At 40.0% G+C, this 72,089-nt stretch overlaps 2 protein-coding genes across 6 annotated transcripts in view; both read right to left on the bottom strand.

Moving 5' to 3' along the window:
- Positions 1-9,427, bottom strand: part of usp34 (ubiquitin specific peptidase 34) — a 90,118-nt gene extending 80,691 nt beyond the window's left edge. The window contains 7 exon segments of the mRNA XM_007892500.2: positions 137-198; positions 1,595-1,787; positions 1,905-1,972; positions 6,213-6,362; positions 7,936-7,986; positions 9,243-9,310; positions 9,313-9,427. Coding sequence (XP_007890691.2) covers positions 137-198; positions 1,595-1,787; positions 1,905-1,972; positions 6,213-6,362; positions 7,936-7,986; positions 9,243-9,310; positions 9,313-9,367 — 647 coding nt within the window. The 5' untranslated portion in view covers positions 9,368-9,427.
- A 27,063-nt stretch (positions 9,428-36,490) lies between these two features.
- Positions 36,491-63,518, bottom strand: LOC103191218 (exportin-1). 5 transcript variants are annotated; one of them, XM_042333080.1, is made up of 25 exons: positions 63,392-63,518; positions 59,645-59,804; positions 57,713-57,814; positions 54,480-54,552; positions 51,674-51,735; positions 51,537-51,581; positions 51,129-51,310; positions 50,970-51,018; positions 50,260-50,379; positions 50,047-50,175; positions 48,706-48,864; positions 48,385-48,582; positions 47,705-47,843; positions 47,158-47,339; positions 46,139-46,295; positions 44,679-44,842; positions 43,072-43,206; positions 42,028-42,211; positions 41,640-41,746; positions 40,217-40,411; positions 39,138-39,306; positions 38,903-39,037; positions 38,097-38,256; positions 37,913-38,009; positions 36,491-37,569 (listed from the first exon to the last, which is right to left on the bottom strand). In XM_042333080.1, the coding sequence occupies exons 2-25, from the start codon at positions 59,768-59,770 to the stop codon at positions 37,423-37,425; spliced, it is 3,216 nt and encodes a 1,071-aa protein (XP_042189014.1). In that variant the 5' UTR covers positions 59,771-59,804; positions 63,392-63,518; the 3' UTR covers positions 36,491-37,422. The 5 variants fall into 5 exon arrangements, with proteins under 5 accessions (XP_042189014.1, XP_042189013.1, XP_042189012.1 ...); XM_042333079.1 differs by having other exon boundaries at positions 59,645-59,776; XM_042333078.1 differs by lacking the exon at positions 63,392-63,518 and adding an exon at positions 62,770-62,798.
- Between the last annotated feature and the right edge of the window lie 8,571 nt (positions 63,519-72,089).

The raw sequence follows: 72,089 nt of genomic DNA, 5'->3' as shown, positions 1-72,089 counted from the left end.
GCTACATTCTTAGTTTTCTTTGAAAGTGCCAAGAATATTGGTTGGATTACTGTATTGTGAACATTGTACAAATTCTTTTCCTCCCACTCAAATTATCTGTGTAATATAGAAACAAATGAAAAATTGTATAACTTACGTTTCAGTGTCTGACACCAACGATTCATTATTACAAACATCATTGAATGTGTGAAGTTGATTCTGTTGGAATAAAAGGGAAGCGCTGATCAATTTGGGATACATCATAAGGATGGGTTACGAAATTCAAAGGATGTTTCTAAACCATCAAATTAAAGAGATGGAGCTCCTCCAACAGCAAGTTACTTTTATAAGACATTTGAAAGATTAGCTGGTTTTGGTTGGGAGTCTGATTCAAATAACAGCAAGTTTGTGTAACCTTGATTGAGTGCTGGGCCAAACAACTGAAATAACTGGGTTATCTCTAGGAATTATTAAAACTGCATATGAAAAATGAGTAGTAAATGGCTTACAAATCTCTATGAATGCATAAACATACCTAAATATGGGTAAAGTGGTGAAGAGTCCCCCTCAGTATAATAATCTGGTACCTCAAATTGTTTTAAAGGCTACAAGGTAAAGGCAAAGTGCTTAGCAATGAATGGAGCTAATCCTCTGCAATAGTCTCGGTAATCTGGTTCCTAAAACAGGCGAGTTCACAGTAATCCAGAACTGTTGATAACTGACCAGCCAGCTTGAGCCCAGCTCATCAATAAGATTTGGAGGGGCAGGCTGGGGTCTTATTCCTTCCACTAACCTCCTGTTAACATTGCAAGCCAAACCCCTAACATATAGGGTGATCTTAGTTGAACCAAGTAGGAGGAAGCTTGCCAGACAGTGCTTTCAATAGCAAGCTATGTGGTTTTAGCTGGTTAAATTCCAGCAGTACCCCAATGCACACACTAGAATCCCCAAGGATGAGATCAGCACCTAATACTCCCCAGAATTAGGTAAACAGATTGCATCCCTTCAGGGAGAGAGTGCATATTTAATTCAAGAAATAGAAATTTCCATGTGTAGCAGACATGTATGGAACTTTTTGTCATAAGAGTCTTTGGTTCAAATGTTCTTAAGCATGGTGATGGGTTTCTGCATGTGTCAGACATCCGGTTGACAAAACAAAATACATGAAAAAAATCATTAGACTAAATGATGACCAACCAAAGGAAATCATTTGCATTTGAGATCAGCATCAAGCACTCCCAGGTCAATAGAGAATGAAATAGGTGCAGCATGAAGATCTCTACGTTCCGATAATCTGTCTTAACACGATCGTTAGAAGAGTATTTACTACTTAAATCAATGACATTTCCATATCCCTCATTTAACAATACTGATGCTGCAAGTGCAACCTCAAATTAGTGTCAAATTAGGAGGAGGTTTAGGAACTCCCAGGCAGCAAGAGAAAAGCTGCCGACACTCATTGAACTTCAGGCTCTTACTGCAATTACAGAGGAGACTTTCATCCCGATAAAGCAAACCTAGACACTAACATTAGAATGTAAAAGATGATTACAGGCAATGGGGAGTTACTGCAATTCAGCTCTTAGTTACATTTACATTTCACAAGGCAACTTACCGTTATCTGACTGAGCCCAGCCAACCTCATAGTTAGGGTTGGTGACATGAAGTACTTGAATGCAAGATCCAAACTTTCTTTGTCAAAACAAAGTGCTGTATCTAAGGGCTCCTTGACAGTACTCCACATCAAGTCTGCCATGTTGCGTGCAGCACTTTGTCGCAATTCCTGGTCTGAAAGTTTACACAAATACCTGCATTGGAACATCAAAAAAAATTAACACATTGAAAATGGTAAATTTAAGAACTCACATGACAAAATTTAATTTGTCCACTGAATTTAATAGAAACACAAAATTAGTATAACTTACCTTATCACATACGTTCTAAAGGGTATAACATGCTGCATAACAGCAGGGATGTGTAACCATATCCTGATCTAGAGCATTAAAGAAAATATATTATCAGTTATTGTGCTCCACAGAAAAGAATACACAAAAATCAATTATTTTTGAAATTACAAACATTTCTTATATACTTTTGTAGATTCCACATGGCACCCAACAAGATTTGGGAGTCTATTTGGCGATATTTGTTCAGCTAAATACAAATATTGTTCTTATAATATTACACATGCTTAAAGAAAAAAGGACCACAAACATAAGGTGCAGTACATTGTGAAAAATAAGTGGATTTCCAGGTAAAACACAGGTGCAAGATTCCATCATTTGTGAGCTAAGAAAATCGAGGATTGGTGTGACAAATTGCAATCATTTTATTTCACAAGATAATTAGAATTTATTTAAGCATTCAAAGAATAAACCTCAATGTTATAAATTTCAACAACATCTAACCTTACACTTCAGATTTTAAGCTTTTTAAATGGGCCGCAGAGATGAATTAATCTCAGTTGTTGTTGCAAGTTGTTGTTGTAGTAATCTTAGCCCACAGGTGTCATGTCTTAACTATTTTTGATAAACTAATATTGAACAGCATCAAAACCAACCAATATTATTACATTTAGATGTCAGGTTTAGCAAGTCCATGGAGTAAAACACTTCAGCACAGATGTAGGCTTCAGATTTTCACCTTATACCCCCACCCCACCTCTTACATTAGCAATTGAAAGTCAAGAAATTTGGAGACAATGTCTCATTCAGAGCTGCCAGGCCAATGCCCTTAAGAGTTTTTTTTCAATATAGGCCTGACAGAGACGACAGAGGGATGGCTTTTCTTTCAATGGTTACTCGCGAATAGCTGATCCGATTTGGAGTCGAATCTTGCCATAACCAGATTTGGGAAAAACAGCAAATGTAGCTGGACATTATTCGTTGTTTCTCAAGACAAATTACCAATGTAAAAGCAAAACGGGCTCCCCATGAAGTGGACCTCTGGGAAATAGAAGGTGGTTTTGGATTTTATGGGGAAAGGAGGAAAGAGAGAAGCAAAAATAAATGCACTATAATCAAAATGAAACTTGACTCTCAACTTTCCTCGAGCTGTTTCAAAAGATAGGAAAAATCAATTAAATTTGAGACTGAATAAATCCAGATCCACTTTATTTACATAGTTTAGAATGACATAAATTGAATCCTTAAAAAAAATGTATAATTATTGCCATCTGCTTAAAGACAAAGTGCACAATGTTGCACTTTATTCTGTTAGAAAAGAATTAGGTCACAGGATACTCTTGTTTAATGAGTGACCGAATAACTTCAGATTTGGTTAATTACTTTCAGATTGTTTATGGGCAGTGTTAAACCTGAATTGCTCCAAATCGATTTGAAGCTTTAGGAGCTCACAACAGGTTATCATTTGAAATGCATATCAGGTTTGGTTGATATACAAATGCGCTGAAAGATGTACGAAAAGTGACAGCGTAGCTGCTGTCAAATCATTTTCACGCCATTGTTCATCACATAGCATTTCCCCAAACTCATGTTTCCCCCAGGAACCCATACCACTTTTATAATGGTTTTCCAGAATTCAAAACAAAAACATCAGTCAAAGTGTGCACATTTATATGGCCCTTGGAAATTATATTGCCCATGTGCACAATGTCTTGACAATCGCTACACAAGTATCATAATGATGTTGCAGGTATGAACTGCCATTAATGGTGAGTTGTGTATGTGAGAATTTGTGGACGGCAATGCGATACCAAGGTACCATATGGAACATCACTAGGCCTACTTGCTCTGATTTTCCATTGCAGAATTCAATCTTGTTGAACCAGTACCAGAAGGAACGGGATAGCTGATTCAAGGGTCAGGTCTGAGCAGAACCGGAACCAGAACAAAAAAGTAATTCTTCATTCATTAACTAGTTGCCTCCTTACAGATACCAGGTGTCTGGTATGCTGATGCTGATATACAAGTATTTCTCTTCAGAGAATCTCAAAGTGTAGTCTAATCTATAAAACACCATGAATGAAAGAAATTGGAATAAAAAAACTGCTCACTGAAAATAACATTTTCCTTTCCACACCATTTTTTTTTACACTTCCATTCAAAATAGTAGTGTGTATGGTGGGGAAGGAAGAGAGTGAAACCCAAATACAATTTTCCTCACCTTCTAAACCACTATGATAAAGACCGATAAAGCAGCATTTTAACTGCTATCAAAATAATCTTCAATACCTAATGTTTTTCTTTCCTCCACTCAGGAGTAAAGACAGCACATTGGCATCTGAATGGTTGAAATTTATGCCCAAACTGAAACCCAAATAATATCAATTGAAAACCAGGAAGTGGAAGAGAATTGTAAAACGAAAACAAGATTACATTTGTTTAGCTCCTTTCACTTCGGGGGAACGTCCCAAGGCACTGGACAGTGTACAGCATTTCAGACCCGTGCTGGGGTCAGGGAAGCAGAAGGGAAGGGGGGTGACCGATGGCATAGTCGAAGAGGAGGGCCTTGAGGCGGGACTTGAAGGAGGCTAAGGAGGGGGCGAGGCGGAGTGATTGCAGAATGGAATTCCAGAGGTTGGGGGCAGAGTGGCTGAAGGCTCTCCTGCCAATGGTGGGGCGGGTGGGGGGAACGTGGAGCAGGCCAGAGCCGGCTGAGCGGACGAAGCGGGCGGTTTGGTAGGGGGTTAAGAGGTCGCAGAGGTAGGGTGGGGCGAGGCCATGGAGGGCTTTGTAGGTGAGGACCAGGATCTTGAATTGGATCCTCTGAAGGATAGGGAGCCAATGGAGTCGGGCGAGAATGGGGGAATGGGGCCAGGGAGTTTGGTGCGGGAGAGGACACGGGCTGCAGAGTTCTGGATTATCTGCAGCCTGTGGAGGGAGGAGTTGGAATGCTGACAAGCAGACCGTTTGCATAGTCGAGCCTGGAGGTGATGAAGGCATGAACAAGAGTTTCAGCGGCCTGAGGGGTGAGGTAGTGGAGGAGTCGGGCGATATTACGAAGGTGAGGGAAGGCAGAGCGGGTCATGGCTTGTACGTGGGGAAGAAAAGACGGTTGAGGGTTGAACAAGACACCGAGGTTCCTGACTGGCTTGGCGAGTTGTAGTGTGCAACCATGGAGGTTGATGCTGCCAGAGCCTGAGGTTCTTGTTCACATTCAACTGTAGGAAATTTGCCCTCATCCAGGACTTGATGTCCGACAGGCAGTCTGTCAGGACAGCAGTGGTCCTGGAGTTGAGGGTGGAGGCAGAAAGATAGAGTTGGGTGTCATCCGCATGGGGAAGTTGACCCCATGTCTGCGGATGATGTCACCAAGGGGGAGCATGTAGATATTAAAGAGAGGGTCAAGGACAGAGCCCTGGGGGACGCCAGATGTGACAGTGCGGGGGCTGAAGGAGAAACCATTATAGGCAACAAAGTGGAGATGGTGAGAGAGATAGGAATCGAACCAGGCAAGGGCAGGTCCGCGAAAATTAAGTAAAGAGGAGAGATGGTGTATGAGGATGAAGTGGTCGACAGTGTCGAAGGTAGCAGAAAGATCAAGGAGGTCAAGGAGGCAGAGGGAGCCCTGATCATAGATGTTCAGAATGTCATTAGTGACTTTGACCAGGGTTGTTTCTGTGCTGTGGGCAGCGCAGAAGCCGGATTGGAGGGGTTCAAAGAAGGAATGGCGAGAAAGAAAGGATCGGAACTGGGACGCAACCATTCTTTCCAGGACCTTGGAGAGGAATGGGAAGTTAGAGATGAAGCGATAGCTGGAGAGGAGGGATATTCTATATAAACTATATTCTTCTGCTGCAATATTTTCTCACTCAACTTCACATTGACAACAAACTTACTGAACAACTTAAGTTTCAAATATTCCCAGTTCATAGTGAGATTTTAAGGTTATTTGGCTAAACTAACCAAATTCCCTTCTATTTACAGAACACTTTCAAATAAACAGAGTAGCTTAAACAGTCAAACAATAATCAACCTGTCTGTATGATACAGATGTAACAGATGGAACAGATGGAACGCTTCTGGCAGGAACTCCAACCTCAATAGGACATCAGGGCAATCAGAAACCTGAAAGTGGAATGCCCGTCTCTCTCTCTCTCAACACCCAGGCACAAAAAGCAACGATCAAGGATCCACCGTCACTTGACCATCACTCACTGTGCAGCCAGTGATACAATATATAAAAGCTGCATTACACAATTTCCTTATTAATATTAAAAAAATGACAATTATCAGATCATGAAAGAAAACTTACTGAATTGTGCTACTTACATTGGATACTACCGTAATAAAAGCATGCGCTATTGGAAAGGGAAGGGTTTCGGGGGTTCCATATTCAAAACAATCTTTCATGAGTGAAAGGCCATTTTTTCCACAGAAGAGGCAGACATAACGAAGCAAGTGCAAAGGTACTTCCACATCCTAAACAAATGAGAAAAAGAAACATAATGGTTATAACTATTAACAGTCGATGTGAATCATCATCCTTAACACATTTCTCCTTTTTTTAAAAAAAATGAGTTAAGAAATGACATTTTACCAGATCTCCTCTATTTTTTCCCCCCACAGTTGAAAGGATCTTTGGCTTCCTGCTTCAATGATGTACACAAAGTTAAATTATTTGTATGTTTCACCCATGTGATAAATTGCTCATCTCAGCTAACTTACTGCGCGGGTAGGGGGGAGGTAAAGATCAGAAGGTGAGTAAACCTGTCCTACTCTTGAGCATGGTTCAGTTACTTGCTCTAGAGTGAAACAGGCTGAAGTCCAGAAATAGTTAACTGCCTGTCCTCTTGACTCAGGGTTGGTATCTGGTGCAGATGAAGTTGAAGAGGTGGGAGAAAGTAACTCAATAGAATTTTAAAAAAAGATTAATTCTGCCAAGAAGTGATCATTTCCCTACTCAAAGCACCTGGAAATAGTCAATAAAACACGAAATACAACCTAAACCAAATCTGGTTATATACGTGGGCAATAAATTAATAGTTAGTCAGAGAGTTCATTTTGGTTTCATAAAGTTAGATAATAATAATAATTCTTGCATTTAATAAATACCTCATCACGTAGTCAAGACAAAAGTGCTTCACAGAGTATACTGTAAAGTGAATTGACTGCATATTTTGTGGAAGAAATGCAGCAGCCAATTGTGCCCAGCAGTGTCCCACAAACAGTCGTGGATTGAGTGACCAATTTATTATTATTATTTTTGGAAGGAATTATTACCCCCAGAAATTTGCCTTAAGCTGATGCATAGATAACTTCTTCACATAAAATTGAAGAATTACATATTCAACAAACAGAGAAAGCAACATTCAATTGCAAAAAAATAACATCATGTGATCTTAACCTACTTAGAAAGGATCAATGTATCTTTATTAGGACAGAATTGCATTAATTTCACAATCTATAGGTAGCATTTAAAAAAGCAACTCCACAAGTTTGTGAATTCTTAAAACTCCGATAATGATTCGCAAAAACTCATGCAAAAGTTTTTTTAAAAAATACATAATTTCTTGTTACATAGCGATAATACCTTAAAGCCACCATATGAGTGTGTCTTTACCAGTCAGGTAACCTGGACGTGGGATAAGGTTTGCCACAGACAAACCCATCTGTTGTGCCATGGTTTATCTAAATAATCAATCATGCTAATGAAATAAACTTTTATTTGCCTTAATCAGGCTTTCCTTGGCAAGCAATTTTTTTTCTAATCTCCATGCACAATATATTATTCAAGTCTGATATTAAAGTTTGCAAGATTTCCTTAGCCTCAGACACATACACAACAAGCCATAATTACTCAATTCCTTTTTTTTTTGGAAGGGGGTGGTGGGGGGGAGCAGCAGATTGAATTTTCTTGAAAATGTATTTATCGAAGTCATATTTTAAAACTTAGCAATTTCCAAGTTTGGTGACTGACCATTTGATTCATCCTTACACGAATTCTATAAAACAACCCCATGAAAATATAAAAATACAAATATCCATTACTTACATTCATATCACAAAACGACCCTAATAAGTTGCTTTCATGAGCTGAAATATCCTAGTTTAAAAAAAAATTAGCACAGTTTAATAAAAAGCAACACAGAATATGCTGAAGAAACTTTTTCATGAAGCTATAGAACAAACTACTTGTCAACAGTATGAATAGAAAAGAGATCCAAGTTGTAGTTTATATTAGTAGATATAAAAATCTACAGTTACATCATACATTCACTTCACCATGACAAAGAAGGTTGAAAGTGGCATATTTTCGCATCCTGATGAGTTGTCTGTCTACTTTACAACTGTATTTACACCATGCTCCCAAATCCAAAAGATCCACTGTGTTAGATAGTATTGTAAACCCACAAATGTTCATACACTACAATCTCAGATTTATACCCAAATAGATTTTCTTCTTCCCTCAAAGTTAATAAGAGAACTATACGAGCCAAAATATCAGACAAATTGCTTTGATCGTTGCATTCAAAGGTAAATCTTCAGTTCAAACAGGACACACATCACTCCTCCAAAATCCCCTTCTTAGCAGCAATTTTTTTTAAATTCCACATATAGATTTCAAGTAGATGCTTACGACCTACTTAAAACAGCTAATATTTGGTATGCAGTAATCATTAGCAGCCAGAGTCAGTGGGTCACTACATCCTAATATACATCAGGAATACTCTCATTTTTTGAAATTTCCCGATTTAACATCAGTCTCCTATACTGGCACTTGTTTCTCTGTGCATTTTAGCTTTGGGTTGCATGGCACCGCATAGGAAGCAGGAAAGGGTTGTTCTGAAAGGAGAACATTAACTTTGGAATTGTTTTTTCCGCTCTCCACATAAAATGATGAAAATGGATACAAAGGTTTTCTCTGCAGTAAATCTTAGCTGTTATCAATAATTAAACATTTTCAAAGTTATTAAAAGAGAAATTTTTGGCTTTGTATCGATATTCTCAGGAACTACCAATAGCTTTATAAGTTTATCACTGATAAACAGAAATTGTTGTTTGAAACTGTGTCACTTTAAAATGTTAACAGGAAATTGAGCACAATATTTGCAAATTCAATTTGCAAATACTTAAAAAGTAAACTAATTTGTCTGAATGAATTTTTCAGACATCGATTTTTCTTTCATCACAAGTTAAATGTTTAAATCAATCGACTTTGGATAAGGAAAGATGCCATCTTAGAACAATGCACAAGATTGAGCTGGTTTTGCTACTCTTTTCACTGCTATGGAAACATTGCAAAATCTAAATCAGAGATTACATGGATACAGACTCTATTGCACAAGTAATGCATTATACCTCTATAGTGGCATGAGTGTTATGTTTGTAGGCAGTATATAAAGGGAATTGAATCTGAAAGATCTTTGCCACACATAGCAACAACTTTTCTTTCTCCTCTGTGCTCCACGCGGTAAATGGATCATTGCTCCGTGTCGCCACCTCCTCAGTTCTCCCACAAGTTCTCATGTGATCTGCTTTTTTCTCCACAAAACCCTTCGATTTCTGACCAACATCGTCTTCATCTTTGTTACATTCGCCTTCTTGATTAGCCTGTTCATTGCCTTGTCGATTCAGGTCCTGCCATAATGAATCACTATTAGTGCAAATTTTACAGAGCTGGTCTCGGAGAGTCTGTACTTGGGCAGTCACCATGTTAATAAGGGCATAAACCACCTGGTTGAAGATTTCCAGATGCTTGTACTCCTTGAAGCAACAAAGACATTGCCTGTAGAAAAAAACAAAAATATTGGTTTTAAATCAACCATAAATTTTTTTGAGTTAATATTTTAATATTCCTTGTTTTATATATACTGCTTGCTCAAAGCAAACATCTCTGCACACATTACAGGAGGGTGGGGGACGTGAGAGTGAGACAGTGAGAAATAGACATGTTGGGGACAAAATGTTGGCGAATAAGGAATGCTGCAGGATAAATGTACATTTGAGCTGTTTTCAAAGTCACTTCAAACCTGAACATGCTCAAGTCTTCAAAATGTTTCAAACCATGAGCTCTACCAAGCCTCAGTTGTTAAAACACTGTCCAGTTCAGAAGTCTGCTAAATGAATGATGATAGCATTGATAAAAATGATATTTTTAAAAAAGTATCTAATAAGGTGCTGCGCATAAGATTTTTTTTAAAAAGGGTATGAGGAAAGAGAAATTGGATAAGGGAGGATAGTTTCATTTGTTCCATTTATCTCTCTATCTTAGTATTGCAATAGTCCATTGCAACCCACATAGAAATTTTTAAGAAATATTGCCACTTTCAAAGAACTTACTGATATAATTTTTTCAAAAAACTATATTATTAAAAACAGGATCTTTCAGTCTATCCATCCAAATGGATAGATTATTTAAAATGAATATTAGTGGATGGCATCTCACTTTTAAAACAATTTGCAATAAACTCGCTTTTAACAAAAGTTTAACTCACTATTGACAATCAAAAAAGTCAAACTGGGCCACAAATCCTGCTTCCAATTGAGTCGTTTTGATGCAGCACATTTTGTGTTCCAAATCAGTTCCAGCTTGAATTAAGGAATGAATATTCACTTTTTTTAAGATTTTATTCTCTGGGCAAATCGCCCTTCATCCAGTTTCACAAACGACTGTTGTATTGAACTAAATTTACAAAAATAATCTAACCAAATACACCAAACCACAAGACAATAAAAATACATTTAATAATCAGGATCACTTGTCTATAATTTGAATCTTCTGCTTGAAGATACAGAGGAGCAATGCTAATGCTTGTGGGAGTAGAACTGATTTTGCTTGGGCCAGTGTTTTATATTTGCTCCAAGATGTAATCTTAATCGAAAGTGGCATTGCGTCTTATGTGATTTCTGTAATTCATCCCAGACCCTTTGGAACAGAGTTCTGAATCATGAATTCCACACAACAATTCTGCAAGTACTGTACCACTATAGGCATTGCCAAATGAGGGGTGGGAAGAAACATTCACTTCTTTCCTAACCACTTCTTGATCCATGGCTAAACACAATTCATTTGTGCTAAATGAGAATACACTTGAACCAATTCCTGAACTCAAACAACGAGTTACATATGAACTTTCAGCAAGGATCACTAGCTGGAGATCATGCGCAACATCTCTGGGCTTCAACTTGGCTAAACTGACATTATTTGTGCAAGAAATACAGCTTTAAAAAAAACAGTAAACTCAGCATAAACTAGGGATAAAAAAATGTGGAGCTCTAGCCTCACCAAATTGTCCATTTTCCTATCAGAGGCATCAAAAATATTAAAAGGGAAAAGATACCCTGAGTGGTCCCATGCCACTTGTACCAGGACAGGACAGATTTGATCCCTGCTCTTTGCCATTAGATCTCAGCCAGAACAATTATGAACGACAGCATAATTGGTCTCAGTACAGAAACGAATCAACCAGCATTACTTGTTTCAAATTGCAATTGCACTCTGACCCAACATGAATCACTTGATTTGAGGAGAGAAGAAAAAGATTAGGCTGGAGGTTTTGAAATTAAATAGAGCAGTCTGTACCCACAGATTAATAAATTAGCAAATGAAACACCACTAAGCCCCACCCCCAATTTGGTAGTATGACACAAGCTAGCCAACAAAAATGATCCCTATAGTTGTATCAATGATGGTATCATGACAGGGAATCAATATAGCATCTTTCACATAAATAAATTCTCAAAATGCACTTCACAAAATAACATTAAAAATGAAGTGACGGTTGTTTTACAGGCAAATGCAGCAGCCAATCTCATACTTAACCATAGCCACACTTACCTAAAACATTAATGGCAGAATTATGTCCATCTGAATCATAAGGCACATGGAACTAAATTAACACACAACACACAATAAAGCCCCAAATACTGTGCATTCAAGCCAATTTATAAATAAAGACATACCTTTGTGTCCAAGAGTTGATGTAATTAAAAATCTTGAGCGCATGTTCCTTTTTTAGTTGCAACCCTTCATTACTTTCTGCTTCCGATACTGTTGGGGAGAAAACAAATGACAAGATCCATTTATCTTTTCCCAAGAACAATGAAACTCTATAGTGCAAAACAGAAAAAAGTCCTCAATTTAGATCAAAAACTGTATACTGTTTGACATCCACATGGAAAACTACAGTTCAAGTCAATAAAAACTGTGGCTTAATCTAATGAAGACACTGTAAAAATTCAATGAAACCATCGCACACCAAAAGAGGGGATCCTCACATTTTTTGTGTGGTCACGACAAAGCCAATTTACTTGCTACGCGTAGAATCCTCATTCTTCAAATGAAGCTCAGCCTCAACATACAACCGTGAAGAAGTTACACAATGATGAAAGTATCTCACAAAATCTTGATCCAGGGGCTACAAATGTAGCTGCTTAACCTGCACACATAGCGGCTGGATGATTCGTCCGGCTTAAGCCGGGTCCGAGGTGAACTGAATCTCTCTAACCTCTTTCCGCTCAGTAGAGGAGCAGCGACAGCACCTCCTCGCTCCCACTGCCATTCCCATTGGAGAAAGGGACCAGTTAGCAGCTGCTCCGAAATGACTGACAGCCTGAGACGCTTGTGAATGGATGTGCACTCCACCCATTCACTAGCGGCTCCAGCTGTCAATCAGTTGCGATTTGACTGCTCCCATTCTCTCCCCTTTTTCTTCCCCTGTTCCTCCGACCCCTCATTGATTGACAGCTTGCACCCGCTTGCCATTGGCTGGAGTCCTCTGTCAATCAATCACAATTTGACTCCTCCCATCTCCATCGCAGAGCCGCGCGTGGACGAACGTAGCAGCTCGACAAACAGAAGACATGAGTGAGTACCCGAAGCAGTGACTAGTGCGAAATTATGTCCGGATTAACCGGATTTCTGTCTGAATTACTCGGCATACTTAAAACGGGTAAGAATACAAATTAATCAGGGCCAGGCATTTTGTCCAATTTACCCGGAGTCCGGGGTTAACGGGTCCGGATAAAGCAGATTCCACTGTTTCTTGAACGATTCACGTAGGAAAAACAACGAAAGTTGAGTCAGCAAGATCACTGACTCGACGTGTGAAAATATAAAATATTGTGTATGTGTTTTTTTCCATTTGGAGGTGAATGGTCAACAAATAAGAATAAACTTTGATGATCACAGAAGCAAGTTTGAAGTTGGTTTAATATTCTTTGTCATCTTATTCAGAGAACATGGAATACAGTGAAGAAACATTAACTTTCTAATGATAGTTCTATTCTTTAAGTCCCAATTGTATTTTCAACTTCTCTGGCAGGTATGATGCCTGCAGATTTTAGAAGCCAAATGGTAACTTCTCAGTAAAATCACTGCTGCTGAATTGTTGGCCTACCATAATGTCCTCTATAACAAATCTGCTTTTCAACTGATAAAATCTCACCAGCAATGGTTCCCTAAGGAATTAAGATCTGTCTTTTTTTTTTAATTTTGAGAAGACATAAAACTGAATAGCTTTTCTGACCTCGTCATCGAGAATGGATGTTCTTCCAGTGGACTAGATTCACAAGAGATTCTGATCAAGAAAGCTTTTCAGTCTCCCAGAATACAGACAACCTTGTTATAATTCACGGTTGGTTGAATTCACTTTTCACACCAGTCTTCTGTGGACTTGCAGTGCACTTCTGCAGCAGACGTGCCAGCTTACTATACACATGTGAGCATTTCTAGCAAACACTCACAAAAGAAGCTACAGCTGATGGGCAGACTGCACCAATGTACAGGAAAATGGCAAGTCTGTGCTGGAAGCCGGAAGGGAAGTTAGTGGCAACTCAGAAGCAGGCCTGGCAAACATGTTTTTCCACAGATCAGTTATACTACGGGTGTAATTCTGTGGATTCAAATTACATTAGAATGGGATCGCCCTGTACTAACCTCACCATCTTCACATTATAACATTAAAGTTACTTTCCAGTATCCTAATCTCAACCACCCTTCCTAGAACCAGTTCTACTTGTTAATTATCCTCAATAAAGTAGGTAAAGAAATATTTTATGGTGTCTCATCCTTCACAACCCTGAACTGCTGGCTTCTTGTCTTGCATACCTGAAAGTATTCTTCTAGATGTATTTTCTCTGTACTATTACGTATCTTAGATCCCCTCTGCGACTCGTCATTTCTAGGTTAGACAGGCCTCGTCATCTATTTATTCGTAGTTCATTACTTGAGCACAATGGTAATGCTTATTGTTTTCCTCTGCATTACATCTATTGCATCTACTCTTGACATCTGCCATGTGCCACGGAGTGACCAGAACTGTATCCAGTGCATAGACGTGTGGTCTCACATGAGTACTGTATAAGATGGCAATAATTTCTGAGGATGTAAACTCAAACGATTTGGCAATCTAATTTAGCATACGATTTGTTTATTGCTCATACTGCGTCAACTTCTCGCTTGGCATGTTCTAGCTCACCCATAGTCTATATGTGCCTATTTCAAAAGACTGCAGTGCTCTCACTTGTTTTCCCCCCAAACCTCCAGAAACTAGGGACACACATTTCACAACAGTGAGATTCCAAGAGTTGCATCCCTACTGGTGGCCAAGGCAGAGGCATTGAGGATAACGTTTTTTGTTTAGGACTTAGTTGCCCAACTCCGCCACTACCTCACCCCTCAGGCCGCTGAAACTCTTGTTCATGCCTTCATCACCTCTAGGCTCGACTACGCAAACGCCCTGCTTGTCGACCTTCCCAACTCCTCCTTCCATGGGCTGCAGATAATCCAGAACTCTGCAGCCCGTGTCCTCTCCCGCACCAAGCTGTGTGACCCCATCTCCCCCATTCTTTCCCGACTCCATTGGCTCCCTATCCTTCAGAGGATCCAGTTCAAGATCCTGGTCCTCACCTCCATGACCTCGCCCCACCCTATCTCTGCGACCTCCTAACCCTCTACCAACCCGCCCGCTCCCTCCATTCAGCCAGCTCCGGCCTGCTCCACGTCCCCCGACCCACCCGTCCCACCGTTGGCGGGAGAGCCTTCAGCCACTCTGCCCCCAACCTCTGGAATTCTATTCCCCAATCACTCCGCCTCACCCCTTCCTTAGCCTCCTTCAAACCCCACCTCAAAACCCTCCTCTTCGACCATGCCATCGGTCACTCCCCTTCTCCGTCCCTCCTTTCTCCCTCCCTGATCCCAGCTCAGGTCTGAAATGCTGTACACTGTCCAGCGCCTTGGGACATCCTCCCAACCTGAAAGACGCTCTACAAATGTAATATTGTTGTTGTTCTTGTTGTTGCTGAGAGGGACCCCTAACCCACTATGCAGGCCTGAAGGATCCTAGAAAGCTGCTTTGGACACAGTCATGGCCAATCCACAGGATAATTTAAACCATGTGCGGTTAGCTTGCTCTGCATGTCATCCCAGGACAATCGTTTTCAGTGTTCATCGTAGATTTCAAGCGCACATTTAACCTGGTCACAGATACCATCAAAGGGAATCGCTAACATCTTAACCTGAAGACATTTAATCTCACTTCAACTGTTCAAGCTCATTCCAAATTGTCAAATTTCTCCAAGCCCGATGCCTGAAGCAAAAATATTCAAACAAAAAGGTTCTTAAAAGTTAAAACTGGATTCTTTGTAACATTCCTTTTCAGAGCGAATAATTACATTCCCTTCTTGAGGTAAACACATTCTCATTTATGCTCATAAATCTAATTACTCAGAAGCATTACCACATCTCACTCTTATTGAAATTGATTTGAATCGGCTACCAAACAGCCCCCCAACTGTAATCTAAATTGCACATGCACCAAGATGCATGTATGCCATAGGTTGACACAAGCAAATTATTCAAAATTATTTTTAGCCTGGTTTCAAAGAAAATTCTTAAAGGATAACAATTTAAAATAGTATTGAAATCTTTAGGTGGATCTCGTAAGCCAAAGGCCCACAGCGTAGGGTGGTCCTAGCTGGACAAGCAGCAGGAAGCTGGCCAGACAGTTCTGTCTAAAGCAAGCTGTGTGGTTTTAGTTGTTTAAACTCCAGGAGTATCCAACGCACACTCTGGGATCCCCAAGCCTTTGCTCTCGCTAAGCTGTGCCTAACACACTTTGAAATTAGGTAAGCAGGATGCATTCCTACTATACTACAGTCAAAACTCACTACATGAGGCAGGAGACGGCCAACAATTTTAAAGGGAAAAAAGAATGGAAGATGGAACTGAACTTGGACGCACTGGGTTGAAAGTCCAATGCTTCAAGGCAAAACATAGGACACCTGGAGATCTGATTTGATTTTTAAACTTTAACCAAAGGAATATAAATAAATGTTAAATACTGTAATGTAAGCAATGATCAAGAACCAGTAAGAGTGATTTAAAATCAGAACAAAAAATAGTTTTGAGGCAAACTGATGGAGGAAAATCTTAAAAGGATTTTAAATGTACTATAGTTTATAAAAATAATTTAATCTCTGGTTACAAAAAATAATGGATACTTGCTATCTTTATTTAGAGCTCTTTACCCTCACATTAATCCATCAGTCTGTGCTCAGAAGTGAAGATGATTGGTTCAAATACAAATTTGTTTTGCCATAAATAGGTGCGACTCCAAGGACATCATGTATGCACAGACATTAAATCACATCACGAAAACTAACAAGCCAAGATGAAATGGATATCAAGCCAGTAAAGATAATATTAATTAAAGTTATATTTTAATGCTGCCTTAGTTTAACCCATTCTCATTTCCATTATATGGCAAATTACTTTGCATTCGTGCTTTTTAAAAAAGCATGTCATATACCAAGTCAACATTAGTATTGACCTCCGTTACCTCCTTCCCAAATTATTTGTCATACAAATTCAAGCACAATGGGGGACAAGATTCAAAATAAAAACAATCTATTAAATAGGGCTGGAGGCCAAGGGCGTGGAAGTGGCAAGATGACTGAAGGCACAGTGGCAGAGGAAGGTCTTGAGATGGGCAAGGGAGGGGACGAGACGGAGGTAACCCAGGATGGAGTTCCAGAGTGTGAGGGCAAAAAGGCTGAAGGCTTGACCGCCGATGGTCAAATTTTAAATATGCAAGACCCATGTAGGCAAATATGTATTTTAGAACATTCCAATATTGTGGGCATAAGGTGCATTAAATTGATATAACACGAAACAATAATATCTGATAGTGACTTTCGTGTCAAGAAGACGTCCCAAAGCACTTCACAGGATATACTGTAAAGTGTATTTTTGCAACTGGGTATTTTGTGGGTGAATGAAGCAGCCAGTATGTGAGTTAACAGAGTCCCACAAACAGCCATGAAATGAATCAGTAATTTTATCTGGGGTGTTGGTGACGGAGATTGTTGGCCTGGACACCAGGGGAAACTCCCTTCTCTTTTCAAAAAGTATTGCGGCATCTTCATCATATACCTGAACAGGCAAATGGGGCCTCAGTTTAACGTCTCATCCAAAGGACAGCTTTTCCGACATTGCAGTGCTCCCCAAGTGGAGCAAAGTCCAGAGTGGGGCTTGAACACTCAGCCTTCTGACTCAGGTACGAGTGCTACCAACTGAGCCAGCCTGACATTGAATCGCTGAACACTCTTCATGTCACCCTAATACTATATACACACACACTCACACACACACTATTTGGATGACATGGAGTCCTGAAGCTCCGTGGTTAGAGCACTTTGCAAGCGAGAGACCCGGGTTTGATTCCCGGCCGGGTGAAATCTTGGGCAAGTTTCCTTACTCCACCAGCCTGATAATAATCCCTCAAGAAAAAAACAATAATAGCTTCAATCCATGACTGTTTGTGGGACACTGCTGTGCGCAATTGGCTGCCGCATTTTGCCCACAAACATACAGTCAATTCACTTTACAGTCTATTCTGTGAAACGCTTTGAGACGCCTAGAAGACGTGAAAAGCGCTATATCAAATGTAAGTATTATTATTATAAACTGGGTATAAGATAAATGGATACTAAAAAATACCCTGTAATGGATACATTATAGAAATCAGATGTAAAAAGTAAGACTACCATACATACTTGAAAAGGTAAACCAGATGGGTTTGTTACATGGATTAAACATGAAAGCTAAGAATACATTCAAATATTATAACAAAGAAAGATAAAGTGGTTACTTGACAGAGTTCAATAGCAATATAAAAATACAAAAGGCACAGAAATTCAGTAATTACAATGTAGGAATTTCTAAGGAACAATAAAATCAAGCTGGCAATAAGCAGAACGTTCAAGTCTTATCTTCTGTCAACAGCATTGTAGGGCAGATAAAATTGGACCTTGAACATTGAAGAAACCAGATCGCAAGCGTTTTTTGGTCACCGCCAGAGTTGGACGAAAAGACTGGGGGAAAAAAGGGTCCCTGAATAAGTACAAGAGAAAGGATGAGAAAAATGACAATGTGGGCACACTATTTGAGAGCCACAGGAAACATTGCTATTGTCCAAATCAATTGATGGTAATCCATCAACAACAAGCAAAACAAGTATATAGCCACATGCGATGGAATGGGAAGTTGCAATATCTAGGTTGATACAATCCACCTATGCTGAGACCGAAAAGTATGGAGTGCATGGTTCACCAATCTTAAGAGTGGGAAAGGCACACAAGAATCATGTTGACTGACCAGTTTGTTTATGTGGCAGATACTGATCTCACAGCATTGGGAGACAAATAGCAACCAAAAGTAGCTTTTTTTAAAAAATAAAAGTTTTCGGTCAGAGACAACCATAACAGAGGTCCAATCAGTCATGAAACTAAAACCAAGTATAAAAAAGCCTGTTGAACACTTTGCAGAATCAAGCACAACGTCCGAAGCTTGTTATAGTCCAGGAAATACTCTTTTTTCGTTGGGGCAGCTAGGAATCTGGCACAAGTGGAACGGCATTACCTGGGCCCTACAAAGCTGTACACAGTATGCTGGGCTCCGGGCCTCTGCGCGCTGTTTGCCCGATGCTGCTACTGTGGCCGGAGCTGCTCCAGTCGCGCGGAGTGTTGGGATCGTGGAAGCAGCACGAGGGGAAATCGGCTTCGCGGAGTGAGTGAGTGAGTGACCCACAATAGGAATAGCAGCTGCATCATACTACTGCCATCTATTTGCTTGACCCCCCCCCCCCCACCCCGGCCTAAACTGAGCTCCTGCAATGGATTCTTGGTAGGTGCTGTACTATTCAAATTAACATTTTTAGTATTTTAAACATAACTACATGTTCAGGAAATATATGTCTATAGTTTTAATCCGGGTTGCTTCATATAATGCATCTCTCAATAGCACCAATCAACCCTCTGCAAAATTGTCTGCGGAACGCACCAGCACATCCGCAAATTCCAGCAAAATTTGTCAAATGTCCTATTTCCGTCATTTTCTATTGGCCTAGCCTATCACCACAGTTAAGTATCCAAACAAAACTACCAAGTGCCACTACTATATGGGTTCCAGAGTGTACATACTCTCCCCAGAGGGACCCATGAAAGCTTGTGTCCCATACTGATGGGACACAGCTATGATGGTTATAATAATAATCCTTGCATTTGATACAGTGCCTTATCACATCTTCGAGATGCCTCAAAGAGCTTCACAGGATACCCTGTAAAGTGTAGTGACTGTGTGTTTTGTCGGTGAAACACACCAGCCAATTGCTTGAAAATGTACATCTCCAAATAGACCATTTAAAACCGCTGTTTGGGATGAGTATGACAGGCTTGATAAGATTTTAAATGTGCCTAGATCAAAGTGAACTACAATATTGAAATGGTTAGATTATGAGGTGACTATTTAATAATTTGATGCTCTCAGATGTCCTTAGGCTGAGTTGTCTCCAAGGTCAGGTACCCAATAATGAAATATTGGTATTGAGTCATTGTCTGTGGAAGTCTCCATCATCTTGAGCCAGGTTGGTCCTCAGTATTCAAGGCACTGTTAATGTCAGACCGACCAGACAGCCTCGCTCATCAGTATTGCTAATGGTATGCAGTGCAGTACTAACATTCCTCAATCAAGCCTAAAATTCACAAATATTTTTAAAAAAAGGTAACTTCTCTCACCTGCATAATAGAAACATGTAGTCTTAATTTTAAAAATAGCTTTTTCCATTCTGGAGACTTTACAAGGCTGGTCTCCTCTCATTCCTCTGATGTAAATGACAGATGTGCTCAGTTGCACACCAGAGTAGCACTACCAATAAGTCAGACGAGTTAGGTTGCCAAACTCGTGACAGGAAAAGTTAGTGCCTTCCTGTATCAGACGCCTGTAATTCCATGTGCAGGTTGCTCTGAAGCACCAGGTTAGTCGGCCAGGCAAGTCAGATGTATTCAGCACATCTGGAAGCAATCATCCAATTGGCTCCAGGTATGAAATATTCAAAATGGTAAATCTTCATGAGGTAAAAAACTAAAGTCGATACCCAACCTCTGTTTTTGATATCAGGAATTATACTGAACGATATCAGATCTTTCTTTCTACTTTAAACTTGTTTATATAAAGGTTTGGAGAATGACTATTTGATTTAATATATACATTTTATTATTAATCCATCAAAAATAATGTGGACACTCAATCCACGACCGTTTGTGGGACACCGCTGTGTGCAATTGGCTGCTGCGTTTCTCCCACAAAATACGCAGTCAATTCACTTTACAATATAGTCTGTGAAGCCCTTTGAGATGTCTAAACAACCTTGAAAGGCGCTTTATCAAAACAAGGATTATTATTAAATATATGAACTAAAAGGATGAGGCAAAAAATAACAATTCACCATAATTGTTTGTGAATCTGACTTCAATGTTGTTAAACACAATGTGATACATTCTGCTTCAAAGAATGAATGAAACCACATATGTCAATTACATTTGCTTTGTTTTATAATGCAAATGAAGGGATTGTAAACTATATTTGCATTACTCACATCACAGTCTACATTTAATGTTTCCTTAAGAATTTCAGAATGTGCAAAATGTGGACAATTCTTAAATTCGGTCTTAATGAATTGCTTCAAAATTAAGAACAAATTTAAGAATAATCTACAATATCCCATGTGTTGAAATGCTAAGAAAAAAGTCTACACCCTGATGGAATTTGTCTCCCAGATAATCTACATTATAAAGAAAAGTTAAGGAAGTCAGGCTTTTGGACAAGGACAATAAAGTGACGCAATTGAAACTTGCAAGACTATAAAGGGAATTACAATCCCAGCAAATTGTTCACTGCCGAAACTACAGGATTTGAGAGAAAAGGCTTTGTGGAACATTGTAAGGGGCAGGAGCAGATTTCAATTAAAAGTGACCATTTTCAGGCAATTACCTTTTCCCATTACATTCAAGAAATGGTCTCTAGATTCACATCCCTAGGGAGAGATACAGCAGGTGTTTTCCTCTCCTTTTCGTCTTTTACATTTGCCCTTTGTTGCTGGCCTGACAGTCACAGCTGCTGCCAGAGTACAGCTTCTACAGAAGTGACTATGTGCGCCTAAGATGTCTGCCACTATTTCCATATTTTGTGTGCCACATTCACCTGCTCCAACTCTAGGATATCTCCAGGTGCACTATTTTATCCTGGCACTGTGTGCTCTTCACCCATTATTAAAAACTGGAGTTTGCTTTTAAAAATGTATCATATATTGCTCTCGACAAATCTGGAAGCTTATCTTGGCCTTGATACAACAACAAAATTACGTTTGTACAGCACCTTTCACGTCGGGAGGACATCTCAAGGCGCCAGACAGTCAGTGTTTTGGACCTGAGCTGGGGGTCGGGATTGGGACTAGGGGTCGGGAGGATGGAGGGCAGAGTGGGGGGGGGGGGAGGGTGATCAAAGCACGGTCAAAGGGGAGAGTCTTGAGATGGGTCTTGAAGGAGGCAAGGGATGGGGCGAGGAGGGACTGCGGAATGGAGTTCCAGAGGGTGGGGGCAGAGTCGCAGAAGGCCCGCCCGCCAATATGCTCCCTCCTACAACAACAAGATTACATTTGTATAGTGCCTTTCACGTCAAGAGGACGTCCCAAGGCGCTGGACAGTGTCAGCATTTCAGACCCGAGCTGGGGTCAGGGGGGAGAAAAGAGGGGAGGGGAAGGAGGGTTTGAGGCAGGACTTGAAGGAGGCTAAGGAGGGGGCGAGGCAGTGTGATTGGGGAATGGAATTCCAGAGGTTGGGGCAGTCTGGAACCTGCTGAGTGGAGGGAGCAAGCAGGATGGTAGGAGATTAGGAGGTTGTAGAGGTAGCCATTCCCTCTTTGAACCCCTCCAATCCAGCTTCCGCGCTGCCCATAGCACGGAAGCGGCCCTGTTCAAAGTCACTAATGACGAACTGAACATCTGTGATCAGGGCTCCCTCTGCTTCCTTATCCTCCTCGACCTCTCTGCCGCCTTCGACATTGTCGACCATTCCATCCTCATACACTGCCTCTCCTCTTCACTTAACCTTCACGGACCTGCCCTTGCCTGGTTCGATTCCTATCTCTCTCAGCGTTTCCACTTTGTTGCCTCTAACAGTTTCTCCTCCAGCCCCCGGATTGTCACGTCTGGCGTCCCCCAGGGCTCTGTCCTTGGCCCTCTCTTTAATATCTACATGCTCCCCCTTGGTGACATCATCCGCAGACATGGGGTCAACTTCCCCATGCGGATGACACCCAACTCTATCTTTCTGCCTCCACCCTCAACTCCAGGACCACTGCTGTCCTGACAGACTGCCTGTCGGACATCAAGTCCTGGATGAGGGCAAATTTTCTACAGTTGAATGTGAACAAGACTGAGGCCTTCCTGATTGGCTCACACCAGCGCCTCAGCACCTCAGGCTCTGGCAGCATCAACCTCCATGGTTGCACACTACAACTCACCAAACCAACCAGGAACCCAGGTGTCTTGTTCGACCCTCAACTGTCTTTTCTTCCCCATTCAAGCCATAACCTGCTCTGCCTTCCTTCACCTCCGTAACATCGCCCGACTCCGCCACTACCTCACCCCTCAGGCCACTGAAACTCTTGTTCATGCCTTCATCACTTCCAGGATTGACTATGCAAACGCCCTGCTTGTCAGCCTTCCAACTCCTCCCTCCACAGGCTGCAGATAATCCAGAACTCTGCAGCCCGTGTCCTCTCCCGCACCAAACTCCGTGACCCCATCTCCCCCACCCTCGCCCGACTCCAATGGCTCCCTATCCTTCAGAGGATCCAATTCAAGATCCTGGTCTTCACCTACAAAGCCCTCCATGGCCTCGCCCCACCCTATCTCTGCGACCTCCTAACCCCCTACCAACCCGCCCGCTCCCTCCGCTCAGCCAGCTCCGGCCTGCTCCACGCCCCCGATCCACCTGCCCCACCACTGCTGGAAGAGCCTTCAGCCACTCTGCCTCCCAACCTCTGGAATTCCATTCCCCAATCACACCACCTCGCCCCCTCCTTAGCCTACTTGAAGTACTGCCTCAAGACCCTCCTTCCCCTCCCCTTTCTTCTCTCCCCTGACCCCAGCTTGGGTCTGAAATGCTGACACCGTCCAGCGCATTGGAATATCCTCTTGACGTGAAAGGCGCTAAGCAAATATAATCTTGTTGTATTTTTGTAGGAGGTAGTGAGGCCATGGAGGGCTTTGAAGGCGAGGACCAGGATCTTGAATTGTACCCTCTGTGTGATAGGAAGCCATTGGAGTCGGGCGAGAATGGGTGATAGAGTCACAGAGCCTGGTGCAGGAGAAGTCAAGGGCTGCAGAGTTCTGGATGATCTGCAGCCTATGGAGGGAGGAGTTGGGGAGGCCGACAAGCGAGTTTGCATAGTTAAGCCTGGATGTTATGAAAGGGTGTATGAAGGATTTGTCGACCTACAGGGTGAGATACTGGTGGAGCCGGGTGATGTTGTGGAGGTAGGGGAAGGTAAAGTGGTTCATAGCACGGATGTGGGATAGAAAGGTTCCAAAAGATCAATTTTTGCTAGTTCCAAAAGGTCAGTTTTGTATGAAGACATGAACTAAAGCGTTTAAGGTTATTTGTGAGGCAATTCCATAATTGTCCACTTGTCAACATCAGTGGAAAGTTCAACTGAAATTTTTCTAACAGATCCATCATATACCAACATCATTAGTGACACTGTACAACAGACAAATACCGAAACACTGGGCTCTGTACTTGGTCCTCGGACAACCCCCATTACCGGAGGGGAAGGAAAGACCTTTGCCCATTCCTTCTCCCCCTCTCCCTGCATCTGTCTCCATTTGGATTATTTCAATACAACATATGAATTACTTCCCTTTATTGCCAAATGCTGAGTCTTAATACTCTTAGGATTTTGGTCCATTTTTGTTGCAGGTAGTTTGTTAATACTCCTTAACTGTATGGGATTCCTCGACTCCTTTGAAAGAGCTGTTCTATAGACAGTGTTGTGGTGTACTGCTCTTACCACATACAGTAACTATGCAGCGTGTTGGTTTTCCACCAGCTTTTGTTGCTGCTGTTGAGTTGACCAAATGTAGCAATGTGACATTTGTATTTGTATTTATGAATTCACTAAATCTCTGCTGCAAAATCTTTCTGGCATATACTCTGATTTTCAATTAAGTTTATGAAAGTTTTTTTGCAACACTGCAAGTATGATCATCATGACTTCATGACTGAAGTCTCAAACGCAAGCTATGTACCCTTCAATACAACAGATAAAATGGTTTACTGGAAATCCAACCAGCAAATGGGAGGACCATCTCAGCAAAAAATATTTCTGATAAATGAGGAGTTTTCGCAAATAATTATTCAATTAAGCAGGTTTGGTTTACACTAAAAAGGCAAATTGGTATTTTACATGCAGTTAAGTGGGTATGTGTTTAAGCAATTAAATGTGTTTTTGCATTTGTGGTGTTGTAATCCAGATAGAATTACTTCACAATACAAGACTCCTACTCCATAGTCTTCAGCAGAACATTACAAACAAGTCCAAAATAAGTGGCTTGTAGTTCTGTATTGAAGAGACTTTACAGACAATGTTGTGATGATGACAGTGTGAGGGGAAAGAATAAAGGCCATGGAGAAAGCATAAATATGTTTGATTATAGCATCTTATGTCACCAATCTCAAAGCTCTTCATAGGATTTTACTGTGAAATTCAGCAACTGTATTTGTAGTTAACATGGCAGTCAATTTATGCACAGCAATATTCCACAAAAATCCACAATGTGAATAATTTTTTTTCACTCTAGGGGATTGTTGGCTCGGATAATGGGAGAAACTCCCTTCCCTTTTAAAACAATGCTATGGGATCATTAACATGCACCTGAGCAGGCAGACGGGATCTTGTTTTTTCATCTTATCAGAAGGACAGCACCTCAAGCAATGCAATACACCCGCACTGTACTGGAGTGGCAGCTCAGACGTAGAGTTCAAAGTCTCAATGTGGAGCTTAAACCCACAACCTTTCTGACTCAGAAGCCAGAGTACTACTAACTGAGCCAGGCTGACACTTTCATAATTCTATTAACTATGTCAAAATTATAAAGAACTGGCATACTGCGTTCAGAAAGCTAAAATGTTATATTTGTGTACATATTGCCTTATAATTTCACACTTTAATACACATCACAAGTCTATCATTATTCTGATTCCAATTAAAATGTAAAGTACTGAAAATCGGAGCGACTTGTTCTGTGAAATCCTTCCTCAAATTCTCCATTCTATACTTACTACAAAACAAACTTAACAATTGTTCTCCTAAATGATCACCTTTACCAACCACTGATATCAATCAGATGGTTAGCAAAATCTCTAACTCAAGTCACAATACAAGGGGTGCAATTTCCCTAGGAAGACATCACACTAACAGATGATGGTCTGAAATTAACAAAAACTATTTGAAATCCAAAATAAAAATAAATAATAACCCTTGCATTTGTAATCAGCATCGATTCCTAAACCAAGTATAAAGTTGCATATGATTGTACAAATTCTGAGCATGAATTTACTTTGATCTTTCAAACAGCTCCTGTTTTTTTTCCCCTTTTTTTCTCTCAAAAAGGCTCTTTCACAATCACAATGTACATTCATTCCCCTTTTGCACTTTGTGACACAGCATGCAAAACACAGATCTGCCATGCATCACTGTAATCAAATACTATATCACAGTGGCAGGACAAAGTGGAATATCTCTGTAATCTTACTTTTTCACCTGTGTGGATTTGAACTGTTGCATGCAAGAAAGTCACTCCCAACGTACAGTTTCATTACGACAGGACCAATACAGAGCTCAAAGGAAAGGCAAGATGGTACAGATGCATCCATCGGTAACTTAAACTCCATTCTATTCTATTCACTGATTATCAGAAGAGCAATCTGGGAGCCGTAATCATTTTTCTTCTTCCTTCCATGTACATATCTGCCTGGTTTCAAAAAATCACAGGGAAACTGCTTTTAAAAACTGAATCAGCTCAAACACCTTACAGTGATATATATAATGCTTACTTTGGATGCACATTATGCAAACCTGACTGTGAAGTAAAACTCAAAACAGAGTTTCAGTGTTGAACAAAGTGTTGGTGCAAACCCATCCCCCATACTCCATTCTGCTCAACAGTATTGCAACTGAATTTTAAGCAGCATCCCAATTGACAGCTGCAGTTTAGGTAATACTGAAAATGTTATGTTTCTTTTTATCCACTCTCAATACTAGCAGCATTCTTTAAAACGAGGAAAGAAAAACAAAATCCATCACAACCAACTAATGCTTTTGGTGCGATCGGAGGTTAATTCTTAAAAGAAGCAAAGAGGAATAAAAATTACTGTAGCATTGTCTGGAGAAAACAATGTGGATTCTACCCAAGAAAATAAATGAAGCCTAGAGCGCATCCTAATTTGAAAGCATGCTACATTCTCTAAAAAGATTTGCTATATTCCCTAAAAGGTCTTTCTGCAAATTAAAAAAAATTCTGAACGCATTCATCTTCACAAGATTTCAGTGGTTCAAATAATTATAAATATGGCCTGAAAAAAAATGGCAATTACATCCTGTGTAGGCAGGACTTAATAATTTTGCTATTAGTGACTAAAATGTGCAAGGTTAACTCAGGGAGGGAGTGTGGGGGGGGGGGGAGGGGGAGAGAGAAAACATAAATGAAAGCATACTTCTCATCCCAGATCAAAACTGAGGCCTAGTTCTTCAAATCCCAGGTTAACTGCATTCAATATCAGCCATTATTGAGATGACTCAGCTAGACTCAAAGAAAGTCAACACAGCAATAAGTGGCCATTGTCTCATCCACAATCGTCTGTCCCTAAAAAAANGTTGATACTGTATTTACTGAGCACAGACTGAAAGTTATTGCAGCCATTCTAAAATGTTAATTCCACTAATACTTAGATTCAATTTGAACAATTTTAAACTAAACAAAGAACTCCAGTGACTGACCAAAAATGAGTGAAACTGAATCACCGGCAAGTGAGACAAGCCATCTTTACCACCATAAGCATATGAAAGCACAATGCGATTTGGGGTATTTTAGCTGTGAATAGTGTTTGGCCAAAGGATCACAATTTAGTGTTGCATTATTAAAGGGCTAATTTTCAAGCATCCACCCTACGAAATTAATGTAAATTCTCACAAGATTTTCATAAAAGACAGAAAGAAAGGCCATAGACATTACCATCATGGCAGAGACAGTGCGCATGGGAATAGAAGTAGGTTATTCAGCCTTTCGAGCCTGTTCCACCATTTTTATAAAATCATGTCAGATCTTTCAATCCTATTGAGCCCTCTTTTCCTCATATTCCTAACTTACCACATATCTGTCCCATCACCCTTTGTAACATCCCAATTAATTCTGCATCTACAACCTTCTGGGTCAGTGCATTCCACATGTTCGTAAAACTGTGTGTGGGGAAGCGTTTTCTGATTTTACTCAAACAGCTCTAATTTTAAGACTGTATCCTTTATTATGGATCTTTCTTCCAGAGGGAAGATTCACCCCCTTCTAGCTGATCAAATCCCTTCATTATTTTAAAACACCTCAATCAACTCAGCTCTTAACCTCCACAGCGCAAAAAAATGTAATCCTTTTTACCCAACCTACCATCATAATTAAGTCCCATTATTACAAGTACTATTCTGAGAATGACAGAAAGAGAAAAAAATCACACAGAAATTCCCGATTTAACACAAACCTTATTTATCCATAAAATTCATGAAACTTGAATCTTCCAAGACCTAACCATGCACATTTTGCTGTTCCCCCTCCAATAATCGGCAACAACTTGTATTCATACAGCACCCTTCACGCAGATAGCGTCTCAACACCCGTACAAGCGATTTGAGACATCCTCAACATGAAAGGCAATATACAAGTGTAAATTCTATTGTATTGGGATATTTCAAGCAAGATCTTATGAACTCAGACATAGTTTAGAAGTGCATCTTGTGATAAGATTATAAATAGGTTGGCTTTGAACTAATGCTAGAGCTCTCAAAATCTATTGGGCAGGCTTGCTGCAAATACAAGTTGAAAACTGAGTTTGTTCTAGAGGGCTGCGATATTCTTCAACTTAGAATACTACTCAAAAATTGTCTGGAAGTAATAGTGCACTCAGCTGTTTGGATGAATGGATATAAAGAAAGACCCGAAGAATTCGGCAGCTGGAGTTTCAAAAATCAACAATCACACAGAGCTTCTCCAAGGACACATCTGGGAAGAGGACACCGTGAGCAAGTGGTCTGTGGTTCAATGGTGTTGCTTTCCAGAATTCCAGCGAGAACAGATAGGGCGATGGTCACAAGCTCAGCATTCTACTCAGAAAGCATGTCAATTCCTAGGTGACTGAATCATGATCATAAATACTATGAAATTACAGCAACCATTAAGATGCTACTGGGTAAACATTTGCTCACAGAGGAATGCATCACTTGTCAATGTATTTAGCAATCTTAACATCTACAGATTAATTTGATGTCAGTTAGTGGCGTCTCCTTCTATCCATTCTACAAAATATGTTTTTCAGTAAATTCCTATTGGAATTTAACTTCACCTTATGCAATGAAAGGAAGTCATGCACACATTTTGTGCTGCAAAATTTACAAATAAAACATTTAGGAAACTAAGCCACTTATGGGACTCAAATATGAGCAACTGTCTTTGAATGAAAAATCACTTCCATTTGGGAGAGTAAATTTCTGAACTGCGATAGAGCAAATGCATTCCTTTTAAAAAAAAACTAAAATGAATGTCACAATTATGCAATCACAGAATTTAAAATGTATTCACTGCAACCACCAGGTAGGAACGCAAAGCTTTTGCTTCCGAATCCACATGAAATGAACATGTTTTGCAATACCAACGGGGCAAAGGGTTCCAAATAGCAACGGAATACACACACCACACACACACATATATATATATGTTTTTTTGTATACATATATATATTCAAAAAAAAACCTATCCACGTTACCGAGCAATTCAATGAATCAGAAGAGTGGAAAATGTCAAACCACGTTCACTCTTATGAGATGTGGCCATTGCTCACCCCCAACACCACACACACACCACCCACCCCCCCACCCACCAAAGGTGATGCAGGCTGCACGGATAACAAAGTTGCCTGCACATGATTTTATCGGATGGAGTTACAGGCCCCGGGACAAGCGTAAAAACCGGCAAACCATTTCTGCCCTTGCAATGTAAATGCCACCCTCGCCAAGCCCAGCCTGACACATTAGGCCACAAAATGCCCGAGACATGTAATGCATTGCAATTTCATTCCTCCTGCTCTCCTCTTTCCCCACCCACCCCACCCCCTCCTCTATTTTCCCTCCCGTCCTTAACTGCCCGCAATGCATTTAACTTGAATGCACACACACCCCCACACCCCACACCCCCTTAAAAAAAAACGGGTGAGGATTACGACGGCAGATACATCCCCACATCTGGACGCCGAGAGAGAGAGCCATCGGGACCCGTTTGTATAAATATGTAAATAAAGCAGAAAAACGCCTCGGATGACTCCAGCATTTTTTTTACACATATATAATATATATATATATACACACACACACAAAAAAAAACCACACACAGCGCCAGGCCCCGCACGGAGGCTGAAAACACACACATAGGCCGGTGAGGAGAGGAGGGAGAGAGAGAGAGGGAGGGAGGGAGGGAAGGGACATTTTTTTTTATTTTTTTTAAAAAAATACTATATTATTATTAATATTATTTTCAGGCACAGACAAGGCCCCGAGCACCAGCGGGAGAGCGACTGAACGTCTGGGACACAGATATTTCCCCCACTTACTTGCATTTAACACGTCCAACAGCTCCGTGCAGTTTTCACACATCCTTCGCTAATTTAACCATTTATGTCTGACCTACGGCTTCTTGTTAAGTTCAATTGGGGTTTTTTTTGTGTGTGTGTGTGTGTGTGTGTCCGTGTGTGTGTGTGTGTGTTGTTTGTGCGACCGTTCGTTGTTTTGAAAAGGGGGAGGGAGGGAAAGGTGGGAGAGGGGGAGGGAGGGAGGGAACGAAGAAGAAGAAGAAGGCGGAGGAGGAGGAGAAGAAAAAGAAGAAGGAGGAGGAGGAGGAGGAGGGAAGAGAGAGAGAGAGAGAGAGAGAAAAAAATCTAAATGCAAATTAACCGATCAGCACCGGGGCAAGTGGCTGGAGCCGCCGCGCCATTTTGATTTGGGGAAAGTGACTCGGCCGGTTCGGGAGTTTCCGGCTCCGCTCGGCGTCCGCTCGGGCTTCGGGTCTCTCTCTCTCTCTCTCTCTCTCGCTCTCTCCCACGCACGGCACGCACGGCACGGCACGGCACGCACGGCACGCAGCAACGCTGGGGGTGCGTCCTCCCCCCCCCCCCCCCCCGCCGCCCGCGCCGCCGCCCCTCCCCCTCCGCCGCCCACCTTCGCGTCCAAAGGGACGTAACCACGGCGACGGCCCCCACGGATGGAGAGACGGATCACTTGCGCTTCACGGAGCGCCTTTTCTCGCGCTTCCGAGACGTCGCCGAGCGCTTCACGGCCACGTACCGCGAAGCGACACTGACCGCAGGCGGTCGAGGGTCGAAAGGCGGCAGCCGGTTGCGCGCAGCCGCGACCCCCCGCGGTTCGAGTGGCCAAATTTATTTATTTTGGGTTGAAGGGATTATTACCCCACCCCACCCACCCCCCCGCCACCCGCCACCACCCCGCCACCCCCCGCCCGGACAAAGCGATCCGCCGATCGATTGACGCTCGAGTTCCTGCTTTACTGCTCGGCAAACAGGGGCGCGCGGAGTAAGGAAACTTGCCCAAAGGTTTCGCACTGCCCGGGAATCGAACCCGGGTCCTCGCGCTCGCTCGCCCGCGAGGCCAGTACTCCAACCGCGAAGCTGCAGGGCTCCTTTTTCAGGGAGTGCACCCTAACCCTTTCCCCCCATTCGCACTGGCAGAGGGAGGGGAGCTTCTCAGTGTGATGAGTGTTTTTCCCAATAAGTGTTATGACCCAATAATTCTCTTGATTTAATTAGTCAATTAATCAGCCGAACACCTTAGGTTATTCTCGGGCGGGACCTTGCTGGCTCAATGGTTGCAACATTGCCTACAAAAATAGTCACTACAATCAACAGTAATCGTGAATGACTTTAAGATGTTTTGACCTCTCCCTCTGCCTTTCTCCCTTCCTAACTACACTGGAGTCCTGTAGCTCAGTGGTTAGAGCACTCGCTTTGCAAGTGAGAGACCTGAGTTCAATTCCAGGCAGAGGGCGAAACCTTGGGCAAGTTTCCTTACTCCACACAGAGCCTAATAATAATCCCTCCAAAACCAAAACAATAATAAATTGGTCATTTTCAATCTACGACTGTTTGTGGGACATTGCTGTGCGCAATTGGCTGCCGCATTCTCCCACAAATATACAGTCAATTCACTTTACAGTGTGTTCTGTGAAGCGCTTTGGGACGTCCTCCCGACGTGAAAAGCGCTATATCAAATGCAAGGATTATTATTATTATTATTCTCCCCCGTTGCCAGCCACTCTTGCGCAGGGCACTTCCAGGGGAGGCAAAAAAAAAAAAACCCAAGAAAATCCAAAATCTCCCAAGGCTAATTTGGAAAAAATACGTTTCTGGAAAATTCCACTAGACTCCCGTGAATGGAAAAATAAATATACTTCTTAACCGTCTACAATCACTCTGTTGCAAGCGAGAAAGAGATGCTGCTCAAGCCCGGCAAAAATAAATGTTATCAATTTGTCCTCTACAGCAACAGAACATGCAAATGATTTCGAAATCGCCAATAACTAATAAAACTACGGTCCATATTTTGACTGACTGGGATTTGAACTTGTAGCATTTTTTTAATCTAAAATAATAACAAATAATAATCCAGTTCCAGCAAAAGATCATAGGCGTGAAAACGTTAACTCATTTATGGATGCTGCCTGACCTGCTGGGTGTTCCCAGCGACTTCTGTGTTTATGTATAATAATCCTTGTATTGGTTACAGCATCTTTCCTGTCAGGAGGACGTCTCAAAGCACTTCACAGGATATATTGTAAAGTGCAGTGATTGTGTGTTTTCTGGGCAAATGTGATAGCTTATTGTACACAGCAAAGTTCACAAACAGCTATGAAGTGAATGACTATTTTTTAATTGGGGGGGGCTTGTCAGCCAGGACAACATAAAAAGTATACAAGAGGTAGAGTGGTGCCTATGTCTCTCGCATCTTTTCCAGCACCCGCCACTCACGTTTGCCCCACTCAATCTGCTCCTCCATCCACTGTCCCTTGCCTCTCCCCTGCCACCTTTAAAGCCAGTTTTTAGACTTTTTTCATCACACTTTCAGTGTTGTTGAGTCTATTCTTTTTGGTAGGATTGCCTCTTTTTGGTCAGCATGTATAGTTACCCTGCTTAAGATTCACCAAATCAAACTAAGGAGATCTCCACATACAGTAGAACACGGTTATAAGATGCCCCCTGATAACATTGGTTCACTTATGACGCAGGTGGCCTATGGACCCACATTTGACTTGTACAGCAAACAACAACAAGATTTCATTTATAGAGGGCCTTTCACGTCGGGAGGACGTCCCAAGGCGCTGGACAGTTGGGTCAGGACCCGAGCAGGGGGGAAACATAGCACATAGCACAATTATCTCCTTCCTCCCCCGGTTCGGGGTCAGGCTCCATTACTGTTAAACACTCCAAGATGCTGCCCAGCATGAAGGATGCTATATAAATGCAAGTTCTTGTTACACTAAAAAATTTGTGTCCAATTTTTAAAAATGTTCTCCTCAATTGGCAAATGCCTCTCTGCTCCTGGTCTGGCCTCATTTTGCAGGGTTGCAATTCTATCTGTACCGGTTGCCCTCTAGTACACTGCTCAAGTGACCATTGCTCATATGTGAGCCTGGATAGTGAGCCTGTAGAGGGTGCCCTCGCCAAGACTTGCCTCTCCCCACCAAGCTCCACACGCACACACAGTAGTGGGTGCCAAAGAGGGCTCAGTTACAGGAGTCCTGGTTAGTTCTTCCCTAACCTTGCAAAGGCTAGGGTTAATTTAGCTTCCTCACTGCAACCCTCAGCACAGACCAGGATTCAAATCAGCAAATAAGCTGAAGCGCTATCCACTACAGCCTCAGTGTGGCAGTCACTTGTAGCAATCTTGCAGTTGAATTAGTGGGCCATTATTGCAATTTTTACATTTTGACTTTTTTTTGATGGAAACTTCCTATCAACATTCTCCTTATCATCCACCCTTCACATTTTTACACACCTTTATCAGGTCCCCTCTTAATGTTCTCAATTCCGGAGAAAAGCTGCAACCTGTCCAATCTTTCTTGATAGCTGTATCCACTCATTTTCACCCACAAGATAGTTAATTCACTTTATACTGTATTCTGTGAAGCATTTTGAGACATCTCTAAGATGTGATAAGGCGCCATATCAAATGCAAGGATTATTATTATTATTATCCGTGGTAACATCCTTGTAAATCTACTCTATCCTCTCTCCAGTGCTACAATCTACTATAAAATGTGACCAAATATATTACAGGATAGTGTAGCATTAGAGAGAGGATAGAGTACAACAACAAATTACATTTGTGTAGTTGGGGTGGGAGGGTGGCCGAAGACATGGTCTTCAGATAGGACTTGAAGGAGGCACGAGGGGGTGAGGCGGAAGGGAGGGATTGTGGGATAGAATTCCTGAGTGTCGGAGCAGATATGCTTAATGCCCGATTGCCAATGGTGGGGCGGGAAGTGCGGGAGACCTGAAGGAGGCCAGTGTCCACCGAGCTGAGGCAGCGGACAGGCTGATATGGGTTTATGAGGTCGGAGAAATAGAAGTTATGAGTCGGAGAAGAACGAGGATTTTGTACTCGATCCTCTGAGGAATGGGGAGCCAGTGAAACTGGGCAAGAACGGGGGTGATGGGTTGCCAGAGCCTGGTGCAGGAGAGGACAAGAGCTGCAGAGTTCTGAATAATCTGCAGCTTGTGGAGGAATGTCCAGTGAGCAGACAGTTGGTCTAGTGAAGCCGGGACGTAATAAAAGCGTGGATCAGGATCTCAGCGGCCTGCGTGAGAGGCAGTGGCGGGCAATGTTGCGGAGGTGTAGAAAGGCGGTTTGGGTCACAACGCAAATGTGAGGTTTGAAGGATAGCTGAGGGTTGAAAAGGACACCAAACTTTCGGATTGGCTCGGTGAGATGAAGAGTGCAGCTATGAATGGTGATAGTGTCAGCGGCTGAGGTGAGGAGGTGCTCCGGAGGGACTCTGTCTTGCCAACATTGAGCTGAAGGAAGTTGGCTCTCGTCCAGGGCTTGATGTCAAGAGAGACAATTTGCCAGGACATCAAGGTGGAGGTGAGTAGATCCAAATACAGTAATGCGGTGACCACTGTACATGGTACTACAAATATAGTTTAAGCGGATTTTATACAAGTTTAACATTACTTTCTCCCTACTAGGGAGAAAAGCAAAAACAAAATTTATATTTTGCACCTTCAACTCATAGCTGGAAACTCGTTAGGTACGTTTGGCCACAGAAAACCATGGGAGTGATATCCCTGACTTATTATACATCATTTCCACCAAAAGTGGTACATATAAGGTACGGCACTCATTTTACCAGCTTTTGTATCTTCTCATACAACAAACTGGTAAAGACCAGTTTCTGTCTGTCTGAAGTTGAATTTGGTCCAATTTGTCAAAAAAGACAGTAGCGCCATCTGGAATTCCAACCTATTAACTACATGAGGAGGACTTGCAACTATCTTTTCCTTTTTTAAAAAATGTTTCTTTATCCTCCAAATGCTTACTTTGCTCCTCCCATGAAGGGGTTCACGATGGGGAATTATTCAATGGTTGCAATTTGATCTCCCACCCATAGCATTCCAGCAGAGAATCAAGCTCCCTACCAAGGTCAGTAAATTTACTAGTGACCATCACGCTCTGTGAGTTTCTTACTGATCTCATTTACATCATAGTGGAAATATACTGAATGAATTCCAGGTTCTTTGACATCTTCAAGATAAAAGTCTGAGCCATCCCAGCACAAGTCATTCAGTTACACCAGCACGGGTCTTAACAGCCTGTTGCAGAGCAGCAGAAATGTGGGCACAGGCGGTTTCCCACACCCTTGTTCAGGAATAGGATAACATTTCAAGCAAATTGGAGAACAGTTCCTGCTGTGACAGTGCCAAAAAAAATTCCTGGATTAACTCAGGTTGCCTAAACTAATAATAAATTAAAACTGAAGTAAAGATAATTAATACTTCATTTTACATATGCATTTTCATCAGGATTTCCTCCTTTGTAATAATATTGTGCAAATCCAAAATATGATTTCCAAATAAAGCATTTCTAATCCCTAATAATAATCCTGGTGTTTAATGCAGCACTTTATCTCGTCATCTCAAAGAGCTTCACAGGATTTTGTTCTCAACTGTTTTTTTTTGAAGATGAGTTTTCTTTTGACGATTTTTTTTGTTTACTTAGATTTTAAAATTAAGTTTATATATGGGCTAATTTCTGGCAAGAAAATGTTTTACTTACTGTATGTTCTGTATACTTACCACCAATCAATTATCACTAACCCTAACCAGAGATAAATTATTTGTTTCTACATAGTTAAAATTGAACGAAATTGTAGCATTGGACTCAGCATGGACCTTTCATCTTGCTGGAAATGTCATCAGCCATCCCAAATAGATCTACTTATATAATAATCCTCAACAGTGGGCTTTCCTGGGATTGGGCTGATAAGCTGTTAGGCTGGTCCAAACAGCGGTCTTCACACCCAGAGAATGTGCCCAATTCTGCCAGGAATAATAATCCTTGCATTCAATATAGCCCCTTATCACATCTTCGAGACGTCTCAAAGCCCTTCACTTAACATACTATAAAGTGAATTTACTGTATATTTTGTGGGTGAAACAGTACTGTATAAAGAGCAGCCAAGCACCTGATGAAACGGATCCAGAGCTGCTCCAAGGATTTTAAAAGATTTTTTATAAATAGATTTTTAACACTTGCTAGGAAGAGTACTTTAAACATAAAATACTCTCCTGAATGAAGTTTCCAATTCAAACAATCCTCTAAAATTCTGAAGCAGCGTTAATGTGACTAAGTTAACAAGAAACCAGTCAAAAGAAACATCTTAAATGTAAACCAAATTTATTTTGCTCTTAAGTAGTGTTCTTAAAGCACTACAGCATGGTAAACAATGTAAATTAGTACAAGTCATCTCAAAAGCCATCAGTATTTTCATGAGCTGTTTATAAAGATGCAGCCTATGCTAACTCGATAAATATTTAACCACTTTCACTTAGAATCGATGAAGGCTCACAAATGAGCAACACTCCTCATTGAGGAAAACAAAAAGCTGTTGTCGGCAAAGCGACAGCACATACACAAAAAAATAGTAAAAAATAACCAAGTGTACTGTGTTCCCAAGTCATTCAAAATGCTTTACACTGGGATGATATGCACATGATCTTGCTGCAAACCTATCATCTGGCTAGTATTGCATTAATTCAGTCAAGCATTACCATTCTTCCAACTACCCATGGATACATTTGACAAAGCAGCACTTTAGACGTGCCTGACATGCTACCTGTTCAACAGATTCTTCACAGACCACTTTCCTTTCTAGGCTGCAATAAAGGCTATGCTACAACAAAGTAACACACACCTAATTTAAGAGATTGGTGATCAAGTTGATCAATTACCGAAAATAATTCCTATATTTTGTACACTTTGCAAGCAAAGTCCACTTTTTTTAGCTCCCCCTTCCAACCATAAAATTGGGCACAAGTGATCTTAAAAAAATTTAATTCATACAACTGCATGCAAATTTAAACAAAGATGACCAAACAAACTTTAATTTATAACAATGGAAAATGTTATTACACAAGAAACTTCCATACAAATTGCATACTAAGTAAAAAGAGCCACTGTCACTAGGTGACAAAGGATTTAATATACATATTGGCATTATTTTTGGTCAACACACACCAATGTGCAATTATCTTCTGCAAAGCAGCATAGATTGCTGCTCAGCAGAAAGAACATAGCACAGTTTGTTTTTTCTCAATCACACATCTCCTCAGGAATTTCATGTGGGTTAAGAATACCAGGAACAGACATCTGAAGTTTATGCTTTTCCTCTTGGGCTTGACGTAGAGCAGCCTCCCTTTCTTCCAAGAACAAATCAGCACTGTCTTCACCAGCAAACTCCTGCAGAACACAAATAATAAAGGGCATGATGCACTTTAAGTTTGCCAATACTTACAATTAAATGGGATAAGAGCACTTTCCTGCTTCATAAGCCATCATTTCAAGATCCTCTTGCTCCCCAGTGACTTGCACTCATGATAACAATACAGTAGAGCCAGTTATCTGCACCAACTAGAACCCATCCCACTGTATTTTATAAAATCAGTAAATGGGTCACCATACAAAATTCTATTTGGCTAGTTCTAACCAATCTTCTATTGAGACAGTGACAAGTATCACAGCCTTTTCTCAATTTCCTTTTGTCTTTATGAATTGTTTAATTTGTTTCTCCAGTTGTCTTTACCTTGATTTGTACAAGAAAATCTCTCAGATGTTCTTTGAATGCTGCAATGTCCTGATTGAGACTGAAAAGTCCTGTTACAAATAACTTGACTTGTGCCCTGAAAATAGAAAAAGTTTGTCATAAAGTGAAGAGCAATTGATATAGATAAAACCCAGCACTGTATTTTACATAAATATGAACTCACTCTTGTAGATGTGGAAATGCAGACTTCAACAGATTCGCCACATAATCTTGAATAAACACCTGATTAGTCATCGGATTTGTTGGGTTCAGAGGTACTGTTATTTTTCCTTCCTCAACCAAGTTAAACATGTATGCAAGTATTGATGCATGCATTGTCAACCCTACAAAAGAGAATAAAGAATATTTCCAAACAAATTATCATATAAATTTCTCTAGATGCAGGATTGAAGGTACTGCCATTACAAAGTCTAGCACATGAATTATAGCAAGTTCTGTAAAATGCAAATTAGAGGTACTTTGCAGGGCTCAAAAACTATTCCTGGAATAGATGGAACTCAATAATGCTCCGAGGGCCTTACAGCCAAGTTTGGATACTACAGAAGTTGGGGGAGCTATATAGAATACTGTAATTTTGATAGGACCAAAATTACTCAATATTTATGCTCTGAAATATATGAAAAGCAGTAAATGACTTTTTCAAAATATTGCTCCCACCTCCAACAAGAATGATTAAAAGGTACACATTACAAACAATTATACAACATTCTACTTTTAACTATTTGAGGTTCCTTACCAAGTTTAATTTTACCTCAGTTGTTCCATAGAAGATGTATTGCATTTAAAATTATTCAGCAATTTCCTGACCAATATGAACTTAGCACAATTTTACAACCTACAAATCCTTCACTGCACAGAAGACAGACAAATCACCCTGAAGGGCATTTCTTTGCTTTGATACATTCTGAAGACTTATTTGCATAAAGAACAAATCAAAAGGTTGTTTTGTTGCTTGTGTTCAGTTCTTACCAGCAGTGTGGGATGTATCTGTGACTACAGAAAATATATGCTGTAGAACATCACAAAAATATGTTTGGTAGAAACTCTGGGCAGCCGCTTCTTCCTGAGCAACATTTTGGAGAAGCGTGTAAAGTATCTGCAGACCTGTTGTAAAAACAGTTTTTAGAAAGTTGCAGAAAAATTAAAATAAAATCAATTTTAATTTTTTTAGTTGAATTTACAAGGTACAAAATCATGAACGAACCTGTATCAGCAACATTTCTCATGGTGTGCTTAAAAGCCCAGATTATAGAATCTAAAACCAATTTGAATTGTGCTGGAGGAATTGCTAGAAAAGCAGGAAAGCAGTGAGAATTTACAGCTTGTAAAAGTAGGAAGAAATTTGTTCTGTGTTCAGGATATTCCTCGAAGTCCTGAAATTGAAAGAAAAAACAAGTAAAGGTTTCAACATTAATGGAGTGTTAAAATTAATAGAGTATGATTGCCACACTAAACTCCTTTTAGGGCTTAGCTAGACTGCCAAATGGGAAAGATCAAAAGGCACCCATTCACGTGCAACTCTTACTATTTTATAGCAAATTTAAAATGACAATGATGGAAGCTGGGGAGCAATTTTGCCTTGCCCATCTGTTCAGCTAGAGGTAATGCACAGCTAAAGGAGAGTAGTGATTTCATATCCATTTCACAAAAAACTGAAGATATTAACAACTATTGAAATGTGTACTCATTTCCCATGACAGTACAAAAGTTGAATGGCCATCCTTGACCCAGACGGCTTCCTCCATGCCTACATAAATACTTTATTACTGGCTATTAGGATATCTTCCCTCTACAGTTTATGACTTGATTTCCACTTGGCAATAATCCATTAGTGAGATGCAAAGTCAAGATGTGAGGGATAATGGAAGCGAACTCAATGCAATTGCTCTTTGGCATGGTATGATAGTTTGGTGGAGCTCCAATGCTCTATTTGGAGTGCAAATTACCGCATAATAGGAAGCTTGACAAGCATCTAAACAGTCTGTCAAACTTAATATTCTGAACTATAGAATTACTGTAAAGTGTAGCTATTGTATTTGTAGGCAAATCTGTATTTACGTGTACCAGTTTACACCAAAGTAATCTGCCCAGGTTAACTGGAGATTAGACATTACAGCTAAAATCAGCTCCAAGTTTCTTTCCCTTCATTAATATGGAATCTGTTCTTCATGCACTCACTGACCTGGATAGCCCAGACATTCTTAGTAATTCATTAACATTTCTCACATCCCTAGTGAAGAGTAAACTATAGAACAAAATCATCCAATAGTCATAGAATCTCACCTTGTTGATCATATTTAAAGTGCATTCGAAGACGGCATCAAATATCTGAGGGATTTCAGATGTGATGTGTCCACCCAGTTTATTCACAATAGTTGCCATGGTGCTGAGCACTTCTGGTTCTCTAGCAGCTGGTACATTCCTCTGGTAGTCAATAAGCACTGCATCAAGCAATGGAGGAACAAAGTTTTCCCCTACCTATAAAACAACCGAAATTGTATGAAGTTATTTTTCTATTCAAATATGTTAGTTGGTATAACAATATGATTTTTTAAAACCATAATTAGAATATTCATGCTTACATGGGGTGAGAAAGGAGAAAGATAAAGAAATTCATTCTACTATTCTTTGGGGCCCTCACCTGTGCCATGCAGCATTCTTCCATTAAGAGGTACGGCAAGTGCTCAGACCTGCCTCTCGTCAATGCTGCTCTTTAAATCACTTGCTAGTTGGTATATGAGAAATGTAGCTCGACCTGGTCACTAATTTTGCCCTCCCTCCCTCTGGGAAACATCTTGCCTTCACTTAATCCTTCCACCTCTGCCAACCAAGATTGGGAAGTGATCAATTGATGAAATCTATTTCCTGAGCTTTTTAAATCATGTTAAGATGTCCTACTAAACAAAAATAAGCAGGTTTAGGTTTACCATTTCACCATAGTTTTTAAAAAATAGGAAAAGTGAAAATGGAGCCTACTAGTAACAAAACTGGTTACTAGTAACCAGTAACAAAACTAGTTACATCACAAGATACAGGGTCAATTTCGAAAAAGCACTTTTAATGAAAGGGTTTGATTTAGATTCAAATCAAAGTAATAACTACTAAGTTGCACTACCGTCACCAAGTAGATGGCACAGTGCTGAAACCAACATAACACCTCAACATAGACCTGAATCCAACATAGACCTGACTGCACATTGAAATGTGCAATACCTCTACCCCATTTGGGATACCTGAAAACATTGTTCTGTTTATTTTATCTATCCTGATAATAAACTTGTATACTTCTAATAACCTTGTTTATTTACTTATTAAAAAAAATCTGGAGTCTATTCAATTGTTCCTCATAGCTCACCCCTCTTAAATAGTGAAATAGCCTGATCGTTTCCTCCATAGTACTTTTAAGGCCTGAGCAATCCCTTATGCTGCAACCAAAGCGGAACCTAGTATTCCAGGTGTAAACAGTCCAAACCAGTGGTGCCCAAGCTGTGGCCACGGACCAGCAGTGGCCTGCGGGCATTCAAAAAACACAGGATGGGACCCAGCACAGAACCCCCATATCCAAATCATTATCCTCCCCAATACTGTAATACATCAAAATGAAGACCATCTAGTACATCTTAATACAGTGGAAACAAAAACATTCAGTAGGTTTATAAGGAATAAATGTCTTTTGACCACGTGTCACTATAGTTCACTCACTCACCATTTGTGGATCATTGGACCTGCTCACCCAACCAGAAATTAGCTTCAGAGTTTCCCTCTTAACAGTCCGCATACTTCTGATCAGAGGCTGCTTTGTAACCATATCACCTGCGATAACATCTGGTGTCAATAACATTTCTAAGCAAACATGACTGTTTTGCTAAAGACTGCAATTTTCAAGTGGACACATTTCCTGCCACTGTACGTTAAATGTACAATGTGTACAAAAATAAGTTTAGTTCAATTTAAACAATTAACGTTCTATTAATTACAAGCACAGCAGTTTCACAAGAAAGTCGCATTTTCTATTATCTTATGCATATTGCAGTAGCAATTTATTTTATAGCAATATCATATATATAATAAACATATCCACAAAATAAACTAACCATTTGTCTGAATTGCTGCTGAAATATTTTCACTGAGGCACTTATATACATTCAACATATCGAGATAGATTCGTCCAAGTTGAATAACAAATGGGTGACCAACTGCTTTGCAGGCTCGAACATTTGTTTTCAAGATACTGCCAAGCTGTTTTACTGTTTCAGCATCCTTAAGAATGTCCACATTCTTTTTGTAGAGGGGAAGAAAGGTGAGAGAAAACAAAAATCATTCCCTCATCAAGGTTCTTTTTTTTTAGAAATCATAATTTTGAAAAACGTCTCAAAACAGATACCAACCGTGGGTAACAAGTGTTAAGACGCTCTTGTAAAAAAAACACGTAAATTACCCGGTTAGTTATGGAATAAATATACTTCAGAAATACATCAGAGCTGTTCAGTTAGACGCTAAAAGTTGCCATAACACGATTCAAAAAGAAATGGGAGTTTTTCCAGGATCCAGACAATTTATTCTCTAGATAAATAGACCATTAACTTCATGCCTATTTCTGGGACTTGCTTCTTGCCAGGCTTCAATGTCTCCCTGAGGCAGAACTGATCTATTTCAAGATCCTCACTCTTGCTTTAAAATCTCTTCACACCCTGGCACCTCCCTATCTCTCCAAACCTCTTGCTAATCTACCTCCCTATCTCTCCCACTCTTCTAATCTACCATCAAGTGGATTGGGTCTTCTGCATGTCCCTCATCTCCTCTGCTCCACAATTGGCTGCCACCATGCCCTAACCTTTGCAACTATTTGCCTCAAAACCTTGCTCCCTCTTTGCCGATTTTCAAATCACACCTGAAGGCTTTCCTCTTCAATCTTGCCTTTGCTGACCTGCCTCCCTTTTGGGCTCAGCGTCAGTCCACGCTGTTGTTAAGCGCTCTAAGACGCTACCTGGGTGAAAGTTATTATATAAATGCAAGTTGTTGTACACAAATTGGCTGCTGTATTGTCAATAAATACAAAGGCACTTCCCTTGAGCGTTTGAAGCCCTTTGAGACGCTTCAACATTTTAAAAGTATAAAAGATAAATCAAGTCACTTACTTTAGTTGCCTGTTGAATTATACTGTCCCAGACCTGGTTTGGTAGCATCATATATTTTTCTATTAGATGTTCCTGTACTGTTTGGTCAGTTTGAGCACCTATCATGTAACCAACTGCTTCATAAAACGTGTGAACCTATCGACAAATTTTTAAAAAATTACTGATGGGTGAAGTTGTAGAAAACGACAAGAAAATAAAATTGCTTCACCACTGCAACACAACCTTCAAACCTGCTCACATCACTCAAGATATAGATTATCGACCTTGTATGCTCTTCATTTTTTAAATACGCGATCCCTTGATAACTGGAGATATCACCCACCTAGCCAGCGTCTTATTTTAATTAAACGTTACTCATTCAGCATGGGTTTGTTCTGACCCCAACACTTGCTTCTTGCACACTCAGTTCACATTGAGAGGTGTGCAGGACGTGGAGGCTGCAACTCATTCTATGCATGAAGACAGTTAAGCATTGAATGAATATCCTAGCTACAAGGACAAATTGAAAAGAATGAATATAACCTATTCTTGTTGGAGGCAAGCACTTTGGGATGTCCTCCGGACGTGAAAAGAGCTTATAGGTGCAAATTGTAAATCAAAGTTGGTAAAGAAGCCAGTGTGACCTGCAAACTGTTCAATCAAGATATCAAATGAAATAAACTTGGATGACAACCAGAGCAAGACCTTGCTAATCCCCTGTGCTGAAGCTGATGCAGCAAACAAGTGAAATCCCCAAATCAGGAATTTTAGACAAACTTGTGTTTAGAAAAAAAGTGGAATTTCAAGGATTATTCTTTCCCAATGCTTTTAAGGAAACACGATAGCAAAGGGAAATTTTTCCAATGGTTTGACATACAGTAGAGTTTGAAGCTGGTCAATTCTTACTTTCAGATCTCAAACTTTCAAGCAAGACAATCAAGAACAGAACCAAAAAGGGAGCACTGCTTACTCAAAGACAACCATATTCCAGCCTGTCTCGATTGCAGATGTCAGTAACTGCTCAAATCATTACATGCAGGCTTTAAATGACTTTCTTGCCCCTTTTCCTTTGGAGAATATTCCAAAGGAATATTACATTTGATGAGTACTAGATGTGCCTGAAGACCTCACCCATCATGCCAAATGGAATATCAGCACTCTTAAATCCAATCTTCCAGGATCTGTAATACCTCAAGGCAGAGTAATGGATGCAATGCCCTGACAAGATGAATTTGGCCTTCTTGTAGCTGGATAGATATTTATTTTTGACAATGCCTGGATCCTCTAATAAACCGTGCTATTATATACAACTTGAGGTTGCAATCCTGGGATTTTGGGAGAGCCATTATCATATGGGATGTCAGGATTGCAACCACCATACACGACCAGTAGGAAACCAAACATAACAAAATCACCTGAACATTTCAAACCTAATCTCGGGGGGAAAACAAACTTGATACTAGTTGGTTGTTCTCTCCTTAGATGACATTATGGGGAAAGTCCCATAAATGGCATTCCGTATCGCAATGTTATTGCATCCTAAATGGATATCATGACCAGATGAAATACGTTTACTGATGCCATGATCCACCAGTGTCTACAAATACCCACAATGACTGGGATCCTACCTGCTGTGGTTGAAGATCACAAATGATGGTATTGATATTATTCAAGATCTCATCAATGAATGGCATTACTTCTCCAACTTGAACCTGAACAAAGTGCCTACGACATTTCTGGGCAATCTTAATAAACGTATCACAAGCCATATCTTGAACACCATCATGAGTTTCTGTTAAACATAAAATATATTAGATTTGTGAGCTCATTTGTAATAAATAATGCTGAAAAATAAACTTTATGCTAGGACATGTAACTGAGCTTTAAAGTTTCATAATTTTAACATTGTTGCTTCAGTGAAGACTAGAAGTATTGGGCATTCATTGAATAAAGATTTTTAAATGGGTGTAGAAGATGCACACCTTAAAAAATCAGCACCATCAACAGAAGGTTCTACATTTTATAGTCAGCCTTTCACAATTATACATTTAAATGAAACATTAAAATCATTGTCAAATCTGAATTGACAGCTTTGCAAAATTCCTATATTTCTCATCCATTTACATCTACCAACATCACTATTTTCCCTGCTGGGAGAATTGGAAGATTGAAACCATTTTTCTTATTGGAAAGTGCAAAACAGTTGCTAGCCTGGCTCAGCTGGGAGCACTCTTGCCTACAAGTCAGAAGTTTGTGGGTTCAAACTACAGGTCAGAATTCGCAGATTTACACTTCAATGCAGTGCGGGGGGTCCACTGCAATAAGCTCACATTTAGTAAAAACATGGGTTCATACAAGTTCTCTCTTTCCCTCCCCCGCCCTACCAATTGCAACATCATCAGCACCTTGCCACTTCCAAAGATTGGCGAGATTTTACTAGTTCCATGTGAAGCACCAGGAAGTAAAAATATCCAGTGATAATGTCATGCCAAACCCATATTATACTCCAAATAAAAAAATCAAAATGCGCCTGCGCCATAAGCAAGTTTGTGGAAAGGGGTAAAGTTAATCAATAAGTGCTCAAAGCACTGTTTCTCGAGTAACAATGTTACACGACCCAAGGACTACAACTATTTTACCTTGTAGAAAACAAAATTTGCAAAACTTTCTTCACTTCAACAGTAGAACACATTTTTATTTTGGAAGAGGATTGCATAAAGTTTTTTTTTAAGGAAATAGAGATTTCACTCAGCATATTGCAAAGGATTATTTTAGAGGTTTGAAGACTATTCTGGCTCTTGATGAATGAAGGTTTAATTTTGGATCGCTTAACTCCTTGATTGAGAAACGTTCTTTAAACATGTCGGTTCTTTCGTTTCACACAGTGAACAGTGTCAAGCATCGAGACGTCCTCTCAACTTGAAAAACACTTTTTAAATAATTGTTATCAGCTGGATTTTTTAAAAAAATCAGTTGGGTTCTGGATATCCAGATTTGAAGAATTCTGCCTACTAGCAAACTCTAAACAGAGAAAATAACTTGAAAAATTGAAATACATTAGTTAAGATTCAAATCTAGCTCTACGTACCATGCATAAATTCAAATAATTTGTTAACCACAGTCTTTAAAAATTTCCAATGGGCTCTCAAGAAACGAGGATACTGCCCCACGATATACATGATATTTGAAGCAATAATGGCTTTGTTGTCTTTGCCTCTCTTCTGTTCACAAAGTCCCAATAAATCCTGTGGAATAAAAACACACAATAGATCATATTAAAAAACTTAGGACGAAAAATTGTTTCAACTTCTTCTGCTGAGACAAATTTTGGAGAAAAATCTGTGACAACCATATAGGGAATAAAAGCTTTCCATATGGTTGAACGCTTGCAATAAATTCCCACAAGCTGAACGTTCAAAATAAAATACTTATATTTTACTTGCAGTTAAGTATACTGTGGGCTATATAGATTTTGTGGGTCAGCTGTGAGGTGGCAGCAATTGTTGGTAATACTGACTCTACATAACCCTTTAGAAATCTTAGTGGAAGTCATAAGACTATAACCACAGCTGATGACCATAACTAGACAGCTGTTGCATTTTTAAACATACCAGTGGCTCACAGGAAAGTAGACCTCATGATGCAAAAGGAATTCCACTCTGAATGTTACACAAAAATAGTACACATGCCATTTTGTTGCATAGATTTACTGCAGGCATTATTGCACTGCAAATGAAATGCAGGCACAATTGTAAGTATACAAGATGCTTCAATAATGATAAACAAAATTACTAGATTCCAATACTGGGTAGTGGGAGAGGTTAACCAGCTAACCACATTGTGAGCACTGCTTGACAAACATTTCATTGTTTGGTTCAGCTTGCAGGATTAACACGAGGCAACTGGGAAGAATTCCTTCCCTCAGTGACTGGTCTGCCTCTCCAAGTCCTGCTGATCAGCCTGGCTAGCTGGTCTGTCATCAAAAGTGCCTTGGGAGTTCTGCAGATCTTCCTAGATTACTGAGGCTGTCATAAAGTGTCAACATGAATCAGATATTCCTCATCTCTGAAACACATGAACTTTCATCACACCTACTGGTCCACTTACTTTTATTACCGTGACCAAAAATCGCTTCTCATCCTCCTCATGCATAGCTCCACTGATTGAACCAATAGCCCAGCAGAGGGTGTTAAGATTCTTCCATGACCACTCAGTACCATTCACCTGGTTGTGAAGTTTTTCGGTCATAATGCGTTCTGTATCTGCGTAGTCCAAATGTGTAAGATACACTACAAAAAAAAGTCCACAAGTTTTTAAAACCTTAACCACTTTACTAAAGGTCAAAAGTTTCTACAAGTGGAAAGCCAAATTGGGAGAAACTTTAACGGTTTGATTGTACTGTACACAATTTAAAAATGAAGATGAGTAAGATATGCCAATTGTCTTTTAAGCAATTAGTCCTTGCCAGGAGAGCACAGGTCTAAAACATTTAATCTCAGCTACTAAAAATTATGAAAATAGTCAATGAAACAAGTTACAAGATCATTTTGCACTGTTGAGCATTTATTGGGCCACAGGCAAGCTCTTAATTATCTTCACATTTGATCAAATTCTCCAGACCGTTTATTATTAACAAGAGGGAAAAGAAAATTACCAAGAGTTTCTCTCATATTTTTGTACAAGTTAATAGAATCTGTATCCTTCATGAATTCTCTCACAACTTCTCCTTGGTCATTTTCAACCACCAGTACTTCTTCTGGTTTAGCCATACGACTGACCATTAGAAGGCGAACCTGTGTGGAAAGAAACATCCTTCTATGAACTTATGGTAACTGCAGTCAGTGTAGTATCCTAGTAACAGGAAGATTTGTTCTCAGAATAGCCATAGGAAAAAGGAACAATGAACCTGCGTGAAGATCTAATCTTTTATTACACCCCAATGTTTTTGACCTCAGCGCTTCATATCAAGTCTGAAATACAATTAATACCTCTCAAGGCTTGAGACTCATAGTAGATTTACCACAATTATCTATACACTACAATTTTTTTTATAATACAGTAAAAGGAAAACATTCACTGTATATAGAGAAGGTTGCTGTTGCAAAAGGTGCATTTCAGAACCTGACTTTAGAAGATCATTAAATAATGGGCAGGGTAACAGCACAAATCTCTCGAGGGGACACAAATCTTAACTGCTGTTTTTCTCTCCCTCCACCCCCCATTAAGATCAAATGCCTACTTGTACAATGAACATACAACATTTAATACTTCAACTACCGCTTTAAACAAAATGAAAGAACAGTTAGCACTAGCCAAGTTATTCTTAACGGTCACCTTAGACAATACTGGCAAATAAAGTTGTCTTCTCGGAGGAACATCAAAATGTTGACTTCCAGAAAGCACAGGAGACGCAGGTGTTGAGAATGGACTTTCCCTGTAAAGTTCTGAAGCCAAATGGTTCCAATATTCCAGGCAAATTTTGAATACCTCAGTTTCCTCCACTTCAGAAACTAGTAGCATATAATGAAGAGCCTATGGAAGATGGATATAATTTCCTAATCTCAGTTACTTTTTAACAGCATAAGGATGCGTGCAATACACTGTACATAGAGTTAAGTGTTAATGTTTGTCAGTATTAATATTCAACCTCCTTACCTCCATGAGAGTTTCTCTAAGATTCAACCGTTTTTCAATCAGTTGCCCATGTTCTTTCAAGAATGTACAAAGAAATAAACTCAAGTTCTGGATAAAATTCTGTTCATCATCCTTTCCATTAGCGTAAGCCACCCGAATATTGGTGTTCAGAGGAAGCATCTAACAATAAATTTTGAAAAGATTATGGGTAAGACTCCTCAGGTTATGAATTACCTTGTTACACATATATACTTTTTGTTATTAAACTGCAACACATGTATGCTCTATAACAGTATTATAAAGATATGCACATAAAGGAAACTATACATAAAACTATTTATGGAAGCATTGAACATTAGAATGGATTTATTTATACATATAATAGATATTTACCAAAGCCAGTAAACTTTTACACAAAGTTGGTATGGAGTAGACAATGACTGCAGAAGCAGCATTTCCTCCGTAGGCTTAGATATTACTGGCCATACTTACATGGCACCCATTCTATAAGTAAACTTGCATTATAGCGGAGTCCAAGCTTACAGCCCATAGGGAAAGATTAAGCTCCTGATATGTTATGTGAGAGGCACTAAGTTTTTAATTATTTCACAACTGAACAACAGAAATTCCTATTTAGAACTACTCAGCTTTCCTAAACTCTAAACAGAAACAATTATTCAGATCACTTAAAATGAATTGAGCATTTTCTCCGATAAATTCAAATTAACCTATTCTGTGTTTGCTACCATTCTTTACAACATAAAAGTAAATTTTTCAAGCGCATAGACATTGATCACCTCTTAAAATGGACATCAAAATGTTATCACACTTGCTGAAATAATAATTTTACATAATAATCCTTGCATTTGATATAGTGCCTTATCAGATATTTTAGACATCTCAAAGCACTTCACAGAATATACTGTAAAGTGAATTGACTTATGTTTTGTGGGCGAAACACAGCAGACAATTGCGCACAGCAGTGTCGCACAAACAGTCATGGATTGAGTGACCAAATTATTATCTTTTTTTTTTGAAGGTATTACCCACGAAAAAACAATCGACCAAACGACTAACAACCGGGTTCCTATTTACTACTTGGTAAACAGATGCACGTGGAGTAAGGAAACATGCCCAACATTTCGCCCTGCCGGAAATCGAACCCAGGTTCTCTCGCTTGCAAGGCAAGTGCTCTAACCACTATGCTACAGGACTCCATATATTTATTATGCTCATTGAGACACTGGCAATTGATCAATTATTTCAATCAATTTGTTTTAAAAATGTCTACAAGACATTTGTTTGCATATTATTTGAATTCACAAAAGGTTGTTGAAATTGGTAAAGGAGTAGTTAAAATACCTGTTTCAGTTGCATCATGGTTAGTGTGAAGAGAGTAACAAACTGTTCTTCATACTGACTGACACTGACACCAGCTATCTCCGTCAGGCACTTCAATGTCACATTTCTGAACATGGGGACATTCAGAAACTGAGAAAAGAAAAGTTACATAAATGATGCTGGTTGTTTCTCATTTAAGAATCTGTGAAGATCTCAAAACACACGAAAACATACCTTATAGATCAGTGTGCTTATTAGTTTAGTCTCAAAGATATACCCAAGAGGAATCCAGTTTAGGAATCTCAGTAATGTTTCCAAGGTTGCATGAACAAGAGGTGCATTTTGAGAGTTTTCCTGCAAAAAAAAAGTGCAAATATATTTGGATAAATGGGAGGGGTGGGCAAGGAAGAAAAACAAAGCAGAAAGTCTAGGGAAAATCCCTCTCTTTGCCCCATCATAAAATAAGATCAATATATTTTCTCCAAATATATAAAAATCTGGTCAGTGCTTGAAACTTGCAGCCAATCTGATCCAAGGAAAATAATACCCACAAATATGCAAACTGCAGCACCCTTTTTCAGACTTAAATTGCTCAGGATCAAAAGCTTTCACTTGAAACTCAATATTTTAATTATGGTACAATAAAGTATATTTTCTGGTAAAGTTGAGAAGGAAGTACTTCAAAACTTCTTTTTGAAACCAATTTTTCTCCTCCCTCCTAAAGCCTTCTAACTCCCTTTTCTTCAACTGGGGCACCGTTCCATGGCTGCTATCTAATTTCTCGTCTAAACGATCCAAATTTATGTGAGCAAATGTTAAATATGCGGGGGGGGGTGAAATTTGGGAGTGAGTACTTCAAACAGAATGTACTCGCCTAGACATTTTTTTTTCCACTTCAAAAGTAATAATCAGGGGTTTAAAGAAATTGTACACTTCATACATACCATTACAAACTGGCACAACTGGAATATCTGTGAGAACTCATTGCACATGCTGTAAAGAAAGATAGTTATTCAATAAAATGATCATAATACATTCCATCTCTCAAACAATTTTTTAAAAACTTTTAAAACAATTTAAAATCATAAATCCATAAATTATACCTGTCCTTCAGATGTTTTGCTTTGACTTGGGTCATCTGCCCACTGGAGAAGTCAAAGACCTCCTCACTCAGCAACTTTAAAATAATCATGTTGTTCTGACACAAGCTCTCACTGGTTCTGCTTGCACCTACAATGTCGCTGATGAACGTTGGCCAGTGTTTTGGCCATTCCTGTTTGAGTATCTGTGCAACCACAAAACAGTCAAATACGTTTCATACAATTACAGGCCTGGAAGAGGTTTAATATAGTTGAGAGTTCATTAGTCATCTTGGTAAGCACAAAATTCAATATATGAAATAGAGAATACTTCTTTCATTTCATTTGGTTGAATCTTGGACAGGAATTAATTTAGAAATGTGTACAAGAATGGTCAGTTTTAACCTACTTAAAAGTATTCTTGGAACTTACCTGGACCAAAATCATGTTGAGTTTTCCAATGTAAACCTTCTCCTTCTAAAATGAAAATAAATAGCTCAGTAAATGATTCTTAGAGGCTGAATTTGAAAACTTGTGCAGCTGTGATATAATCCAACAGGAAAACATACCTCAATGTTGACGGGATCAGATGAAGTCTTAATAATCAATCCAACAACATATTTTTTAATTCCTATTGGAGCAAAATAAAAATGGTCACTATGGCAACATAAATGTTTCATTAATATAGGGTTCCTTTCCATTTAGCTTTCTAGATCACTGTATCACTATTTGATAAATATACTCACTGCAACACTTTTTAAGGAGGCATACAAAAAGGTGTAGCGTAACCTATCAATTCTCAATTTGTGAGTCAGCTATTCACATAATGTAATGGTGTTGTAGTTTACAGAAAAACTAGCAAACATTTACATTCTAAATGCTAAACATTAGCTAGGTAAATGATCTTAACAAGGTAAAGGTTGCAAGAAAATACATTTCCAAAGGTGCTACCTGTAATACTTGCATTTGATGGGCACCGGAGAGCCAATTATTGACACTAATTGTGACTGATCCCAATGTAGATAAGAAAACCGAGCAGATAATCGGTCGTCATACAAAACAAAAAGGCTACACAGCTAACCAAATAATTCTAACTGGATTTATAATGTCACTGTACTACCACACTTTGCCAGCCTCTATATGTAATATAGAAATACAACATTCCTTCTGATTCTCTTGGACTGTCTCTTCCTCCCACCCACCAAAACCTCGCTCTCACTCTACAAGTCTTTGATCCTAGTCCACTGCTAAATAAAACACTTACCTTTGTACTGCCAGCTCAGTCATGCTGCGTAGCTAAATTGCTATGTCCTGTTATTGTCAAGAGTGGTGACCGTTATTCTAGCAATCCACCCTAACAGCATCCCAGCGTTGGCCAATGAATTGTGTTTAGTGTATTTGGATGAGTAATGAATATTGGAGTTTAACCATAGGCGGTATCAGAGCCAAGTTTAATTCTGTTCAACACAATCAGGAGTGAAGACCTCATGTGATCAGTTGCTTAGAAATAGTCACTGCACTTGACAATAATTCATGAAGCACTTCTGGACATTTGGCATGATCGCACACTATAAAACTTCACTGTATTCCATCTGCAAAGGTGGAAAGGTGAGGCAACTCTATTCAGAATGCTGACAAAAGTCCATTTAGTTTAACCAAATTTATTCCCCAAATTATCTTAGTGCTGCTTATCAATATGAATATTAAGATGAGTACTGACAACAGTGGCTAGTTTTAAAATGTGTACATGATATTGGTACACAAGAGAATAAATCACATTTTCAAATTCTATGAGAAAATAATCATCAGTGGAAGAGTTTGCTTACAATATATAGCGCTTATCAAATTATACAATATTGAATCAAAAAGATCACATGAGTATAGAAAGGCAGATTTGAGAGATGCATGATCAGCAAAGTCGACATTGACAGTTATCACCATCTGCTACTGGCTAAGATCATACTGAAGCTGCAGAAACGATCAGACCGCAGCTGCAGAGATGAACACACTGAAGATGCAGAAACACGAGAGAAACATGGAGAAAGACAAAGTATTCTTATGATGCAAGGAAGCTGATGAATAGCATTTTAAGAACCAAATTCCAAGCGGAATTAGGAAAGAGTTTTAAAGGTACGAACAGATATTGAAGTTCCTTTAGAACAGCTTTGATGATGCAGGCAGAATAGTTCATAACTTGGAATTAAAGAAGGTAAAAAGAAATGTGGCTTGCTGTATATTACCATAGGCCCAAAATCGCAACAGCAAGATCATTTTGTCTCAAATAAGATTGCACAAAATCCTAGTAAATTCTTCAATTCAGTCTTAATTGGTTAAATTTGGAAAATCAGCTTTTGAAGAAAATCAGCTTTTGAATTAAGACATAAGACAATTTTCTACAATTCTGCACAATTTTAGGTAAAATAGAGTTACCAGCTAAAATGGCATGGAACTTCAGTCCTCTGGTCTAGCACTAAACTAAAGTTTAATTTAAATTCACCTGAACACATGCTACAGATGAAAGAAAATGAAAAAAATGTTAATTCTGTCAAAGCAAAGATGATCTTTGGGATCAGCGAGAAGATAACAGAAATCTGCAGTAAAAGTTCAGTCTTACTGAAGGATAAAGAGAGTTGAGCTATTACATCAGAGGAACAACACACCCAAGAAGGGTCATACAGTGAACTCCTGATAACTTGTTACTCCAAGGGAAAAGAGCTGTGACAGATTATCCAGAGTAGCGAGTTTTATATATATTATATATATAGATATAAAAATATAAGGGATTGTAGCAAGTTAAGCCAGTCATCAGTTTACTGTAGTTGGAAAGTTAAGTAAATAGAAATATATTTTGATCCCCACTGCAATGGAAAGGCCATAAAAGTCATTTGAATAGGAAAACTTAAGTCGATGTATAAACAAGTCTGAAAGTGTAATGAACAAAACAAGTAATGAAATGTCATTACTATGACATTCCAGCATCAACAATAATAAAAGGTTATCAAGAACCTCTCCAAAGATAACAAATATAGTGTCAGGCCAGTGTGTGGAATTATTAACTAGTTGGAAACAATAGGAAGATACAGCTGCATTTCTGTCGTCCATTCGTTTCCACATTGGAAAGGATTAAATTAAAAGAGCATATAGCAAGCAACCTTGGGAAGGAATGACTAAACAGATTTGGACATTGCTGTCAACATAATACCATTAACAGAAGCCACTGAAGTGGAAAACTATAAGAAAGTTAACATTGGACAAATCAGTTACATGAGCTGAAGAACTCAGCTAACAACTTACACCACTATGAATCTGAAGTGGGGGGGAGGCGGGGTAAAACTTTCAAATACAATAAACTGAGTAAATCAGAATAGAAGTTACCTTCACATTGATTTCTTGGGAGAATCTTCCATCTGGTTTTTATTACATTTTCCAATATTTGTAATGCATAGTACTGTAATTAGAATGACGACAAGATATGTTAGGTAGCATGTCCATTAAGAGCATATTAAGTTCACATTTCAGAAGTTATCAATATTCATACAAAAATACCTGCCTGCTACTTCATTTTCATTTCCACATAAACTTTAATGCATTATAACAGGCAACATCTAGAAAATTACATTACTTCTACCTGAGAATTATTAAAATTTCATGCAATTTTTATGTTCGCTTATACAAAGCAATGCATTTTATCAAAACACAAACTGTCAAGCAGTCCTGCTGTTTATCAGGGCTCACACCAGTGAGTAATGTCAACTCGTACAATGGTAATGAAGTCCTGCAGTCCCTGTATTTTCCAGCAATTGGTAACTATGTCTTTTTATCAGCTGGTGTTGCTCGTCAGGAACAGCAAGACAACCCACAGGTTCACTCAAGAGTTCAGATTCCAATTTCCCCAGTTATCATTACTAATTTAGGATCCATCAATGCTTACAGCTTTAAAGTTAGTTAACTTAACTAACACCAACTCAACTATTTCAACCATAGGGATCAAGTGATTAGCAAAGAACTATGGAGTAGAAAGAGCAAAAACATCAAGCGCTAAACAGTACAGTGATTAAAAGCAATAGATTTTGATTCTTTAGATTCCGCTTTCATAAAAAAAACTTGAGAATCTATGAGCATTCTGTCAGATTTGTAAATACAACTAGCAATAATGCTAACGGGAGTAATAATTCTTCAATTTTTCTAAAACATTAACTGCCTGCGGATTCAAAATCTTCTTTAGAACTGGTTCTGTAGATTTTTATTTCATGCACTGGTGCTAACTTGCACTAATAAAGCTGTAAATCAGGGTATTTTTTCCATTGCAATTAACCTTCTTACCTAAAACCCTCATTTAAAAAAACTTGGAAGGCTTTCCTTTCACCATGTCATTAAATGTGCTTCTGTTGTCCCTTTCTTGATTCATTTAATTTTACCGTTTGCTACTAATTTCTATCTTTAATATCTTACTCTTTCTACCAGCTTTTGCCATCCACTTTCAAAAAGGGAAGCACACAATTTCATTAGTTGCAAAACTGATTTAAGGTCCAGGTTTACAGCTAATGAAAAACTAAAGGATGGAAGATTGGCTACATCATAGACATAACTAGCTCAATGCAACACAATTTTCGCATCTAAATAAAGTAGGAGCCATGAATGAGCACATTTTCAGAAGCTCGAGAGAACTCCAACATGCTAAACTACAGAACAGCCTGACCATTCTCAAACGAGTCCCCAATCTGGGGAACTATCTGGGAAAGCTCGCTAAATCCGAACATTCCCCACAGAGGCATAGACAGAAGTCATCTGACCGACAGTTGGGAATTGTGGCAGGAAAGGGAAACTTCAGTCGGCATCAATTTGGAAGAAATAAAATTCTGTGTAGTATATTTGAAGTGTGTGGGTAGTATATTTTGAAAGTGGATGGCAAAAGCTGGTAGAAAGCATAAGATATTAAAGATAGAAATAAGTAGCAAACAGTAAAATTAAAACTAAGAGCACATGAAAGGGACAATAGAAGCACATTTAATGACATGTGTGTAAAAAAAACTGGCTAAATGTAAACTCAATGTTTTGTGCATGCAATATTGCATTTTTAGTCCAATAGTTTTTTTAAAAAACAAATTAGTGTCTGCTAAACTTATCGAACAAGGCAAGTTTAAGTGACTGAATTAATTTGTGTTAGAAACATAGTAGCTTTCTCTTTTTCAGGTCAGAAGCAGAAACAATTACTGTCATAAAGTTCCTTAACTTCAAAGATTATCTATCGCTACAGGAGTAACAGAAAGAATAGGTAAAAGTAAAGAACAAAAAGCCAGAAATAAGACTACTGATCCCTACAGTAGAAATAATTCATATATCTCTATATACATACACAAATATATATAATTTTGTTATTTTCTCAAAGCCTGGTTACCATACCTCTTATCCCCTCCCCTTAAAACAAAACCATTGATGAACAGAATTCAGTTAAAGGGAATCAAAAGGGTAGACCTTGTGGAGGCCTGCCGTCAAAGCCTAGCTGTGTCAGTTGCACAGGAAGACACCCCTTTTCTTCCTATTACAAGCAATCAACATAATGGAACATTATGATTAATGTCAAGTAGCATTAACAGTTCTAATAAAAAAAGAAAATGATTGCATAAAACTGAGTAAAGCCAAATGTCAGTGCATAAAATTTAGCACCAAATGATTGTAAATTTAGGTATTCAAGAGATTCTTTACCTTCAGTTTTCTCTCTGTTCCTCTAATCATCTCATTTGTCACAAGATACAATTTTGTGAGTTTTACAAATACTGTTGACAAATCAGCTTAAAAATTAGTAATAACTGTCAGTAACAGAGCAATGCAACAGTTAAGCAAACAAGGCAAACACCCTTTCTTAGATTAGGTTAGAACGTTGAGAAAATCCCACAAGAACAGTATTCAACCTTTTAAACACCGTCTATAACTGTGTTCAAAAGATGACAATGGTACTACATAAATCAGACCTACTGTATCAAAATTTAGTAAATTTTGCCAAACTGATGGAATATAATAATAGGTATGTAAAAATCTAATTCCTACTTTTTTGTACAAGATCTCTAGCAAAAAAAATTATAGAAGTGAACCATCAGTATTTACAAACAAAATGTTTTTACAAACAAAAACATTGACACTGAGGACGATAAACAAATCTCCCAAAAAACATACTGTAAACACTATTTGTGGTGGTTCTTCCCAAAGGTAGAATACTGTAGTGAAAAAGCCAATCCAAAAATGTAATTAAAACTTCACTTCGTACAAGACTGCTTATTCACAACTGTCCAACATTTCTGAATCCCCCAAAAATTCATACACCACCACAATTTTACCATCTCTTTAAATAAGTTTTCTGCCTATACCAGAACTGATCATCAGCTGGCAAAATAAATTCCACTGAGATGTTGCTAATAGCAACAAAGTTAAAAAAAATTGTTTTAGTATATCAGCTCATACTAATGAAAGCGCTGTATTGCCATACAAATTCCTACAGAACCTCAGTGCCAAAATAGTTTGGGTTTGTGAGGTTGATAACTGATTTTCCTAAAGTTTATGGAATTCAAGATTCATATTATTAAGACTCTTAAAATGAAAGATACACTTACTTTGGTGTTCATATTTTGTGAAAACTCCAGTATAGTGTCAACTCGGGTCCATGCATCAGGATGTTCCTTTAAATGAGTTAGGACCTCCTGTGCCATCCTTTGCTAACAGGAAACAAAGAGCTTCTAATCATTTGATTTTTTTAAAATAATATTTAAGACTACTATAAAATAATCAACACAGCAAAACGTCAAAGCATTACAGAAAGATTTTTTTTAATAAAGGCAGCACACGAATGTCTGGTGAATCTTTAACCAGTTGCTCTCCATTATGTCCACAGAAATTAATGTTAAGCAAATTTGTTTTCCTTGACCCTTCACATAGGTTATTTTATTTTTTAAAAGAACTATTCGACAACCAGAGACTTGATATACCAGTTCTAACAGGCAATAATAATCTCAATGTTTTTTCATTAACGGCACTTTCAGAAACATGGATCTTAAAACCTTAACCTTAAAAATATTTTATTTTAAATCCACTTTAAATTGAATAAAGATTTCTTAAAACACCTTACTCACAACAAGAACTACAAGAAGCATCCCTGCTGAAATCAGCTTTCTTCAGAGAAGTGAATCAACAACATAAGTTTCCAAATGGGCTCCAATGTATTAATTGCAAATTGGGGCTGACATTAATTCAGCAATAGTCATGCTTGTGAGCTCAAATCACGATAGACTCAGCTCCACAAACAACATGACTTCAGGAGATGTTCTATTCACCAAGTAAAAACCTAGATGGTGCAATTGTAAATTGGACTATTCTTCCATGATCCCTTGAAAGCTGTTAAGTAGTCAAAAAACTACAAGATATATTTTTTAAATGTTATAAAACAAGCAATAAGCTATCCAATATTTTACAAATAACACCAGAAACATACTCAACGCATTCTAGAATGATACTATTTCACATCACTTCTTCAGCTGTCCATACAAGTCCATTACCTGAACTTTGTCCGATCTCATGAGCAGAAACACCTTTCAACCTTGTTTGCATCTAAACCCATTCTGCCAGGATGAATAAGAGATGCAACTTTCTTTTCTCAGATTACCGAGTTGATAATATAACACAAACAATTTCAAATTAACTCTGATTTTTCAATATCACTCTATGCTCTTATGGATTTCAAGCCTACTTAAAAGCAACTTTTTTTTACCTACAATTTGCTACTGTACAGAAAAAACTATCCTGCACTGGACAATATTTAGATAGGAGATAAGGAAGGAATAAGACAGATCTTCATTGATGAATTTTCAGATCCCATTATGTTTTGTAATGAATCAATCATTCTGGGTAACTAGTTGTCGAACAGTTTCAGAAAGACAAAGTTTGCATTGCTATGAAGTTTTTTTTTAAATAACCTTGATGCCTAAATCACCTATTTTTAAAATATTGCTTTTCAGCTAATGAATTACAAGCCTTCTCATTTCGCTTATCACAATTTTAAAAGTATTCTTGAAATACACAAAAAAAACTAGAACTAAACGTTGCTTTGGGCCTCTCTTTCTCCAAATTTTACCACTCCTTTCCTCAAGGCTACGGGAACATGCAAAGCTATAACTGAATGGGCAGCACCAACAAACCTACAGGACCTCGATAAAATGGCTGATTTTTGCACACAAGACCAGAATGAAATATCAGCAGACTATAGGATAAGTTCGATGGTAGTCTTGTCCTCACCCAACATAAACACTTTTACCAGGAGTGAACAATCACTTGCAGAAACGTCAGTCGATTTTCCTTCCCTGCTCATGCTTTGGGATACTGAAGTACATTAGAACACACCCACAATTACCCTAAAGTGTTTCCGAAAAGGCTGATGTATACAAATACATTATGTACATTGCATAATATATGCAAATGTGTTGTTAGTGAATTTAGGATTAGAATCAGGAAATAGTTTCAACTCTTTATAATTGCATGAAACTAATTCTTACCTGTGCACCTTCTCCATGGTACAAACAATTCACCACATTGTCTAAAAGATTTATATCCAACTTCTGAGTGAAATCCAGCAGCTGGCGAGCTGCATGGTCTGCTAACATTGTCATTATGGCTGGCATAGATTACTGCAAGAAAAAAAACTTGCTGTAATTCCTAAACAAATTAAAATAAATTACAAAATATTAGAAAATATACCACAGTAGTAATCAACAAAAATCATTATACAGTCTAACCACCCTCTATAAATGAATAACAGCATTCAATTCGGTAGAGGTGATTACATTGGCTAGTTAGCAAATTTGAAACTGCTGTCAAATCCAGGCCAATTGCCTGGGTCAATGAGCCTAATACCAAATATCTAGACAGTAACCATTAATCAGTTGGCAAAGGTAAAACACAATTTTTCTCATAGCTTTCGAGTAATTAAATATCTCATAGAAACAAAGACAAACGGGAACTATGTTCAAATCATACATTGTCTAGGAACTACAACTCCTAAACAGAAGGATGGGAATCAAGAATACTCATCTAAACCACAGTCATTTCTGAATACCAGATTCTTGATTAAAAGTGAAAAGTATGTACAAAAATATACCATTGCACTGACATAACTGATCTCACCAATATTGGTAACTACAATTGGCTTCCTTCACTCCATGTTAGGAAGACCTGCTATCCAGTGGCTCTGACTGGAAGAGTGTGAGAGGACATTGAATTTAGACAGGATTGCTCAACTGCAACCTTTGCCCATTCCCTAGTTGAATTTATTAATAATGGGCATTTTGGACTGGATATCAAGACTGGCACATATGCAACTATATTGCACAAGAATATCTTCAGGAAGAATATTTGGGGAGGAGGGAAAAAGCAAGTAGACTGACCTTCAAGATAAACAATTATTGGGCAGGTTTAACACATTGAAAATTATTCAAACCATCAATCAAAATTTTGCCCACAAAATATAGTCCCTTCACTCTAAAGTATATTCCGTGAAGCACTTTGAGACGTCTCAACATAATCAGGCATTATATCAAATGCAGGGATTATTATATAATCAAATCTATAACATAAAGTATGATCACCAATGATATTTAGCTTATTTATGTTACCTCCACAATCATTAGAGCTCCCCATTACTTTAGCTCTGAACTCTATGCAGCTTATTGGTATTGCAACTAAAACTGAAGATTTCTAAATAAGTTGTGTTGTGAACCACTGGAAATATTAATTGGGAAAATCCCAGCCAGGTAATACCTTGAGGCTTTCGGGTATGAAAAAAAAATCTTTGAATCAAGAGCACGGACGAGAACTTTAGATAAGATCCGAGGCACGAATCTGGTGACAGATTGCGTCGCCAATTCCAGTGTCGTTTTCAAAAATCCAGACCACTGACGGTTTTCCGCGTAAACCGCAGTCCCGGTCGCACCACATTTCTTGAGACAATTTCCCCCCCCACCACTGCCAATCCCACCACTGCCAATCCCACCACTGCCAATCCCACCACCGCCATCACATTTGCTGGTTTCCCAATTCCCAAAAGGCCACCTGAGTGGAGCTGCACTTGTGACGCTTTAGGGGCTCTCACAGGAGTCCCGAACTCTCTCTTTCTTTCTCTCTCTCTCTCTCTCTCCCCTCTTGGAAACATCCCCAAATCAGCTCATAAAGGGCAAACAGACCAGGCGCTGAAACAACAGAGAGCTGAATAAAACCAACGATAACTTCCACAATAACCTCGAAGGTTTTTTTTTTAAATCTACGCTTCTCGGTCACGAACTCTGCGGGTACGGGCGGGAAAGAGGAAGGGCAGAACCGCCACTTTCATTGTGGTCCTCTCGCTTTCAAACCTGTTTCACGACGTAAACCGGGGAGGGGAGCCCTGTGGGCTCGTCACCGTCCACCACGCCAGCAACACCCCCCCTCCCTCCCGCCCTCCCGCCCCGCCGCCCGCCCGCCGCGGCCCGCAATCATCACGTGAGCCAGGCAGACACTGCGGACAAGTCTCGGCCGTTATTTCTGGAATGTTCCACAGCAACATTTTCAACACAACTCGGCAGAAAGCAGCGCGCCGCCGAGCCTCGAGCGGTTTAAAACGAGTCGGGCTTTTTTTTCCCCCCCCCCCCCCAAAAAAAAAGTATAAAGTATAATGCATATATGAAGAAAAAAATATATATATATGTGTGTGTGTGTGTGTGTATATACCCACACACTAAAACAAAAGCCTTTCGAGGGAAGGGGCGGTAGAGAGAGAGAGAGAGAGAGAGGGGGAGAAAAGAGTGGGAACAAAAGTTGTTTAACTTCCCCGCTGCCCAGCGATCAGCCAGCCGCCTTCTGCCCTTAAGTAAACACGCCGCCGTCTTTAAGGTGGCGCCTTCAGCGCCCTTTACAGTGTGGTGAGTGAGCTGTTCACGTTAGGGCAAGTCAGGCCAGGCCCACCCCCCCCCAACCCACACCCACACCACCACCACCACAAGGTCTCAGGCCTCGGCGGAGCAACAGCAACAATCACGTTAAACACAGTGACTTTACCAACAACTGACCTAAACAACACGGTTAGTTTCCAGTCCTCCCTCTTCCCTCCACTACCCCCCCCCACCCCAACCACCAATAACTACCCAAGAGAGGCACCGGTGAAGCTAACGAACGACTTTACTACACTACAGCACAACACTCGAGGCAAAGGCTTTTTTTAAAAAAAATATATATATTATATTATTTTTTAGAGAAAAAAAAGGAGACGCAATTCTCACTCGGCACAAGCAAGCACAGCTCGGGGTTTTTTTTCACAAAACGAGAGACTAAAGAAAGTGCAATACACAAGACAGAAAGAGAGGGGGATTTTTTTTTGGGGGGGGGGGGGAGGGAGGGAGGAGGAGGAGGGGGGTGGGGAAGAGAAATCAAATGGCGGGAATTTAAAAAAAACACAAGCACACACGCTCAACATCGCCTCCGGGTTTTTTTTTTCTTTTAAAACATAAAAAGTCCCGAGTTGAAAAATTGCAAGAGGAAGAAGGACAGGAATACTGTCACACATTAGCACTATTAAAGACAGGTAATACACCAAAGCAAAGAGCCAACAGAGTACTTGCGCTACATCGACCCACAATTTTGGAACACTCACTCCTCTCTCTCTCCCTCTCTCTCCTCGGGATTTTTTTTTGTTGTTCTTGGTTTTCTTTTCTTTTTTTCCTCTCTCTCTCTCTCCTCTTTCTCTCTCTCTCTCTCTCTCACACTTTCTCTCTCCACTCCCTCTCGATTTCGGTTCGTTTTCTCTTTGGGTTTTTTTTTTGGTGGGGGGGGGGGGAGGGGGTGGAAAAAAAAAAGAACCGCGCCGGTTATTAATTTTCTTTTGAAAAAAAAGAGAGAGAAAAAAAATCGAGAAGAGATTTTTTTTTGAAAAAAAAAGGAAACCCAATTTTCTTCACTCCTTCCTTTGGGGTTTTTTTTTGGGTATTGTTATTATTATTATAATAATAATAATAATAGCGATAAAGAAAATCAAATAAAAAAAACACACACACACACAACAAAAAAAAACACACACACGCCGCAGGGGAAAAAAAAAGTGTGGCCCGGTTGACTTTTTCCCCCCCCACCCACCCCCCCTCTCTCTCACTCACTCACTCACTCACTCAACGATTTGTCGTTCTTTTTTCGAAACGGACACCTTCACATATTATTATTAAAATACACGTAAATGATTTTTTTTCTCTTTTATCGCTTCCGATTCATTTTTTCCGCACCGTTTTCGTAGCAGGGCCGTGTTCTACTAGCAACCCCGAAAGCGTCTCCGGCAAAACTCGTAACCGGTTTTAACCGGTTCAGACTGGGAGATTCCATCTCGGTTTAGTTCTCTGCCGATAGGGCGTGAGTCTCGCAGGCAGCTCGGCCGGCGCGCCGCGGCGCCGTGACGTCGGACGACGCGCCGCGTCAGCGCGCCGCGCACGCAAAGCCCCGCCTCCCGGCCCCGCGTGGGCTTGCTCCACCCGACTTGATTGATTGACAAGGGTGGTGAAGGGGGGGGGGGGAGGGAGGTGGGAGGAGGAAAGTGTGGGGGGGGGGGGGCAATGGGGAGGGAGGAGAATGGGGAGGGAGGAGGAAAGGGGGAGAATGGAGAGGGGGAATGGGGAGGGGGGGAAAGGGGGGAATTGGGGTGAGGGTAGGGGGAATTGAGGAAAGGGGAAATTGGGGAGGGGGAATTGAGGAAAGGGGGGAAATTGGGTAGGGGGGAATTGAGGAAAGGGGGAAATTGGGTAGGGGGGAATTGAGGAAAAGGGGAATTGAGGAAAGGGGGGAAATTGGGTAGGGGGGAATTGAGGAAAGGGGAGAAATTGGGTAGGGGGAATTGAGGAAAAGGGGGGAATTGAGGAAAGGGGGGAAATTGGGTAGGGGGAATTGAAGAAAGGGGGGAAATTGGGGAGGGGGAATTGAGGAAAGGGGAAATTGGGTAAGGGGAATTGAGGAAAGGGGAGCGGGGAAATTGGGAAGGGGTGGAATTGGGGAGGAGGGAGGGGTACAGTGTTTTATTCAGATCTGCTGGGCGTTTGAAACCCATCACCATAAGATAAGATAACAAGTTAAGTTTTGAGATATCTGTCTTCAAGGCTGAGACTGATAGATTTTTTAAAAACAGAGGGATTAGAGGATATGGGGATAGAGCAGGTAATTAGAGTTAGGTCAGAAGATCAGCCATGATCTTATCGAATGGCGGGGCAGGCTCCAGGGGCCGAATGGCCTACTCCTGCTCCTAATTCTTATGTTCTTATGTCTTGAAGACGTGATAAGGCGCTATATCAAATGCAAGGACTATTGCTACATTTATTATCACCATGCTTCAGGGAATCCAAACCAACCTGAAATGTCCATGCATCCCACCTACACATGGAAACCCCAGAGACAGGTTGTTGGAATGGAATGCCCATTCCTGTGTCCACCTCTTTCTCTCTTCCTTAAGAGAAAGCTTGATCTTGACACAGGAAGAGGGGATTAGAAGGGTATGGGAGAGAAGGAGTAAAGAATAGGTGGAGACTCGTGGAGTATAAACGCTGGCACGGACACCAGCACTCACTATATGGTTCACTACATTGTTGGGTGCAAAATGGCTGCCATGTTTCGCCCACAAAATACACAATTAATGCAATTCACGGCATATCCTGTGAAGTGCTTTGAGCTGTCTTAACTGTGCTGTATCAAATGGAACAATAATTATTATCGGGTCAAGTGGCCGTTTCTGTGCTGCACATTCTTTGTAAATTTTTGTAAATTTATGAATCTTTTCTTTCCCCTCCTTCCCCGCTATTCAGGAAGGAATCGATTAGTATGAACACCCGCCCTCTTCCCCCCACACGCACACCAACTCCCACCACGTTTTAAGACTTTTTTTCCAAAACAAACTAATAAGGTAAAATTGGTCATTCACTTCATGGCTGTTTGTGGATTTATCAGGATGCAACAACAGCAACTTGCATTTCCATAGCGCCCTTCACACAGGGTTGTATCGTCTCAGAGCGCTGAACAATGGCAGAGTTTGATGCTGAGCCAGGGAGAAAGGGGATGTAACAATAACAATAATTTGCAACAACATCTTGCAAGGCGAAACCTTGGGCAAGTTTCCTTACTCCACACGCCTAATAATAATCCCTCCAAAACAAAACAATAATAAATTGGTCATTCTAATCCACAACTGTTTGTGGGACACTGCTGTGCGCAATTGGCTGCGGCGTTTCGCCCACAAATATACGGTCAATTCACTTTACAGTATATTCTGTAAAGCACTTTGAGACGTTGAGAAGATGTGAAAAGCGCTATACCAAATGCAAGGATTATTATTATTATTATTACTATTATTATTATTATATAGCACCCTTCACATGGGGTAACGTCTCGGAGCACTTAATAGGCAATTGGCATGGTTGAACTCTTCTGTAAAGTAGAGTAACTGTAGGTGAACACGGCAGTCAATTTCACATTAATGCATATTAATGTCGCACAAATAGCCATGAAGTTAGTAATCAATTTTAAGAATTGTTGGGCAGAACGCCATAAGAAACTTCCTTCTCTTTTCGAATAGCGCTAGGCGATCTTTATTGTCCACTAGAACGGTAAAATAGGAGCTCAGTTTAACATTTTACCCAAAGGACAGGAGCTCCAACAATGCAGTACACTCCCAGCACTGCATTGGAGTGTCAGCCTAGACTATATGAGTTCAACATCTTGAACCTACAAACTGACTCACCGGTGAGGGTACTACCAACTGAACCAAACTTACACAGCTCCCAGAGTCGGGGCCAACAATCCACCAGATTATTATTACTCTACTCCTGACGCTCTGCCTGTTCAAATTCCTGCATATCTTCTGTGTACCCAAATACAGTATGTACCCAGGCTTATTGACATTATTGAGGCATTGTTAATGGCCATTAAACATGTTTGCATTTGAAATTCTGCATTGGACAAAGTACATAAATGATCGGGTATGTAGCATCACTTCATAACGGGTTTAAGTGAGGTTGATGGTGTTGATTTTGGATGTGAGTTTGTGAAGTGATTCTGCTTATGACAAAATATTGAAGAACTGATAGATGCGGGAGCTGCCAGCAGTGGAGGATTATATGGAGGAAGAGAAGTAAGGGGTCAGGGAACCCAGAATTCACCATAGATAGAACAGGATCACAAGATTGGTCTAGACAAAGAAGGTCCTTTGGCCCATTTGATCTCATCCCTCCAGAACGCTCCTCCTACCATCCCCTCAAAGCAGTAGCATACATTACTCAGCCCATTTTACTGTAAAATTTCTGAACCTGTCTGTCACAGATGACTGCAATTGTGCACCAAAAGAGTAAAAGCCTACCTTCACCCCTTGATGTTGATACCTAACTTAATCATTATTCTGTAATGGGAGCATTGCTGACAAAATTTTAATCTCTGTCTGTTGATCTGTACACACAAGAAATTAGAAATAGAAAAAGCCATTCAGCTCAACATGCCCACTCCACAACAAGCCATTTCATGCCATACAATTTGTGGCCAATCACATGCTCCTCTCATCCCACTTTCTCACTTCATGTGTATATCCATCTCTCTCTTAAATACCTCAACCAATTTCTCATTTGTGACTCTCCGAGACAGTGCACACCAGTCTCTTATTACTCTCTAAGAGGAAATTTATCATAGCCACAACTGCTTTCAATGACAAGCTGTGTGGGTTTAGCTGGTTATACTCCAGCGACCTTTCCTCTTCAACCTGCGCCTAAAACTGTCCGGAATTGGGTAAGCAGGATGTTCCTCCAGGGAGAGAGTGTGCATTTCATTCCAATAAATATCTCGGGAACTTCCATGTATAGGTGAGATGCATGGAAGTCTCAGTTTGGTTTGGATACTCTTAAGCATGGTGATGGTTTTCCACATGTACCAGACACCAGCTGATCAAAATAAAATCATTGTGACATCTCGCTAAAAATTTTAAGGTGTAAGGTATTGGAATAGAACTCTCCATTACAGACAACTGATGTTCTATATCATGAGTCGTTTAAGAGATGGAACCTATGGTAGGCTCTTCCATACCACACGGTACATGTCCCAAAACCAAAAATTCTCTATATAATGCAATGGCTTCACAGGGCTTTCACTCAATACCAGCATTCTTTTCAAGTATCGGGCACCTCAACCTGCTGGGCTTTTGCCCAGAAAGTTGTCTGTTATTCATTCTTCATTCGCGCTTCACACTGCTCCAGTTGTGCGCAGTGACTCACCATTTGATTCCTCATCATTTCTACATCTCCTTCTGTGGATGTTTCTGGACCGGCGCTGGCTTCCAGTGGTGGTAATGGCAGAAGTTGTTGGGAGTTTGGTGTTCCTGGCATGTAGTGTGTATTGAGTATTCCTTGACTTACAGAGAGAGCAGATGACACATTATCACTACAAGTGCGCACACACAGTTTGCTTACTGCAACATTTGGATATTATGCTGTGCAACAAATACCCTGATATCATTGCAGATATTGTACAGTGAAGAGTTTATGCACAATCATTGTAGAATCAAGACATCATAATACCACACATGGGATTGTTTTCCTTGGACCAGAGACAATTGAAGGGAGATTTAATAGAGGTGTTTAAAATTTTGAGGTGTTTTGATAAAGTAAATAAGGAAAAACTGTTTCCACCAGTGATGAGGACACAGATTTAAGATAATTGGCAAAAGAACCAGAGATGAGATGAGGAGAATTTATTTTACGCAGCGAATTGCTAGAATGGACTGCCTGAAAGGGTGGTGGAAGCAGATTCAATAATAACTTTCAAAAGGGAATTGGATATATACGTGAAAAGAAAAAAATTGCAAGACTATGGGGAAAGAGACGGATAGTAGGACTAATTGAATAGCTCTTTCAAAAGAGCCAGCACAGGCACGGTGGAGCAATCAACCTCTTTTGTGCTGTAGGATTCTATGATTCTACATTAGCAATCATGCAATGTCATAATACAAAATACAATACAAAATTACATTTGTTTGAAGCCTTTCACATGGGGAGGACGTCCCAAGGCACTGGGACTTCCTCCCAGAGCCTTGATGAAGAAATATAATCAAGAAATACCTACCACCAGGGCTTTCCCCAGGTTCATCATCAGAAACCCCCACATCTACACTCTCCCTAGAAATGTCAGCTCTTTCAGCACAAGAGGAAGTTGGTTGGTACACCACCTGTTGCCCTTGTTTGCCTCTGATTAGATGCCAGCTTTGCCTTTAAAGATAGAAACAGTGCGTCATGAGGCAGGGTGATTTGATCCAAGGAATATTAATACTACATCATTCGAGTACTACCATCCCTATTTGGCTGGTTCCAATAGCCAAGCGCTTTGCTAAGGTAGACATCTCTAAAATGCAATTGTCATTTAGATGCTGTGATACATATTGGCATCATACAATTACAAACACAAATGCTATAGCATTAATCTTATGTCCACAAATCAACCTTTTTGCCAAATACACTTCCTAACCAACTTGAGAGTCCTACAAATCTCTTATTGTATTTACCAGGGAGATCAACAACAACAAAAAATCTTGAGGATGTCCCAAGGCACTGGACAGTCAGGGATTTGGACCTGAGCAGGGGGTTGGGATCAGGGAGGGTGAAAGGCAGGGAGTGTAGGGGTAGGAGGGTGGCCAAATGCACGTTCGAAGAGGAGGGTTTTGAGACGTGCTTTGAGGGAGGCAAGGGAGAGAGCAAGACAAAGGAAATGTGGGATGGAATTGCAAAGGGTGGGAACAGAGAAGCTGAAGGCCCGACCGTCAATCTGAATCTCTCATCAACACCAGAAACATTGCTCATGTTTCTCTAGAATTGTCAATTGCTTACAAAGCAACAAAATGTGCACTTAAGATGTGCAGATCTGTGCCACGTTTTGCAAAAATAAATAGGTCTTTTGATTTGGATTGTAACTTAACAGCCAAAAGTGCATCTTTTTCAACCATTGAAAATGTTTTTGAGTTCTATTTATTTTATTAAAAAAATATACAGTTTTAATGAGAGGCTAAATAAATGGGTTACATTCCATGGATCTGAGGAACATAAGGAATGATCTGATTGATGCCTTTAAAATATTAAAGGGAATTGAAAAGTTACGTAGGGAATGGTTTCTTACAAATAAGGGAATCCATGAAGTATCATAGAATCATAGAATTATACAGCACAGAAGGAGGCCTTTCGGCTCATCATGTCTGTGCCGGCTCTTTGAAAATAGCTATCCAATTCAATCCCACTCCCCGGCTCTCTCCCCATAGCCCTCACCGTTTACTACTTTTCCTAGCTTAGTAGGATCTGCAAACTTGGAAATTGTATTCCCTATACCCAAATCCAGGTCAATTAGAGAGATCAAGCAGTCTCAGCTAAGAGCTAAAAGTAATTCAGAAAACAGTTGTTCACCACAAAGGGTTATGAAAATGTGGAGTCACTATCCTTGAAGGTTAAAGATGCCAAAACCAGATGAGGTGTTTAATAGATCTTAGTGGGTTGGCCATTGATGCACATCTGGTTATCTTCAGTTCAATTTTTCGAATGCTTTGAGTACCCTATTTGGAGTAAGGAAACCTCTCGACTCTCTTCCCCCTCCTCGCTCCCTCCCTTCCCTCCCCTCACCCTGACCATTTCCCCCCTCCTCGCTCCCTCCCTTCCCTCCCCTCACCCTGACCATTTCCCCCCTGCTCGGGTCATGACCCAACTGTGCAGCGCCTTGGGACGTCCTCCTGATGTGAAAGTCGCTTTATAAATGGAATCTTGTTGTTGTTGTTGTTGTTGTAAGGTTTCGCCCTGTCTTGGAATCAAACCCAGGTTCTCTCGCTTGCAAGGTGAGTGCTCTACCCATTACGCTACAGCATTCCACAGTAGTCCAGGCTGGTGAAATTCCACCAATGAGAGGAACTGAGATCCTTGTGTCTTCCATTAATACAGTCAATTCATTTTACAATTTATTCTGTGAAGCGCTTTGAGATAACACCACCAACAAAATTACATTGTATAGCGTCTTTCACATTGGGAGGACGTCCCAAGGCACTGTTTCAAGTCCCAAGGTCAGCGTTTCGGACATCTCAACAAGCGCTACATCGAATGCAAGTATTATTATTATTATTAATAATAATTTTCTTGAGGTTCATTTGTCACTTTTTAAAAAAAATAATAACTTCAATTCACAAAGGCTGCCCGGGAGCAGCAGTGAAAGGCTCAGAGAGCTGAGTTTTGATTTCCATTTGCTGCTCAGTTCCTCTTTTCTGTGGTTGAGTTTCACCAGCACGGTAAGCTGAGCACTTTGTGGTGAGCGGTGCACTTCATCTCATGTGGAGGAGGGGGAGCACAGGCTGCAGAATCAGTACCTTCCTCACATAAGTGATTGCTTGTCGAACACTCATGGCAGCTGTGGGCTGTGACGCTTATGACAGCTGCGGAAAACTCCACCGCTCAGAACCATAATCTTTCCTTCCTCTCAAATGTGGAAAGAACGTGTAAGGAGAGAGGTATAAGCAATGCAGATAGACTGTTGTTTCAATATGTTTATTCACAGATAATCATAAATAATCTTTGCATTTCACGTCAGTAATTTGGTATAGGAATTTGCTGTAGCGTAATTTAACCCAGGAGGACGCCTGAAGCACTTCGCAAGATATATTGTAAAGTGGAGTGACTACGTGCTTTGTGGGAGATGGTGGCTGCCAATTTTGCACACAGCAATGTCCCACAAACAGCCATGGAGTGAGTGAATGACCAATTTCAAATACCAACTATTACTTTATTTTCTTAATTGCCTTTCGTCCGAGATTAAACCATTTTTTTCCTGTGAATCAATTGGGACTTTGGTTCAAAAATATAAAATTGATGTTGGTCGAGATCCAAGTTTTATACTTCATTCAAGTCAATCTTAATAAAAGCATTTCACACATCTGTGATCCCATGATCGATGAGCAGGCATGGACACTTCATGTAAGAGCAACAGAATGAGATACTGAAATTGGATTTGCAAATTAAAACATTGTTATTTTTAATGAAACTTTCTAACAGCTTTAAACCATCAGGATTTCATGATTCAGGTATTCATTTTTTCACCTTCCATTTACTGCAGATCCCACATACCATGCCAGGAAGAAACAACAAAGTACATAATACAAACAGATCTGCTTGTTATTCCTTCCGATGAAAAGCTAATCCTTTATACAGTATTGGCCAAGTGTTTCAACACTATTCAAAGTCTAAATCGAGTGCTGCTGATGAAGAATGATCGAGGACTTGCACAACAAAATGTTTCACATGTTTTTGTCTCTTTGTTTAAATAGAAGATTAAGGTGTTATCACATGGCAACATACAACATATATGCAAAGTCAAAAAGAAAATGAAACTATAATTTTGTTATTATCCCGGGGTTGGGTCAAGTTACCAGGCATTTCTTCCTATTCGTTTAAAGTAACTTCCTATTAGTCTAAAGTACCTCTCCCTGTCATCTGGCATGTTCTTAACCCCCTCAAAACAGGCACTATCAACCCAACCTTGAAGAAACCTTCCCTTGATCCAACACAGCTTTCCAGCCAGCGGCCTATTTCCAACCTCCCTTTTCTGTCCAAGGTCCTTGAGAAAGCCCACAGCACGGAAACTGCTCTGGTCAAGGTCATGTGTGACCAGTGCTCCCTCTGCCTCCTTGACTTCCTCGACCTCTACGATGCTTTTGACACTGTGGACCATTCAATCCTCCTCCACCGCCTCTCCTCCCACCTCAACCTCCAAGGTTCTGTCCTTGACTGATGAGAATGGAATTGTAATAATCGTAATCCTTGCGATTGATACAGCACCTTATCACACCGCCTCCACTTCATCTCAGTGGAGTCCTGTAGCTCAGTGGTTAGAGCACTCGCTTTGCAAGCGAGAGACCTGAGTTCAATTCCAGGCAGAGGGCGAAAC

Source organism: Callorhinchus milii, unplaced genomic scaffold (assembly GCF_018977255.1).
Source record: "Callorhinchus milii isolate IMCB2004 unplaced genomic scaffold, IMCB_Cmil_1.0 Scaffold3, whole genome shotgun sequence".
Classification (NCBI taxonomy): domain Eukaryota; kingdom Metazoa; phylum Chordata; class Chondrichthyes; order Chimaeriformes; family Callorhinchidae; genus Callorhinchus; species Callorhinchus milii.
The sequence above is the reverse complement of the archived record's forward strand: the minus strand, read 5'-3'. Positions and strand labels throughout refer to the sequence as shown.

What these genes read in the sequence shown, in the direction of transcription:
- LOC103191218 (XM_042333080.1), bottom strand. Translation starts at nt 59,770, where the DNA reads ATGCCAGCCATAATGACAATGTTAGCAGACCATGCAGCTCGCCAGCTG. An exon ending in TTAGAGAAACTCTCATGGAG is followed by an intron (nt 48,583 to 48,705) that starts GTAAGGAGGTTG and finishes CATCTTCCATAG; the next exon opens with GCTCTTCATTATATGCTACT. An exon ending in ATTTGCCAGTATTGTCTAAG is followed by an intron (nt 47,844 to 48,384) that starts GTGACCGTTAAG and finishes CTTTCCACACAG; the next exon opens with GTTCGCCTTCTAATGGTCAG.